Below are 58129 nucleotides of genomic sequence, written 5' to 3' on the forward strand. Positions count from 1 at the left end.
TATAAATCAATCAATAATTAAGCAAGCTGTTTTTAAATTCCCATGCGTCCTCTCGGGTTAGATGCTCTGAACAGTCCATCAAGCACCTGGCTCTCACTGCACCGATGCCCTGGCACTGTAGGAAGCAAGGAGAACAGTCCTAGACTTGCACACTTATTTTCAGTGATGATAAGAAGAGTAAATTTTGCTCTGTAACGGGTCAGTAAGCTGGTTGCCGTGCAGAGGCAGGATGTGGCGTGGTCACTGCGGGCTGATCCGCGGCGCGGCGGGGACCGTCACCGCGGCGCCCGGCCCGCAGCAGATCCCGGGCGCCAAAGGGACCGGGCGCTGCCGCTGCAGCCGGGAGCGGGCGCCGGGCCCAGGAGGACCGAGCTGCGACCTCTGTGTTACAAACCCGTCATTCCCAACTGCTGATTGCCGAGGGTGCGAGCATCCCGGCCAGAAAGGAGGGATTTTCCGTTCGGATGCGCCCGGTGACGGCTGCGTGAGGGGGGCTCTGCTCGCGGGGGGAGGCCGAATCCTCCCTGCCCTCTCCAGCACTGCAGGAGCGCGAAGCAGCGCGTCCCTCCCTTCTCCTCCACGTCCCCTTGCTGCCTCATCCTGCTGTCTGCTATAGGCTGAACAAGCAGAGAGATGCACAATAATCTAGTCATTCAAATTAGCCGCTTAAAAAAAAGAATATATATATATAAAACTGGGTATTATAGAATCATCTGGGTATACATGCATAGTCTATACAGGTGAAAAGCCTCCTTTTAAAAACAGCTTTACATATGTATTTCTGAAATGTGAAGGACTAGAAACCTTCATTATATTTAGCAGAAATTATGTAAAAAATCAAAGAATATGTTCACAGAGGTTTGATCATCCTGTGCATTAATATGTCACTCCTTATCACTCCAGTCACTCCTTATCTTTCAGATATTTTCTCAAAGTGAGTACATTAAAAGAGCTTGAAGGGTTCAAATATTGTGCTCAAACAGAATATAGAGCATCAAAGAGAGGGAAAGAAAAAGACAAAAATAAACAAAGAGAAATAGAAAGAACGACAGAAAGAAAAAAAGAACAAAAAAGGAAAAAATTGAATACAGCTAGCAAGAAATTAATTCCACCACTCACCAGTAGCAAATAATTAATTATAAAAATTGACCTCAGCTGGTCAGTAAAACTAAACAGCTAAATAGCTAAAGGGTTTCCTCCAATATAGTAAAATGCACAAATGAACCCTTCTCTTTCCCCTACATCAGAAAAATGCTCCTATTAAAAAAACTCTTCCGTATATTTTCACAGTTCACCTGTATGTTTAATTGTAAATGGCATGGGGATTTTCTTTCCAAAGCAAACAGCTCTTGAGTGGAGATTTCATGGTAATTTGCCAAAAATTCAGAAACTGGTTTTCCCTAAGCAAACCCAGATAAAAGCCTGCAGGCCACAGCGAGATGATAGGGTTCTTTAAAAAAACTCCTGTATTTCAGTTTAAACTATGGACACACAGTTTGGCAGTTTCTATTCTTCCTTTCTTCCTCATATGCAGCCTTATCCAACAAGGCTCTGCCGGTCCATATAATATCCTTCATTACAACAATCGCTTCCTGAATTATGGAACGGCCTTTGCAGCATCTCCCGAATCCATGCTAAGCTGCTCATCTTCTGTGAGTTAACCCATAACAGGAGAGCATGAACATGCACGACAGAAATTACCAATATAAACAAAACACAAACTGCTCACAACTAATCAAATGCGTGCACTTTTGCCTCTCATGAACAGAAAGCTGAATGAATAAAAAGAAAAATAATTTAATTATAAATATACTTGCAGTTGAACATAACAGTGCCATCAATTTTTCAGCAGACTCCACATTACAGTCCATGGGGGATCTGTTAAAATATTGATAGCAGGATATGGCCCATTACGAGGACACACAATGTGTTCTATTTTAAACAGAGAATTAATAAAGATTTGTTTGAAGAGGATGTAAGAAGAATAAAGCGTAAGCTCTATTTCAGTACCACTGGCACACATAAGAAAATCTGAACTACTGTCTCAGTCTTTTTTTCCTAGCAACATGTATGTTATTGCAGAAAAAAAGGAACAATGTTGAGCTGGAATATTTCTATTACATAATACATCTCTACTATCCCTCTCCTTTATACTAAAAATTAGATAACCATAAATGGATCACAGTAGTCAGGGAAGTGGTGTTTTTTTCTTAATCTTCTGCTTTCATTTTATTATTTCATTTTTTTTACCAGATGGGCAAAAAATGTTTCCATTGTTCCTGAAAGAAGGAAATAAAAGGCCTCCTTTTTGAATCCCAACTCCCTGAAGCTTTACAGGAGGCTTAACAGACACAGATACTAATACAGCATCTTATATCTTTTGCCCTTCTTTTCCCTCTCCCTTAGCAATGATGTGAGCTATCTTTCAAATGTTTTCTATCTAATACTTTCCAAATGCTCAAAAGGAGGGAACATAGCACTTGCAAGGCTGGATTTTAAATGTGACAGTTTTTCATGGTTACTTTTCTACATTCCTCCCTCTGATGTATTTCCTTCTCCAAGGCAAGGAGGGAGAGGGAGGTACAAAAGCGGGAGGGCAGCCAGGCCAGCACGTTCCTCAGCCTGGACTAACACTCTCAGTTCTGCTGGGGGTTCACGGGGTTCACCTGGCATTTTTGGGCAGCCTATTTTGGAAACAAGGGAGTCACAGGCATCCCATTTATAACCTTCCTTCTGGGCAGGGCTCTTGCCAAAGGAGGATCAAATCCTTTCCTTGTTCAGGTTGCACAGCTGAAGGAAAGCTGATGCAGCTCGGGTGCACAAGAGGAGCCGTGCGAGGGCATCGCGGTGCCAACGACGAGGATTTGGCCGCAGCAGCTTTTGGCTGTCCCTGCTGGCAGGGCTGGGGTATCTCTCAGGGGGTGAGGAGCTGCTCAGAGCTCCCGTCACCCCAGGAGGGACACAAATCTGGTGCATGTGTTGGAGCTGCCAAGCCTGATTTGATGCTGCTAACGGTCATAGGGAGCCCACCATGCAGGGCAATCAGAATTCACAGATCTTTTAGCACCTGTATTAATGCCAGATCAGCTCATTACGGTTGGTGGGATTATGCAAAATAAACATTGAACTATTCACTTTTGATGGAGCAATCAAGTAAAGGGGAAGTGTATATGCCGGAATCCATAAAAATTACAGTTATCTCAACTTCCTGTTTCCTTCTTTTTTAAAAAACAAACATTTATTTTCTGTGTTGTCTAAACCTCGCTGGCTCGCAGTGGTTCAACCTTGGTCTCATTAACACCAGCTCCAGCCGGGCTAGGTTAGGACCTTGAGCCTGCCCAACGGCGGCAAGTGAGGAAGCTCCTGCTGCCTGTAACCTTCTGTGTAACTGAAACCAGAAAGTGTCACCAAGCAGGTGCAAGCGGGTTGCCCCTTCTCCTTACAAAACAGATGAAGATACTGAGTTTTGCTCAGTGCCTGCACCACTGGATGAAATTTTCTACATCTACATTTGTGTGGAGTATTTATTTATTTACTAATGTATTTATTTATGAATGCGGGCCTTGATATAATTACTTTGCCCTTGTTTACATGGAAAATGTTACAATTAGCAACCTTTTGGAAATTCAAACACAGAATACCAAGCTTTTTATGAGGAAAATACCGCAGCCTGTCTGGTGTGGCCATGTAAGGAAGCGGTGAGGGAAATGACCCGTTTTCGCTGCTCGCGGGTTCACGGGCTAGACACACACCACGAGCCGCGTGGCACCGGGCAGCGTCTCCGCCGCGCGCGGTCAGGGCCGCAGGGCCAGCTCGGGACACGAGTCATGAACTGCTCGTGGTGTTGGGGACGGACTCGTGGCAGCAGTTTGGCCACGGTAACTCGCTCCCTGATAGCTGAGAAGCTGCTAGGCGTGGGGAAAGCCTTCTCCAGGCTCAGCAGGGGAGTGTCCACCCATGCGACGGCTGCCAATGCACTGTCAGCCAAGCAAGCCATCTCGCACTGCATCCCTTGTCGCTCCGCGTCAGGCAGCACGATGGGGACACCCCGCTGCCGCGAGGCCGTCTCGCCGTGGGACAGGCCCTCCACGCCAGCAGGCCCCGCAGGAAGCCGTGCCGGGACTCGCGAACAGGGGGACATAATGAAATTTCGATGGCACAAAGTCAACTGACTGCAAAAGTTTGCATAAGTGGCACATATCAAACATACAAATGATTCATTATCAAGAGCTATTGAATCAACGCGTATGAACGTTCTAAAAGAGAAGTGCTAAGGATTTGCTGTGCAATTAGACACTTGCTGGGCCTTTGAGAAAACGGCCGTGTACTCGAGCTTGCCACATAAGACAGGCAGCTACTTTCTTTTTTAGCAGGAGTCAAGAGCTTTCATTAGTATTGCCTAAACAATTGTGAAAACACCGCTCTGCTGCAATGAAATTAGTAACAAAATTGAAAAACCCAACTGCAAAAGGAAGGTAATGAACTACAGCATCAAGCTGTTTAAGAAATAATATTTTTAAGAAAAGTATATCATAAAAGAGCTGTGGTGATCATAATAGGGTATTTATAACCACAGATACAGGAAAAATCCAATCAAGCTTCTCTTTGTTCAGCCTTGCTGGTGTCAGTAGCTGTGCAGAGGAGTCTCATGCTGTTTGGGGCTGGCTGCTCGCCACACTTGTGTGCAGATTTCCGTGTTTGCCATGGCTGGCCTTGAACCGACTATCAGCTCTGTGACAAGAGGATTGCACTTCAGTTTCTTATGCCAGTCCCTTTTGGATACAGCGCTGATGGGGGATGAGCTGTGGAACCAGCTCATAAGCTATGGCTCTTCATATCAAACACATTTTTTTTTCCCAAAATAGTAAGAAGTGATACATTATATAAACTGCATTGAGTGTGCCTGCAAAGCTTGGAATGGCTGCTTGACAGAAGACAACATAAATGCATGGCATCAGACAGTCTCTGTAATTCCAAGTATGAAATGTAATTACCCAGATGCAAAGTTCATAAAATCCCAAAACTGCAGAAATAGACAAACTTTTGTTGCGCTGGATCTTTTTCACAAGAATTCACAAGAAAAATAATTATAAAAATGTTTAGTGAGGCCAAAGCAGCATATCATGGGCACTTTCTTCAGAGTATTTGCCTCTCGGAGTATGATGCAGTGACTACAGACGAGCTCCAAGAGATAATTACAGCAACGCAGTGTATGTTCACTCATGAATAGTGCCCAGATACCCTCCCTGTTATGAGAAGTGGTGGGAACGCAGCCCGAACAATTCTGAGTGGAGTTCTATGTTTTTTATGCCCTAAGATAGATAAAACAAGGTTAGTGCTGAGCTGTGACATGACTCAGCCTGTGCAGGAGCTGTAAATACCCCACCCACACATGAAGAATACCAAGGCACTTCATGTATATTAGCTGTATAATGAAGTATCAAGCAATATGAGCACAAGTACTCCAAATACAGTTCAAGTTATTACTACTGGATATCATAAATCCAAGGGTTTATCTCCATTATGGACAGCCGCTGTGCAATTTTTTCCTTCAAGAAAATAAATAAACTCATTGTTCTGGTATGGTTCAGGAACAGAAATGTTAAATAACTCTAGTCAGTGCTTGCAAACCCCATTCAATCATGTGCAATATTGATTTACATGGAAAAACACAGGTCATTCATGATGAATGTTAGCGTGTGCATTTTCATGCTCCTCTACAGAACAAACCCCCACGCTGCTCCTGTTCTGTGGCTGCCAGATGAGGACAGTGCCCCAGCTTTTCGGAGCGAAGGGCTATGGCAGTAATCGGCTCACTTGGACGCAGTGCCGCCGCGCAGCCCGTTCCTCTAAGGGAGGCAGTGCCAAGGGCCGTGCTCCTCCACCCACATAACTCGAAACGGCTTGGCGGGAGTCTTCACCATCTCCTACATAACCCCTTTACTCTTGGCAATCTTCAGCAAGGATTCCTCTCATCATCCCCAGCACAGTAAGCTCTGCTTTGCTCCGCATCCAAGCTAGACTTCCATTGAATGCAGCTTGCTCTTCCCAAAGGTGCCCCCACAGCCCCCGTGGGTAGATCACGAGGTCTGAACTCACAGACTATAGCTTGGGAGCCCTGGGGCTCGTGGCTGCTTTGCGGACACCAAGCTGACCCGGTGATGGGACCCGCTGCTCCGTTCTAGCCCGTGGCTCTATCACAAGTCACCTGGGAACGGCCAGTCCTTTTTCCTAAAGCCGATCTGCTGTGGAAAGCGGCGCCGCGGGCGCCTGCAGCAGCAGCGCACGGGGAGGAGGCGGTGGGCACGCTGGTCGGCGCGGCCTGCGCGGTGCGGCGCACGGGCTGCGTGTGCATGGCCACCCCGCGCGGCACGGCAGCAGCGCAGAGCCCCGGGGACGTCCCTGCGCCGCGGAGCACCCAGCAGCGCGCACGGATGGACGGGGCCGCGGGGCATTGGCGTCGGCCCACGCTGCGGCCTGCCAAGTGATGGAATTTGCCCCGGGTACGCAAATGGTTACATTTTCTACACGTTTATCACAATATTGAGCACATTTCCCTGCTCAGGTTTACAAAGCAGCTTGCCTACGTGCTCGTCCCTCCGCAGGCTGAGGCTGGAGTTTGTCCGTGAACCTGGAGCGCACCGATCCGAACAGCGCACGGAGCAGCGTTCCTCAAAAGCCGTTCGGGAGGTCTCTGCACATGACTGAGTGCCAGAAGCAGCAGAAAGGACAAACCCCCTCTGAATGTTGGGTCTTTTTTTAACTTAGCTTCGCTTCCTTCTTTCTGGGAAATTTTGCATGTGGTTATTCTGCTGGTGGTTTATAGAAAGGAGATCAAGCAGCAGAACCAAGAATATTTAGAATTATTTCATTTTCTTTCCCTTTCACACAGGCTGCTTTCTGTCTGTTCGGTTTAATATTTATTTCTGCAGTTTCTAGTAAATTTATGACCTTGTAAATTCAGCCAAAGGTCTGCCATTCATATGTGTTTTCTAGTTTATGGTTGATAATAAGGATTCTACAGGTCAAGAATTTCTGTTAATTACACAAATAGAAGCAGCAGCCCAAAGATTATGAGTCTTCATAAGATTCTGAGTCTTCAGTAACTTCTATGAAATGTATTTATCTTTTGTAGGCAACACTGATGAAGTTCCTGGCATTTCAGCAATCACCAGGTACACATGCCATGCCCTCTGATCAAAATTTACTGTTAAATTTCCACAGTGTTTTGGTATTTTTAGATTTTCTTTTAGCCTCAGATTCTAGAGTCAAAGGTTACACCAAAATCTCACTTTCCAACTGAAAAACAGAAGTCAGACAGAATAATGTAATAAATTTTTGAAAGCTATTTAAAATATTTTTCTTATTAAGCTAACATAATAAATATTTGCAATTTAAACCCTTCTTTGTAATGTATGGGACCAGCAATATTACCAGCAGACTTGATGATCACAACAATTAGCTCTGTTATTTCTCTAGGAGCTTCGGTGAAAGCCAAAATTTGGACTTATTATGCAAGAGCCATGTGTTGATCTTCTAAGTACCTCAAGGGAGGCAGTGAGGAGGATGGGGCGGCCTCTTTTCGCTGGTGGCCACCGACAGAACTAGAGGAAACGGCCGCAAACTGAAACACCAAAAGTTCCACAGGAACTTAAGGAAAAATTTCTGAACAGTGAGGGTGCCAGAGCCCTGGAACAGGTTGCCCAGAGAGGTTGTGGAGTCTCCTTCTCTGGAGATCTTCAAACCCGCTTGGACGCAGTCCTGTGCCACGTGCTCTAGGTGACCCTGCGTGTGCAGGGGTTGGACTAGGTGACCTCGAGAGGTCCCTGTCAACCTACAGCAGCTGCTTTCAGCCCACGTTTGTGCCCAGGCGCAGCAAGGTCAGCAGCTGGGTGTTGAAGGCCAGAAGTCACGAAAGTGCGTGATGCTCTGAAATATCATTAAAGAAGCGAAAGGGACAGACTCCAGAGGGTGGATGTGCTGTGTCCATGGCACTGCAGATGGTGGATGTGCCGTGTCCATGGCGCTCCAGAGGGTGGATGTGCCGTGTCCATGGAGCTCCAGAAGGTTGATGTGCCGTGTCCATGGCGCTCCAGAGGGTGGATGTGCCGTGTCCATGGAGCTCCAGAAGGTTGATGCGCCGTGTCCATGGCGCTCCAGAGGGTGGATGTGCCGTGTCCATGGCGCTCCAGAGGGTGGATGTGCCGTGTCCATGGCACTGCAGATGGTGGATGTGCCGTGTCCATGGCGCTCCAGAAGGTTGATGCGCCGTGTCCATGGCGCTCCAGAGGGTGGATGTGCCGTGTCCATGGAGCTCCAGAAGGTTGATGTGCTGTGTCCATGGCACTGCAGATGGTGGATGTGCCGTGTCCATGGCGCTCCAGAAGGCTGATGTGCCGTGTCCATGGCGCTCCAGAGGGTGGATGTGCCGTGTCCATGGCGCTCCAGAAGGTTGATGCGCCGTGTCCATGGCACTCCAGAAGGCTGATGTGCCATGTCCATGGCGCTCCAGAGGGTGGATGCGCCGTGTCCATGGCGCTCCAGAAGGTTGATGCGCCGTGTCCATGGCACTCCAGAAGGCTGATGTGCCATGTCCATGGCGCTCCAGAGGGTGGATGCGCCGTGTCCATGGCGCTCCAGAGGGTGGATGCGCCGTGTCCATGGCGCTCCAGAAGGTGGATATGCCGTGTCCATGGCGCTCCAGAGGGTGGATGTGCCGTGTCCATGGCGCTCCAGAAGGCTGATGTGCCGTGTCCATGGCGCTCCAGAAGGTTGATGTGCCGTGTCCATGGCGCTCCAGAGGGTTGATGTGCCGTGTCCATGGCGCTCCAGAAGGCTGATGCGCCGTGTCCATGGCGCTCCAGAGGGTGGATGTGCCGTGTCCATGGCGCTCCAGAAGGTTGATGCGCCGTGTCCATGGCGCTCCAGAGGGTGGATGTGCCGTGTCCATGGCGCTCCAGAAGGTTGATGTGCCGTGTCCATGGCGCTCCAGAGGGTGGATGTGCCGTGTCCATGGCGCTCCAGAAGGTTGATGCGCCGTGTCCATGGCAAGGCGTCTTGCTGACATCCATGAAGCAGCCTGTCTCGCTGTGCTAAGTGGGATATTTTGCACCACGCTCTCCGAAATACAGATGGGAATATGACAGGTACAAAAAAGTGCTGGCACCCAAGATGATAAAGAAAAAATATTTTTTCCTGATGACTAAAAGCCTTTATCTCTCTTTCAATAGAGTCCCTTTTGAAATTGCACAATAGGCTTTCAAATAGGACCCATCAGTGCTTCTGTTCAATTAGTATATTCAATTGTCTATCTCACAAAGCAATATATTTCCCATAGAAGAGCATAATTACTTTTTTAAATGTACTTTTCTACTGGGTTTATTTTCTTTTAACTAAGAAAAAAATAATCCATTCTCAACCATATAATCTATTACAATTGAACATAGAAAAATATATTCACTGAACCAAAACCAAAGTTAATAAACTAATTCATCATTCCAAGATTCAGGGGACAGTTTTGGGGGCAAGAGGCCCGGAAGCTGCACGAAACAGAGTGAGTCGGTGCACTTTGGGGCTGCTGACTTCATCTGCCTGAAATGTGTTTTTCTGTGGTTTCGCATTGGTGATTCCTAGCAAAAGATGCTACATCTTGAAAATCTGAAATTATTTTGCCCCTTCTTCTCTGAAAACTTGCTCAAAGAATATTATTTGTATAATTATATATGTCATTTTATATATTTAATTACATATTTTGATAGATTTGCATTTATTTTTGTCCTTCTTCCATCAGCTACAGCAAACTAGCTCAAATTCTATCTGCGCTTTTATCAAGACATTAAAATGTTTTTGCTGGGTTTGGTTCAGGGCATGAATAGAACTGCCTGATTGATTTAATATGCAAATATTACACACACACACACAAATAAAGCATAGATAGAAATATGACATTTAGTCTGAACACCAGTTTCTGACAGATCAGTTAGCAATCATCACAAAAAGGTGATGACAACCTTACTTAATATTTAAAATAGCACAGGATAACACTGAAAACTGCATCATATGGAGTCATTCTGCTTTGACAGGGATGATTTTTTTTAACTCTTTACTTGTGAGAACTTGTCATTTTGTTCATTTGTCATTTACTTAGTCTCCCCCAAATATGGGTTGATTATTTAAAAATATTTTGCAGCCCTCTTTTCCCTCCTCGTGTTCAGGGCCATGTTGACATTTTCCAAAATGAGACACAGGCAGAGCAGGGAATTTCTCTGTGGCTGGAGTTCTCGTTGGTTTTGTTGTTGAGCTTATAATTCTCATTTAGTCTTTCCTGAATTTAAAGGAACAAATAAGCAAATAGCAAGGAATTCCATAATATAAATTTAATTGTTATTCAGTGTCCTCCTTTTCTAGCTGATTCCATAAGCACAGCAGGAAGTAAAACAGCCCGTTCAAGAGTCTCTCGCATTTCGCTGTGCATCTGCACGCTGGTTAGGCAGCAGTTATGGAAGGCAGCCCTTCCACGCACACCTCCCACCCTCCGCAGCCACGGACAGCCCATTCTGAGCACGACCCCAGCGTTCACCTGGGAACGCCAGATCCGACCACTCAACGTGTGGACAAAATGCCCTGGATAATAAAGTAAAACTGGCACGTTAGAAAGGAACTGACTGACTAATGGAAATATATAGACAAAAAATAGATGGGAGATTGGCATCTTTTCCCTCATCAGCCTTTTGCAGAATGATGTTTAAAACAAACAGATCTTTCATGCTTTGATTAGAAGACAACTTACTGCCCCATCCTGTTCAGTTCATTATCAAGGGGTAATGACTATTTCTCTGCAGTGTCTCAAGTACTCACACAAGATCATAAATCATAAGATATTTAGGAACAGTCATTGGATTTTTCCCTCCTCCTATATTAACATCTAAAATTAGGAACATAGCTTTTAAATTGCATATATTCTTCTGTGATTTTTCAAGGCATCAAGCACCTTTTGCCTCTTTATCTCAAATTCACCCACCTGTGAATGTGCTGTTTTAAATATGCTCCTTTGTGAACAGTCCCTGCTATTACTGGATGCACGGATGGGTCCGTGTCATGCTTGGAGCCAAGGCAGGAAATTGGAATCTTTCAGATTCCTGCTGGAAAGTCACCTAGCGATATCAGCTGTTGCTTCACAGCTCCTCACTCTCGGAGAGGGGCACACAGCAAACCTCCACACTCTGCTCTCACCTGCAGATCTATTCCTGCAGTCTCACATTTATGGATTTCTGCAACATGACACCACGAACCGCAAACTAGCACTGTCAGAGAAAGACTTAGAAAAGGCTCTTTTGCAGCACCAATGACAAAATGCCCCGGGGGACAGCAGCAGGTTGGGCACTGAGGTGATGTATTATAACTGCAGTAGAATTAAAGCACATCGACGAAACCTCGCCCCTGCTCAGAGGAATTCCTCGTGCACATCAACTGTCTTGTCACGAGATCTTTGCATTACTACGAACTCGGTGCTAACACTAAGAATAAAAGAAACTAAGCTGGGCAATAGCATCTCAATTTTGATTGTGGCTACTAGGAAAAAAAGTGATTATGGTAAAGCCCTCCCAGGAAAAGAAAAAAGGAAAAGAGAAAAGTTCTATCTTTCAGCTAATTCCTGAAAAAGGCAAGATTATTTTTTCCACATGAACTTTTCTGAACAGTTACAAACAATCCATTCACTACAGACCTGATCATGAACTGGACCACAGGCCTGTGCAGGCGAGGGAGGATCCCAACCACCTCCTGTAGGCATTTAGCAGGTGCAGGGGCAGAGCAGGCGTTGCTGGGCTTTTTGCCTTGTGGGGAGGGAATATACTGATGTTTTAGGAGATTATCTGACTCTAGAAACGCTTCTGCCGTGCATCAGTAAGTGTTACCTGGTAGGCTGACTCGCAGGGTTACCTAGTTTTGAACCAGGAAAACTCACATTGCCCTGTGCTGCAAAAAAAAAATCTCTCATTCAACAATTACTTGCCTGAGGCTGAGGATGAATCAGGAGGAGTAACAAAAGGCAGATTCATAAAGCAACTGCCTCCCTGTTTGGAAACGTTAGCGTCCAGGTCATTGCATGCTGCCTATCCATTCCTCTTATTCCACAATTTTACCAGCTTCCTCTTATCAGTAGAATTATTTTTTTTTTAGAAAATGCAGAAATGGATACTTTTGGAAAATTGTATTCAGGGCATTTGCATTTATAGATATAAACAAAACTAAACTATTATGTTTCAATTATACCTGAAGTCTTATTTCACATCAAAAAATGAGAAATGAGAAAGGAAACGGCTGCCTGGGTTCATGCCTTGCACAGCAACATGAGGCTGCTGCTCTTCATGCAGCTGTTGGAGGAGGGAAGCGCCACCTCCACGACGCCAGGGTGATTTCTGCTTTCCAGAGCTTGCTAAATTAAACGCTTTTTAAAAAGGGAGGGCAGGTAAGCCTCTCTGTGTGAGCATTTTCTCCCTGGTTCTGAAACATGTTTCTGTATTTGCACATATATATACTGGGAAGGTTATTAATAAGTGTTTGGACCAAGGAATCACAGAGAATCACAGAGAATCCCAGAATGGCTGAGGTTGGAAGGGACCTCTAGAGATCATCTAGTCCAACCCCTGCTCAAGCAGGGACACCCAGAGCACAAACCTAAGCAGACCAGAAAAGACTTGGATCACAAAAATATCTATTTTTTTTGCTTCTGTTTGTTCTGTTTTCCTTTTCCTGAGATAATCCTGAGACAGTTATTCCCAAAGATAATTAAATAGGCTCTAGGGTTGGAAGGCATTTAGAAAGAGCAGCTGTCCCGTGCCGCCTCCAAGGGCACCAGCGGTGTCTGTGCATCTCCCTGCTAACAGAGGTCCCTGGATCCGGGCAGCTCCGGCCCTGGCGCCTGCCCGCGCGAGCGGAGCGGGGCCTCGTGGCCCGTCCCGGGGCTCCACCTGCCCTGCAGCCCCTCTCCTGCCCCGCGGCTGAAGGGTTTCCTTGGCTCCCTTGGGAGGACGCGTGGCCCAGCCACCCAAAACTGCTCTACAGTGGCGCTGTTCAGGACATCTCCATGCGAGCCAGTTATCGTAAAAATTAACAACATCAAAAACACTTTTGAGGCTACTTATTATAAAGATTAATAATATCAAAATAACACTGCTGAAGCTTTATGGAGTTATTTTGCTCAGCTATGTGTCTGCTTGACTTGATTAGAAACAGACCTCTGCCCATTCCATGCTTTCTAGTAAAAGAGATTCAACATTACCTAAGATTTAGAGATTGCAGTATAAAATTCAGATGGTAGAGCAACCTATCCAGGACTAAAAATATTACTTCTTAATACGGTAACGAGCTACCTGTTTTGTCCTCAGTTACCTTAATTTTCTTTATAATCTTAAGTTAAATCACGCCACTATTTCATTTTCTTCTCCTGGATCCTGCGGAGATGCTCTCGCTGTGTGAAGAGCGCTGTCCTTACAGATTATATCCCTCCAATCCACCATGGCCATATTTTTCCCAAAGAATGCCTTAAACTTGACTGTTACCAGTTAGGAATTCTGTTGTCCATGATCTAAATATTCCTGTTGTAAACTGTTGACTGTTCTAAAAAAGATCTTTCGCCTGAAGAAACTTCTATCTTGAATACATTCAGCTAAGATTTCTGTGCTCTCGAATGGCAAGACCATAGTCTATAAAATCTCTGCAGACTTTGAATAAACAGCACACTGACCTTTCTGTGCTTTAAGCCTTGTCAACTGCAGAGCGTATCTATCACTACGCTGCACTTTCCATCTCGATCCTGCACATTTTGGAGATAATCAAACTACAGAACGGTTTAGTCTCTGCAGATGATGGAATATTCTGCCATTAAAACCCAAGGTCAGACCAGGGAATCAGAAATAATGCCTGAGCATGATGGCAATGGGCCATGGAGACACATTGGCGCAGTGACACTGCTCAGCGCGGTCCCCGCTCTGCTCTCCCTGCCAGCCTCACCCACAGCGCGGGCAGCGCCGTGCGGCACGGGGCACTAAAACGCTCCCGGGATCATGGTCGGGCATCAGTAAAAGCCTTCCCGTCTTGCAGCCCGTGCTTCTATTTTCTCCTTTTGGAGTCTCTCCCGATACCCTGGTGAGCAGCAGTTTGAGGAGCACAAGCCCCGCAGCACAGGGATGTGTTCTGCCTCGTAGCAAAGGCAGCTGCTTTTGTTGTAACCTGGCAGTGGAGGGTTTCATACAAAGTTAATGTGTATGCAAGGTGAAATCCAGAAGCACAAGAAGGAAACCACTCAAGTGCCACTGCTCTCTTTTCGCTATTCACAGCCTTTGTTCACCTCTATTTTTATCTGTTATCAAGTACTACTTCTTGCTATTCACAGTCTTTGTTCACCTGTATTTTTATCTGTTATCAAGTACTACCTCTTCTGGCTTTTCAGAACTTGCCTCTCTTTTCTCCCTATTATTCTGGCTCTAGTTATTATATGAACTCAGTTTCAGATTTCCTTTTTTTTGTCTTCTTATTGCCATATTTAATTATTCAAAATTGAGGGTGTGTTGCTTTGTACGGATTCTATACTAAAAATCTATTTAGATTTATTCCAACAGGTGAACGAGGAGGTCTCCAGCACAAAAGGAGTGTCGAGCTCGTTACAGGACAATGTGCATTGCAAAGAGCTAATTCTTTCTGATGAATGCGGCTGTAAGGTAAAGGTTCATGCCTGATAAAAATTAAAAAAGACGATTTTTGCAGAAATATGGGACAAGATAAAAATGACTTTAGAAAGTCTTTGAGTGGGGTAAAATACATTTATATATGTGTGTGTGTCTATATGTACGAAAAAGCTTTTTATGTTACAGAAGGTCGAAGCTCAATGTGCTCAACGTGTATCAACCTGAGCAAACACACCGATGACGATGTCCCTTCACGCGCAGTTAGTGCCTGCCAGAGCCACGTCGTGGTACGTGCAGAGTGCTGCTCACTGGCGTGGTGCGCTGAGCTTCATCCACAGAGAGGACTGGGAATGTTTCCCTGTGATCATTCTGTCCGAAGCGTCCCGCTCCGGCACACGGAGGTTCCTTTGGCAGCTCTCCGTTAGCCACTCTGTTCCCATCACCTCCATGCAGTGAATACATTATACCTTACCACAAAATGAAAATGAGAATAAAGAAGCTATGACAAAAAAAGGCAAGTTGCCTGACAATAGCCTGCACTATTGCCAGGAAGCAAAATGGAAAAGACTGAATTTTGATTTTCTTTTTCTCCATATAAATTTTGAGCTAGGTCCCCATTATTGGTCTATGATTTCTCTGACTACATGTGCTGAGGTTACTGAGGTCACTCCAGCTCAGTATGTATTCACATTTACCAAAATTAAACTGCACAGTTTAACTCGGATCTTTGCAGGATTTTTTCTGATGAATGGGAAAGTGAAGATCAGTATGTTCTTTTTGGCACAAATATCAAGACTATTCAGACACTTCCAGCATTCAATGACCAAGGTTCTCCTGGTTATAATTTCCTTTCTACGTTGTCCATTCACTTTAATTTCATGTGAACCCGGACAAGAGAGATCCATCTTAAACGATCAGGAAATCCAAGAGCAAACTCTGACATAAGAAACCTTATCTTGTTTGCAATATAGTCAGTCATGGCTGGTAACCAGAGTAAGGAAGAACCTCTTATCTGTACAAACGAGTGTTTGCAGAACTGTGGTCAATCTAACTCTATCAAAACAAAGTTCTTGCTTTCTAAATGACAATGATTTAGTATTGCATTCCACTGCCTTTTGCCACAGGAGAGTTTGTGGAATAAAGTCCTCTTAACTACTCACACTAGCTTCCCACAAAATCAAGAGTGGACACAGATGTTTGCAAATCAGCACCTAAAAGAGAAGGTTCATGACACTGCTCAAGAATGTTTTTGTGAGTGATTGTATCTGCAGGAAATTGAGAGATTATGTATCTAGGAAGTTGGATCTTCTTGGCATACGTTTGTACTCTCATAGCATCCAAACAGAAGAAACGACTGGAACCCGCTGCACTTGACATAACACAAACACTCTCCTCAACAAGGAGTGAACGAGTAAATTCTGTAATGGCATAATTATGAGACTGTTTAATTTAGAAGATCAGAGACTGAAATATTGAGTCAGAACTCCTGTGGTGCCCCAGAATAATCCTTGATCTGATTGGCAATAATGCTAAGGCACCAGACAAAATGAGCACCTCAGATGGGAGTGCCAATCTGTACACATTTTGTTTTCATCTTGCAGCAATATACTTAAGATTTGGATTCTTTAGACATACTTGTGGACTGTAGGAAGGGTCACATTAAAGTAGTGGGTTATACATTATATATGTTTTCAATACTGATCACAAAGAAGTTTTTTTTTTCTGTATAATAACTTAATTACAATATCAGTGAAAGGCTAATGGATAAATCAGTCTGGAATAGCTGCATTGCCTTGGCATGTTTTTCACCAGTACCTAATGCTTGTATTTCCACTAGTGTTGTTCCTTGGCTATAAAAAATGCATTGAGTAGATGCATTGAATCAACTTTTATATATCAAGTTTCACCTAAATAGATACCAAAACTTTTTCTAGGCTTGAATAACTAACTGTACCTGCAGGGATCACGCTGTGAACCAGAAAACAAGACATGAAAAGGCCTCTAAGCATTGTAGTGTAAATGTCCTATGGGGTTGCTGCTGGCAGCCCTGGTTCCCCGCGGGAGCAGCGTGCAGCTCCCTGCCCGCGGAGGCTGCACGCGGATGGAACCAGGCGCAGGAGCAGAGCGCGTCCCCACGACGGCAGGGCCAGCAGGGCACGCACCGGGGAGCTGGAAACAGCCGCGTGTGGAGCGCACGGCGCGGACACAGCCAGTGTTTAGCACAGCGCATGACAGGCGTTTCATAACAACTACTCCGGACAGGAAGGATGCCATAACAATTTAAGCTAGAGGAGGATGCAGGGAGTTTGCAATTACCCAAGCTGGAACTCGTATTTTAAGCAGAGAGCTTCCTAAACATGACTCCAAAAGTGAATGAAACTTGTCCTCCGGCCAAATGTTGCGTGCTGCTTCCTGATTTAAAAAGCAGTATTAATAATTGATATGTAATAATAAGTATTACACCTATTTTGTGACTGAAAACAAGAATTCTGAGAAAGCAGCCCTGCCCGGCAGGGGCTGCCCAGGTATCTCCGGAGGCCCCTTCCAAGCCCGGCGCTCCCAGCCGCAGCCTGGGGACCTTCCCGCGCGGCCGCAGCGGAGGTGCCGAGTGTGAGCGCTGCCTCCGCGGTGCCCCTGCTCCGGAGAGCTGCAGCGGGACACGGAGCGGCTGCTGAACGGCACCTTGGCACTGCAGCTGTGCTCTGAGTGAGGACGTTCCTGTATTTGAACGGCACCTTGGCACTGCCAGCTGTGCTCTGAGTGAGGACGTTCTTGTATTTGAACGGCACCTTGGCACTGCAGCTGTGCTCTGAGTGAGGACGTTCCTGTATTTGAACGGCACCTTGGCATTGCCAGCTGTGCTCTGAGTGAGGACGTTCCTGTATTTGAACGGCACCTTGGCACTGCAGCTGTGCTCTGAGTGAGGACGTTCTTGTATTTGAACGGCACCTTGGCATTGCAGCTGTGCTCTGAGTGAGGACGTTCCTGTATTTGAACGGCACCTTGGCATTGCAGCTGTGCTCTGAGTGAGGACGTTCCTGTATTTGAACGGCACCTTGGCATTGCAGCTGTGCTCTGAGTGAGGACGTTCTTGTATTTGAACGGCACCTTGGCATTGCAGCTGTGCTCTGAGTGAGGACGTTCCTGTATTTGAACGGCACCTTGGCACTGCAGCTGTGCTCTGAGTGAGGACGTTCTTGTATTTGAACGGCACCTTGGCATTGCAGCTGTGCTCTGAGTGAGGACGTTCCTGTATTTGAACGGCACCTTGGCATTGCAGCTGTGCTCTGAGTGAGGACGTTCCTGTATTTGAACGGCACCTTGGCATTGCCAGCTGTGCTCTGAGTGAGGACGTTCCTGTATTTGAACGGCACCTTGGCATTGCCAGCTGTGCTCTGAGTGAGGACGTTCCTGTATTTGAACGGCACCTTGGCATTGCAGCTATGCTCTGAGTGAGGACGTTCTTGTATTTGAACGGCACCTTGGCATTGCCAGCTGTGCTCTGAGTGAGGATGTTCCTGTATTTGATGGCAAATACACTTAACATAATTGCACCTAGTCTGCACATGGTCAAAACGGTCAAAAAGAGACCTTTAATTTAAAGAGGAAACTGAAGAATATACAGCCATTTTAAAGTGTACCGTAACTGTTTCATGATGGAACCATGGTATTTTCCAGTATTTGCAAGATTCTACAAAAGAAATGTAACCTACCTAATTTTGTTTTGAGTGCTAACTTTTCAATGGCTACAGTGAAGTTAAATGAATACTGCCTTAGATTAAAATTTCCAGAGATATCATTTGAGTATTATTTTATTCTTTCAGATCCTTACTGCAAAGATGTTGTACGTAAGGCTTTTCTTAGTCTTTTATTTGGTACAAATCCACGTGCCAGCACTAGCACACACAATCATTGATGTGATAGTGTCATTTCACTAGCCTTTAGGCACTGGTGACCCAGCTACTCACCAAATGTGCCAATTCCCCTCTGCTGCAGCTGTCTGGCATTCGTTTGCTGGCCGGGGCACAGCGGGTTTACACTGCAGTTCTCACCATCTCCGGATTCGCACAGTGCGTGCTGGAATAGGCCTTCTCCCAGCAGCACCAGCTCTCACTCCTTCTCGGTTCCGTGGGTTGACTGGAATTTATTTATACCTATTTATAGCAGGTGCCTGGAGGAGTCCAGGTGGCAAAGACGATCCTGTAACTTCTGGAGAAGAGCTGGCTCCCTGCAGCCAGAAAATGGAAGCTGAACAGCAAGCACCAGGGTGGCTGGCGGACAGGGACAACGGACACGACTACACCTCGCCTTGAGACCAGTCTTCGTCTCTGGAAGCGACAGTCTGTGTCAGTAAGCCGTCCATCAATACAGCCATTACCCGAGGTACGCCATGCCCCGGACTATTAAACATTTAGCCAAGCTTCACATTGCCCCTCAAGAATTTTTCAGGTATGGCAACAACTGGGCTGTGGCAGATTGTTTTCATCATAGTAACCGCCTGGCAGTGGAAGGAATTCATAAGCTGCTTTTTCATAAGCAGTGCCAGCTGTCCCGGCCCGGCACAACAACCGTTTCTGACTCCTGGTCTCCAATAGTCTGATGCTACAGTACTTGTGGTGATTTAGATGCTACAGTACTTGTGGTGATCTAGACCTACTGGGCTTCTCCTCCCTTGATTTTGCTGCTGGCAAAAATTTGCTCTTGAACGAGTTAGGAGCCTTTTGTCCTGAGCATCTCTACGAAAACGGTTTTATGTGTCCTGAATCGATCTTAACGTGGTGTCTCCATGTCCAGAAGGCGCTGGAGGCGTTCTTGTTTTGGGGGCTCCCGCGGCGGGGCCGCGGCTACCCCGCCGCGGGGGCCCCCAAAACAAGGCGCCCGTTGCCCCCCGGTGCCGGTCCCGGTTCTGGTGCCGGTGCCGCCCTCGGCGCCTCCCGCCCCGGCGCTGATTGGGCCCGCGGGGAGGCGCCTCCCGCCGGGCGGCCCCGCTGCCCAAATACACCTTGGTTGGCGGGCGGCGCGGAGCCCCGCGCCATGGTGAGTGCGCGGAGCGGGGCGCGGAGCGGGGCGCGGACCCTGGACAGCGCTGGGCGGCGGCGCGCGGCGAGCCGAGCCGAGCCGAGCCGAGCCGAGCCGAGCCGAGCCGAGCCGGGCGGCTCTCGCCCCGCCGCGCTCCGCGGTTCGCTGCGACTCCTGCGTTGCTGCGCGCAGAGCGCGCGTTCGGGAAGCGCTGCTGGCGCAGGGATCCTCTCCGCTACGCACATCTGGACAGGCGAGCAGCTTTCCTCTCTGCCGTAAGGATGCACTTTCGCGTCGCTCCCGCGCTCTGCCCGGGGGCTCCGTTTCTGCGCCCAAAATGGCTGTGTGTTCCGAGGTGGTGCCTGTAGCGCGGTGGCTCTGTGAGCACAAAGGATGAACGCGCACAGGAGAGCCGAGATGCAGCGGGAGAGCAGGAGGGGGCAGCGCAGCGCGGGGCAGCGCGCGGAGCCGCTGCGGGGCCGCCCCGGGCCGCGGGGGATCCCCGGAGCTGCGGGGCCAGCAGGGACAAAAGGGAATTTCGTGTCCTCACGCTTCCCATTCGGAAGTGTCCGGACTTCGGAGCACTGGATGGGTGTCTTTCTTTTTTTTTTTTTTCCCTCTAAGAATGCTTAATTTGTAACAAAACAAGGCTGGGTGTTAATTATCTTGCCCATAGTAGAACTACGTGTTTTACTTATTTGGAAATGGCCTGACCTACAGTTTTTCCTAAGGCAAAACTCCCAGTGGAGCCACTCCCTTTTCTTGTAGTTAGGATAGAGCAAAATTTTGTTTCCAAATCATGGGATGCAGAAGCAGAGAGACATGCACTTTAAATTACATAAATGGGTCTTTTTTTAACTGCATTTCTAGGGCTGGGGGTAAAAGATGGATTCCAGTGACAGAATGGTTTTAATAATTAGCCATGAGAGAATTTAAGGCAATTAAGCAACCAGGGAGGATGTGCAAACAGGCAGTAACCGCAGTCCTGGGGAGCTCTGGGCGCCGCGAGGAAGTTTCCCCCTTGGAGAGTGCAGGAGGTTCTGCAGCGCGTGGCAAGGAGCGAGAACGAAGCTGAGCGATAGTGTAATGGCAATGCAGAGACTGCTGGGCTCCCCGGCGCACCAGGGAGAAGCAGCTCCTGAGATCTTGCTGAGCCGCCACAAGTAAGAAAGGAGAAATCACGTCTAGAGATCTCTTGTTTGTGTTTGTGTTTGTTTTGTAGCCTACAGCTACTGTGAGTCATGACAGTGCAGAATCATGAAGCAAACGTCACAGGAGAAAGTGAGGAAGTTTGCTCGAAAGCGCTTTGTACCCTGGCTGGCACAATCCAGAAAATGGCTCAGCGGCCCTTCTGCCGCTGGGCCAGCTGCTGCCTGCGCGCTCACTTCAATTATGCAATTAAGTTTTCAATCAAAAACACCTTTAGAAATGAGAACCCAAAGTCAATATTTGTATCGTGTCTGTAAAAAGCAAATACATAAGGGAAAAAAGCCTCGAATATTTGTCTAATTCTGATTAAAGTTTTTTAAATAATCTGTCTTTAAGCAGACAGTTTATGCCAGTCTGTTTCAAGACAGATCCCATAGTGAAATACCCAAAACATCAGCAACATAATCCAAACCTCACTATGTCATGTACTAATTGGTATATAGCCATAGCCATTATGAAGATATTTGCCATCTATCCAAAATACAAAATTAAGGCAAGGAAGCAGAACAAGCAGTCTCATCACAGGGTTGTCTACAGCAAACATGATTATTTCTCCTTTTACTAAGAGTGGGTGTTAAGATCAAAAGATTTTACAAATTATGCCTTAATTTAAAAGGAAACACATATTACAAAGTGTGTGGCACTATTTGCATCTACTGTGTAGATACACAGCAATTTGCATTTTGTATACAAATTTATTTATGCAAGAATATTTCAATAGGGGTAAAACTAATTCTTTTAAAATAGTTATTGGAAACTATAGGATATGAATTAGGGAATTTTACTGTAGTGATATCTAGTGGTACACTGCATATTTGATTTCAGTAGTAAACTGAGCTGTTCACAGCTGCCCTTAGAGTTTCTTTGCTGGAATTCCTTGAGCATTTTGTACTATCTTCTCTTTTAATGTCTTTACTGTCTACAGGTTTATTAAAATTTACTGCATTTATTCAAGAATGTTAGCATTGCATTTAAGATTCTTAGCACATAAATGTTAAAGTAAGCCAGATCTCGGATCCTGTGGCATTGCTTTGATGATTTCTTCCTGCATGTTTTGAATATCTGAGATGTAGCAGTAAGTCTTCAGTGACACAGATCAATCTGTGGTAGAGAATCAAATTTATCACTGAATAGGTAGGATACCTTTAAGTCTATGTTTGGAGGTTACGCCTTCATCCAAGGAAGCAACAATATTCGAGACACAATTTAATCTTAAAAATCCAACAGGTTTTAAGTGCATGTGTATGTACGTCTTGGGCTAGGGCTTAAGCCTGTAATTTTGTTGTAATAAAGACAGCAAATTTGCTAGACAGACAGCAGCTTCTTGATTAGGGTTTTGTCCACTGAGTCACTTGCAATGAAATAATTGAAAGACCATATTAACACCCCTAATGGAGCGTTCTGCTCGTCAAACAGGCATTGATTTCTGTTGATCCGGTATCTTGCTGTTCTTCCAGGCCCTCGGTCCCCCTGTTGCTCAGTGCTCTGTGCGAGCTGCTCCGCGCTCCCTTCGTGCTGTTTGCCAAGGAGTGCAGGTGCCACTGCTGTCAGCTGGTCCAGCTGGAACAAGGATGTTCTCTAGGAATTCGTTTTCCTTAAGCGCAGAGACCTCTCCAAGCGCTCCTCATTGCCTCAGACCTCCGTTTTAGAGCTTCTACTGGCCTTTAGCCTTTGGGAGAACCTTGCCCTATCAGGGCACTTTTTTTTGTGGGGTTCACTTGCACTTAGTTTTCATTCACATTTCTGATGACACCCTCGTTCTGTTAAGTGCAGTCAATGTCCCTGCTAAGAATATACTGCTTTCACATTTAACTGCAGAGTCTTTTGACTAATGTTGCGCTGCCCCCTTCTACAGCGCAGAGCCTCACCGCTACCCTCCTCCTTGAACCTGGCGTAATGTGCTAACCAGCATTCTTGATTTGTCTGCTCTTTCTCCTTATACTGGCTCTTTTGTCTTACTTAAAGCTATGCTGTGGATTATTTTTATCTGTGCATTCCCCTTAGAAGTAGCTCTTCCAAAATGAACGGTGTCCTGCTAGCAGAAGTATTCAAGCAAGGCAGCCCCTCACACGGGTCAGCACCGTTTCTTGCAGGCATCAAGCAGGCCTTGAGGACATCGATGTGAGAAGGCGGCTGTGACCCCAGCTCCCATTTGTGAGGGAGGACTTCTCTAGTGAGCCCTCGGACGTGCTTTCCACGCTCGTGTGCTCGCCCGGCTGTGCTGGGGAGGCGGTGCTGTTCCCCATGGGTGCTGTAGCCCCCTCTCCGTCCTAGAGGAAGAGGAGGATCCCCGGGAAATCCTGGGGAGCTGCATCCCAGCAAGGGGCTTTGGGGCTCGCAGCTGTCTGGGCTGTCTTGGGACTGCCCAGACCTTGAGCTTTATACGTAGCTATGCCCGGTGGTTGTTCCAGCTCAGTCCATGTAGAAAATAGGTCAGCCATGCAGTGCTTTAGTTGTGTGGGCTGTAGTCCAGAAGGCAGGGTGTGGGCATCGTCGTGGAGGGGACGGAGGCAGGCCCAAAGATGTTATCAAGCGCTGGGGAGTCCGGCCCTCGGACAGCTACTGCAGCGCGGAGGAAAGGGAATATGCCATGCGAGTCATCCAGCTGTTTCAGCGTGCGCAGAAAGTACTTGCTATAAGGCGTCATTCCAAAATCCTTCCGTTATTTTCCCCTCAGATGGAAACTGAAATCAATATACACTTATGATGGGAATCTCTTCATTAAGCACATTCTAAAGATATTCAGAACAAAAACATCTGACTCTTTTGGGGAAATACGCATTGTGGGGATCCTCCTGGTGGATCTAGTAATTCCAGTGCAATGCCATAATGTCACAGACTGCAGGGGTAGTAAAATTGGTGGTTTCTGGGATACCACACGCCATGGTAGCTGCTAAACTCCCCAGTTATGTTAGCACGATGGTTTTGGAGACCTCAGGTGCAGGTTTCTTTATGGGGCGTTAGGCAGCAGTGTGTTGTGTAGAGACAACTGCCTTTCTAATGCTGCCCAAGGTAACCGCGTGTTTGATTTCATCGGAATCTTGCGTTTCACTTGGCGCTTGACGCAGATGGAACCGACAGGAGCTGTTGGGGAGAGCCCATTTCCCTGGCGAGCCGCCGCACGCACGAGCCCTTCCCACGCCACGGAGCACGAGCGAACGGCTGCCCCGCCGCGCCTCCCAGCCGGCTGCCTGCAGGGAGAAACGAGGGGGGTCGATTGCCCCAATTCTGTTTATGATCTGAAAACACCAGAGCAGCCAGCTGCTGCCTTCCCGCTCCTCGGGAGGGGACTGCCTGCACTGCAGCTCTGTGGCTCCTGAGTCCTCACTGCAGGCACCCTGCAGTCCAAAACACTCCTTGCAGTTCCAGTGCTATTTAAAATAGCACTGCTAAAAATGGACAAATTTCCATGTCTTTGGAGAAAGCACATATCATTCTAACTTTTAATTTCCTTTTTTTTTTCCTTGCCTAAATTGTCTTCCTAGTTGTCTGTCTGCACTGGAAAGCTGAATCTACTTGCCCCAGGTTGAGGGAAAAAAATTGGTGGAATGAAACATTGTTCCAATTTTGGTGAAAATAGCCTAAGTCAACAGAAGTATATTTAGGAGTAGAATTTTAACATTTCCAAAGAATGATCTGAAGGGAAGGATAGTTTCGTGGTTTAAGAAATTTAGTAAAACTTTTGGTTAATGTGCAACCTATTTTCTCCTTGTGGTTTTCAGGAAAACACAACAGGAATAATTAAAATTAATCTTACATTAAATAAAATACTTTAATTGATGCCATTAAAGATAAGGCTTCCCAAACTGGTTATATGGTATTAATAAAACCAACTAAGAGGAAATGCTTTTCTCTTAAATGAAAATATAGGGCCTTGATGCAATGAAGAGAGAGTGAGAGAATGTAGTTAGCGCTGATGAAAGTTAGGCACAAAGCCACAGGCTGAGGATCCCTGCAAGAATGCAAAAATTATTTACTTTTCCCTTGTAGAGATGTACAAGTGATTTGTTCCAACACTTACATTTTTACTCTGGCTACAAAGATTAGTAAGATTTGACTTGGTTTTGTAAATCATTCAGATCTAATAAATTACTGGCCAAAGAACTTATGCAAGTTTATTCAAGGGATCCGGACTGCGTTCTCTCCTGCAGTCGTCCCTCAGTGATATCCAACACGCCAACATGCATTCTGTGCCTCACTTCCCCACTCTAGAAGAGTCCGAGTGGCATTTCCTCTCATATCCCATTTTTCTGTCTTAGCTATTCAGATGCTAAGTCCTTCAGGTCAAACACTGTACTTTAGTATATGTTTTTGTATGGCCCCTGATGATAGTTTTGGCCTTCGGAGAGGTTAAAACAAACAAATAATCCACCTAGCAATGGCAAGAGAGAAAAAACACCAGCTCCAGCAAAATTCATGAAAATCTTAGCACAGTTTCTCAGCTGAGCAACCTGTCCAAGAAGCATAAATTACACCAGACAGAAGCTTAAACAAGAATATTTCAGTTTAAGCAAAGACTCCAAAAGAATTTTTATATGTTGACCAAGTAGCAATCTCACTGATTGAATGGTGGCCTACGTGATTGCTAAGAGGTAATTCAGTAGTTCCTGTCCCAGCCAAAAGCACTCACTTGTGTGCAGGAAATGGAATAACATAGAGGAGATCAATCTTTCCGTCATGAGTTAGGCATGGCTTGCAAAATATTGTTTTAGTGAGGCTCATGGGGAGGAGCTCTCTCTGTAGTTAGACGCTGAAGAGCTCCAGCTGCCCTGGACGTGCGCATGGACGTAGCGGAGCCCGGCGCTTTGCAGGTCTCTCTGTGAGAGATGCGGTGCGGCGCTATCCGTAGGGTAACTAATTGACCCTCACCGTGGTCAATTTTAGAAACAAGGGACACATGGCTTAGTCAAAGTTGGAAATGCGCAAGTGTCTTGTGCTTGAGATAATGGTGGGCATTCTGACAGAGTAAATATTATTCTCTTAGAAGAGCAGACACTGGCACTAGAAAATATGTGCATGGTTTTTACTGTTGATTAATATAGTATATGAAATATGGTTTCATTATATCTTATCTCCAGACTCTCTCCGAAAATGATTTGCAGTTCTAAGCAATACAGAAATAGATTTAAACAATATAAGAGGGGAATTAAAGGTAAAAGAATCTTTTCAAGTAGGACTTGAATCAGTAAAGAGCAAGAAGAAGCAGAGGGAGAGATAAAGGGTTATTTTTTTCTATGTAGCAAAAGCTATAACAGAGCTGCCTGCTCCAGCTGGGCACAGATTTTGGTTAACAATAAATTGGAATAGGGGAAAAAGGAGATAAAATTTGAAAGCAGCAGTGTCAGAAAAGCTCCTTGTGGTGTTGATACCGTTTAATAAAAGATACAGCTGGAGTTTTATTGCAGTTGCTATGATGCATTATATAGAAAATGGTTGGCCAATCTAATGCTGGCTGAAATATGCAAGAAATAGCGTTCTTATACAGGCATTTATATAATAGTTCCTCACTTTTTTTTCCCCACAACTGTTATTCTACAACCATAGAAAACACATATAATTTTAAATCAAATATTAATATTTGCATTCGGATCTTTAATGCTAAGCTTTGCTTTGGTAATTTGGCTTCCAGCAAAGGAATTACTTTAGGAATGCAATCATATTGTTGGTTTGATATATTATGGGCAATGTGCAATTTAGTTTTCTGTTATAAACAGAGCTGAAAACTCAGAACAAAGGTTTACAATATGAACATCCTGTAAAGAAACTTCCAATACTGTGAGAAATTCATTTCTTTGTTGTCACAGGGTACTTGGAAAATGAGAGCTTTTGTCTCATCAGAAATTGCCATGTACAAACATTTGAAACAAACGCTTTGGATATGCAGCATCACGTGAGCTGCACGCACAACGCCAAGGGTTCCTGAGCCCCTGTTCAGGAAGACTCGACCCGCCGCAGCAAACTCCCCTTCCGCCCCACTGACCAGCCTGCTGGCTGCGGATCCTTCACTAGATCCGCGGGGCTTCCACATGCCCCGGAATACCAAAAAGCTTAAAAAAGGGTGTTGTCTTCATCTTGGTATCTGGACTTAGATAGGAAATTGTTCATGAAAGAGGTACTGCTTCTCATTATCCTGCAAGTTAGCTCTCTGTTTTATCCCCTAGTAAAACTCAAGCTTAGGCCATGCCTTCCCTCCACCCCAGTTACACACATCATCTGTCAGCCTTTTTGTTGTGACATTTCATATATGTCTTGAAGACACAATAAAATTAAATTTCCAATTTCAAATCAAGGAGCATTTCTTGTCCAGATAATACTCAGGTGATATTCAGAACTGATGTGTTCTTCTGAGTAGGTATGGACTTGCTAGTGCCAGGATTTGATTTTGGTTCATTTTTAGAGGTTTCTCCCACAGTTCATTCTCCCTGCCCTTTACCCTCAGAAACAACTGAGCTGTTTTTCCTGCTGGCTTGGAGCTACTACTATTCAGAGCACCAGTATGAGTCAATAAAGCAACACTGCAAGTCTGTGACATCCTGGCATGGGTTATTTAAAAAATGTTTCTGCCTTGGACTGGTGCTTACCAGTCATGACCCAGCATAAGTACCTAGGAAAAGTCAGTGACAGCTCCCCGAACGACTTTGATCTTTAATAACAAAGCTTCAAATGGACACGAGCTTCTTATTTCATTCTCTAGGGCGGTAAGATTATTAAAATTATCGTGGTTCCTCAGAATAATGGAAAAACAGGTGTTCAGCAGTGGTATGTCCAGATCTAGATCTCAAGCTTTGTTCCTTGCAGGTTTTGCTTAGGAACCAAAAGCCCAAACTTGCCAGCACTAAAGCCTACGAGCTAGTGCTCTTAAAGCCTCCTTCCTCCTGGGGCGCAGGGAGGTGACTGCTGATGGTGGAGCAGGCTCATGCTGCCTCCTTGAAGGAAAGCTTGTGCTAAATGGTATCCCAGCAAGCCTGATAGAGAGAGGAAAGAGGTTCCTTGTGGAAAAACTAAGTAACATCTCTAAAGAATCAAATGTAAATCTATGAAATCTTAAATCAGTAATAATGTAGACCTTGCCTTTAGCTTGCAAATAAATGTAGTTTAAAATAAAACACTAGAAAATAACACAGGAAATGTCCAGCTCCAGAGAAAGGATATGCTATCCTTTAGCATATCTCCTCCAGAGACAGCTATGCTGTCTGAGAGCTGGAGCAGAGTTTTGAACTTTTAGACTTCCTCAAATTTACAGTGGTATCAGCATCATTGTATGTGACATCAGGAACTATGGACAGTTCTAGGTACTTCTGTACTGAATGGCTCTAGGAATCTTACCCTGTGGTGTATGCTATATGTACAAAGTTCAGGTTCTGTATTGTAGGAACACGTTGGAAACTTGCCAAGAGCTAGTTACATGATTCCCGTCTCTTGGAAAATCCAAGGCCTTTAGTGAAACCACGTTTCTGAGTTACGGAAGAATTATCTCCATTTTACCGAAGGGAGAAAAACCTCAGAGCCTTGCCCAGAAAGTCACAAATGCTTGTGGGAAAAGTAGCAAGGGAAATGTTATGCTTAAATTACATTTCATTTATGTCCATAATTAAACCTGAATTTAGAAGCCTGACTGCTTGGTATGTCCTTCTCAGAGATTCTCTGCTCCATCTATCTCCAGCTTAGGGCAGCACACTTGCTCAGGACAGCAAGGCATTGCCTGCCACAAAGGCTCTCTGGAAAACTTCCCAAGCTACACTAAGCTGTTTCTTTGCCAGTCTGTACCTGACAGTCTGTCACTAACAGATTTTAAGCAAAAAATAAAGTTTTGAAAAGGCTGGGTGACATTACCATTCCAAATTATTCCTGCAGATTAAATAGTCAAATTTGGTATTGCTACAACAAGCTGCAGTTCAACAAATAACACGCTTGAACGGGTATGGCGTGTGTTTGGAACCTGCTAAATCTTTGTAAATGAGTCTGTCTGTGTAGCCAAACAGGCAGCATTGATTGGAGCTTCTAGCATTTGAGCATATTTTTCAGATTTAGAATTAGGGTGGGTCTTTTGTCTGTGGTTCAGGACATCTTTGAGAAAGGAGCGTGTATGTCATGATCTTCACGCACCTCAACTCGCTTGCTAGGCCTGAGCTCGGAAGGGTTCTGCTGTGGTCTCTCCCACGGCTCCTCTTGTGGTTAAACACAAGCGGCAGAGCTGAATGGCCATCTCTGTGCATTTCCAGCACGTTTGTTCCTCAGAAGCACGTCTTCCCCTCAGTGTCTATTCCAGTCTCCTCTGTGTGCAGAACACTTAGCCCTGCCTTGCTCTTGTGTGCCTTCTGCCTGCTGCTGTCCTTTGCAGGCACTTTTCCTGGGCAGAAGGCATCTGAGCAACACACTGTGACGCTGGATTTCTTTCATATGGCTAGGAGAAAAGCAGACTATATGGAATGGAAAGATCTGAAAGATAAGCAGCTGTGATCACTGCAGCAATTGCACTGGAGACAAAAACAAACCTCAGAGAAGTTCAGCTTTCCACAGGATGCCAAGATTTAACTCTCAAATTATTTAATTTTCAGCTCTTACAGAAGTGGTATACATTCACTGAAGGTTAATGTTAGTTGCTAAGTGCATATTTACTGTGACTAATTAACCATACTCTCTTAATACCAAATGTGTGAGACATTCAGCCTCCCCGTATTTCATGAAACATCTCAACTCTACTTTGCTTCATTATTAAAACAAATTTAAATACAATATAAATTAACACACTTATCCAGCTTTCTCTGATTCAATCATTCCCTCTGTTTTCCAGAAGAGTATTAAAAATCAACTAAATGAAATCAGTACTGGATTGTATTCTTAAGAGGATTCAGGCTCACAAGATTTGGTGATAGCCTTTAGATCGGTGCTTTACGAAGGAGATGGGACAGTCAAATCCTTTCTAAAATCAGCAGATTTTGAAAAATGTTGGGCTCTGCAGAACTATAGCTGCCATTGTGTGAAAAGTAGCCGGAAAATCAGTGAAATAAAAAATGAAGGCACCAGTCCACTGTTCAAATGACTGAAGCAGCAATTTAAATTATTTTAACCTTGCCATGTAGCAGAAACCATGTATAACCATTTAACCAAAGGCAGGATTGCTAACCTGGCACCTGCTGGTCCGACACGGAATATGCCATGGAAGAGAACACGTGTGTCCTTCGCAGTGGCTCTTTTCCCGGGCCCCACACCAAGCACTATGAGTAGCTGCCTGACGGCTGTGGAAACACATCTTCAACCATTTATATTGGCTGAATCCCCTCTTCAATCTGTTGTTGTTGGGTTTTCTTCCTTGTCAGAAAAATTACAAGGCCATGTCCTTGCTGACGCAAAATAAACCCTCTTCTCTAGCTAAAAAATCCTCCTATTAGTGTCCTGTGCAACGTAGCATATAACTTTTCTAGAATCTCAAATTCTAACTGAATTTAATTCTAATTCAATTCTTCATTTACCATCTCATCTACACACCTACATGCAAAAACCCAGAATGTAAGAAGTCAAGGTGCATTTTGCTTCAAAAATCAGTATTTCTATGACAACAGTAGCAGAACTAGTAGGGTCTAGTCCAAATTCTACTGTATCCGGAAAGCTGCTATTAATTTCAATGGGAATTGGCATGAGTGCTTAACTATGAACGGCCGTTGCCAGTGATTTCCAGGGTGAGAATTGTACTGGAGACACTATAAAAAGAAGTGGCAGGTGACAAATACCAAGTCAGGAAATTCTGCAGCTGAAATCTAATGAAACACTCTGCTTTCTATGAACAAAGTTTTCAAACAATTCCCAGAGGTTTTGCAGAGTTCAGGGAAACTTTTAGTCCTCCGTTATTTCCAAAACTTGCTGTTCATTGTAATTTAAAGCTATGAAAACAACACCAATGACAAAGGAAATATTTAACCATGTGCACTGTCATCAGACACTACAGTCAATGTTTTACATTGCTCTGCAACACTCTGGTATCTTTGGGAAAACTATATGTCCTATTTGTGTAAACCTGTGTGCCAATCGGGTAAACAATTATACACATTCAACTTCAATTAAATTCTTTCATTTATTAAAAAAGACTAGTTAAATGAAAAATGTGATGAGAAGTTAGTAGTTTTCAATTTTATTAGAGCAGAATAATTGCAGTAAATTTTTACTTTTCTTGTTCCTATAAAAACGTTTTCAATCTGTGAGATAATAAAATCTGTTTTGCAAACACTCAAAATTACAGGTCTGCTCCAATGAGTAAAGTTACTGGTGTTGGTCAGTCTGAGAGAATCAGCTGTAAGTAGGTGTTGTCAAAGGTGTTGTCAGTAAGTGAACGTGTTGACAACTGCTTCATATTTTAGAACCAGTGTTTCTCCTTCTGCGGCTTCTAGTGTCCCTTTCATTGACTAAGGCCAAACATGGGTCTTTGCAGTTACTTCCTGCTAGCTGCCATGAATGCTCTGCATCCTCAGGACAATTTTCAAATCTTAAAAAAGCCAGAAAGAGTTCTGAACACTTACACAGTTATGTTTTCCTTTCCCCTTACAATGATCATTAACATACTGTACTTTTGCAGACTGCAAATACAGGAAAAAGGAAATAGTGTATTTAAAATGTATGCCTTCGGAAGCATGAGAACATTTTCCAGATGTTTTGGGTTGCTTTTGCTTTTCTGCTTGTCTTTAATGCAGCAGCCCCGCACTCCGATTCCTTCCTCACCCATGTACCGGGTCAGCAGCCGTGTCAGTGGTTACGTCGCCTGGCTACCCGGAGCAGGAATTCTCAAAGCCAAAAGCAACGCAGGCCGTGTGTGTGCAGGGATGGCTGCAGTGCCCCGGGGTGTTTGAGCTCGCCCTTCGCAGGTTGTGTGTGTGCAGGGATGGCTGCAGTGCCCCGGGGTGTTTGAGCTCGCCCTTCGCAGGTTGTGTGTGCAGGGATGGCTGCAGTGCCCCGGGGTGTTTGAGCTCGCCCTTCGCAGGTTGTGTGCGCAGGGATGGCTGCAGTGCCCCGGGGTGTTTGAGCTCGCCCTTCGCAGGTTGTGTGTGTGCAGGGATGGCTGCAGTGCCCCGGGGTGTTTGAGCTCGCCCTTCGCAGGTTGTGTGTGTGCAGGGATGGCTGCAGTGCCCCGGGGTGTTTGAGCTCGCCCTTCGCAGGCCGTGTGTGTGCAGGGATGGCTGCAGTGCCCCGGGGTGTTTGAGCTCGCCCTTCGCAGGTTGTGTGTGCAGGGATGGCTGCAGTGCCCCGGGGTGTTTGAGCTCGCCCTTCGCAGGCCGTGTGTGTGCAGGGATGGCTGCAGTGCCCCGGGGTGTTTGAGCTCGCCCTTCGCAGGTTGTGTGTGCAGGGATGGCTGCAGTGCCCCGGGGTGTTTCAGCTCGCCCTTCGCAGGTTGTGTGTGCAGGGATGGCTGCAGTGCCCCGGGGTGTTTGAGCTCGCCCTTCGCAGGTTGTGTGTGTGCAGGGATGGCTGCAGTGCCCCGGGGTGTTTGAGCTCGCCCTTCGCAGGTTGTGTGTGCAGGGATGGCTGCAGTGCCCCGGGGTGTTTGAGCTCGCCCTTCGCAGGTTGTGTGTGCAGGGATGGCTGCAGTGCCCCGGGATGTTTGAGCTCGCCCTTCGCAGGTTGTGTGTGTGCAGGGATGGCTGCAGTGCCCCGGGGTGTTTGAGCTCGCCCTTCGCAGGTTGTGTGTGCACAGGGATGGCTGCAGTGCCCTGGGGTGTTTGAGCTCGCCCTTCGCAGGTTGTGTGTGCACAGGGATGGCTGCAGTGCCCTGGGGTGTTTCAGTTCGCCCTTCGCGGTGGCAGCCCGGCTTGCTGCCGCGGTGGGAGGCGTTTCCAGGCCGTTTCCAGCGGCGCTCGGCGGGCGAGGGGACAGGATGTGGCCGAGTCCCGCCGCGAGCCCCTGCTGCGCGCGCCACGGGCCCTTCGCGCGGCTCTGCTGCGGCCCGCGGGAAGAGGGCATTTTCCCACGCTCTCCTCTCGGCGTGCCGCCCCGTTACTGCATCCTAGCGCAGCAGGAAATATTTACCCGACGAAAGTACGTGCGAGGCACAGGATGACAAGTACATATCTTATAAGCAGGATTGGAGGCCCGGCCCTTCCCTTAGCCACACGGGTGCAGACCGGGAGTTCCCCTCTGTCGGAAGCCGGGGATGTGGCCGCAGAGCGGCTCGCGCTGCGCTGTGTCGGGAGCTTAGCCCGGCTCCGTGTGGACACAGGGCTTTACCCCGGCCCGCTGGAGGGGATGAGCCGCGAACGCGGGATCAGAGATCCCGTGACACTTCCACACGAGGGCTTCTGTCTGTCTCGAAGGAACCGTTTGGAATCAAGCTACGGAGCTTGGTGTTCTTACACAGATGTTAACACAATATACGCAAGCAGAAGAAAGGTATGTCATTTTAAGATGAGATCCATTACCAATTTCAATGTTTACTTAAATATTCCAGGAAATTTAACTTCCACTGACTGCAATAGGGACTAGGAGATAATTCTATAGGGGAAAGAGGAGATAACTTATTTTCTTCTCATTGAATGTTTGCACTGTAACACTAACAACTGATTACTATGAGCTGTATTAATGTATCATAGTTTGTGTTGCTACCTTTTACTTAGCTTTGCAATGACTACAATTCCACTAAGAAGCCGCTGTGCTCTCTTAGTGGTATTTCCTTCCTGACAAAAGTGTGCTGTGATTTATAGAAAAGTTTAGAGTATATTTCACTTAAAAATAACCCCAAAAGTGCTAAATTTGGTAGTAAGGTCACAGGAACCGGGCTTGCACACCATAGAATGGCAATTAGTGCTTTGGAATAAAAAATAGTAAGAGTGCTCTAAAAGGGTTTGGGATGGAGACAGAACAGGACTAGGGACAATTTCTCAGAAGGAAGGTTTTTATGTTTGGAGGAATAAGCAGAAGAGTTAATGCCTGACAAAATATATACATTTATGGAGCTGGAGTTGAACCTGAGAGTCTGAATCTATAGCCATTTGTGTCAGTAAACTGTGGGGAAGCCCACTGCCAAATAGCATGTTTCAGCTCACCTGATCGATGGAGAGTGTAGCAACTTGGTTATCAACCTTTGCTTTGCAGGTAGCAAGAGGCTGTACAGTAAGGGAGCCTATTGTCTTGCTGCAAAAACAAAGCCCTGTCTGTCATGAAAGTAAAGCCTGTGTGGTAATCCCTACACAAGAGCAGTAATAAACTAGTGAACTGTGAATGGATGGTCATCTAAGCCTAGAAATTACGAGAGCCCAAGTTCTTGATTTTCCTCTCACAGAATTGTATTCTGCAATTTGTTCTGATGGATACATTAATTACATCTGTGCTGTGCTGCAGAATTACAAACCCAGTTCCTATTGTGCCATTTACCTGATGCACACGGTACATTTCTTAGATTATTCTTGGATAATCACTGCATCGTTCAGAGGTGGTTTACTGAATACAGTTGCTCTGTTAAAGGCAGGACAAGATTACTGGCAAGGGGCAGATTTTGGTGGATGGGTTAATCTCCTGCCGGGGAGATGCAGGGAAACATCTCACTGCTGTGTACTCAGGGATGCATCTTCTCCCAAATGCCCTCGACGCAAGTCAACGATTGGCAGTTACTATTTGATGTGATGCACTAGCACTTCGAAATCTGCAAACAGACTCGACTACCTCCTCCAGTTACTTACATCTTGCACCGCCTAAAGCATCAACAGCCCAACAAATTGATGTTTTGAAAGAGCGGCACTCGGAATGCGTTCAAGTTAACAGTGAAGCAGCTAAAGAAAGTTAACTTCCTTACCTTCACAGCATTTACCAACACTAGCAAATGCTTACTCTGACTTCTTAGAGTAGGAACTTATGTTCTGTTGTGGATTTGAGCAATTTTTCTCTATTTCTATGCCTCCTTAAGTTCCTTGGGAATGGACAAAATGCTCCCACGTATTTTCAGATCACCGAGGCTTTGGTTCTGGTGCTGAACTTGAAGCAGCAGAAAGGCAAGCGCAGCCCCTGCAGTGCAGCTAACACCACGAAACGCCAGGATGCGGTTCCTGCGCTCGCCCAGGTGCCGCGGCCGCAGTGGAGCAGGCCGGCTCGCAGCCGGCTGCCCGGGGGCTGCCGTGGGTGTTGCTGCTCCTGCCCCGCTGGCCCCTGGCGAGGGGCCGTTCCGAGCTGCAGCTCAGCGCGGGGTGCAGCCCCGCTGTGCACAGAGCCAGGAGACGGGGCAGGCACGGCTCCTGCAGGCACCACGGGCTCTGCTGCTGCACAAGGGTAGAGTCAGACAGCAATATTGTACCACTGCTGCAAAACAAACTCAGAAAACTCCCTTTTCAATTGTTTCTCATCATGCAGCAGTTTACTTAATGAAGTGGTATTTGGGTACAGTTCAAAATAAAAAAGTAACTGTACAACATAGTATTGGATTCTGTCCCATTCTTAGCAATGGACTTATCTTGTAATAAAAAAAAAATACTATTTCCACTTTTTGTCCCATTTCTATGAGTTAAGGTTACAAAACAATTCTAGCTACTGTTAGCAAGCAGTATTGCTTATATCTTATAAATGGATGTTTTAATATCAGGCAGTTTTACTGTATGATTGATTCACTGTGTTATATTTCATGCTATTACCACGGAAATATTTTAGTAGAGGAAAATATTCAGAAGCAACTAATACAAATAAGCATACAGGAAGGCACTTTGGCTGGGGGACAAGTATAGATGTAAGTATACGGCCAAATGTTTGCACAAGGCATTTAGAGCACTGTTAAGTAATTTACTATAGTGCCATGACTATACTATGTAGGTCATCTATCTCCGTTTTTCAGTGTGGCGCAGTGCCATGCTGGATCCAGCCACACACTGTTTGCTTGTAGCTTGATCTTGGAGCAGATTATTTAATTTTAATTTTCAATTTGCTTCTAAATATAAATACGGCAGCAATTAATATGGCAGCCAGAGCTCACATCCACCTTGCTGCTGCTGTGAAATGAAGCCCAGAGCACAGGATGGGTGGGTTGGAAAGGACCTCTGCAAACCTGCCCCGGCCTGTGCTGCTGCCGGGGCTGCTGGTCCCAGGGCGAAGCTCCCGCTGCCCTGTGCTGAGCTCCAGCAGATCCACGCTGTCCCCGTCCTGCTGTCCCTCCGCACAGCCGCTCGTCCCAGGGCGAAGCTCCCGCTGCCCTGTGCTGAGCTCCAGCAGCTCCACGCTGTCCCCGTCCTGCTGTCCCTCCGCACAGCCGCTCGTCCCAGGGCGAAGCTCCCGCTGCCCTGTGCTGAGCTCCAGCAGCTCCACGCTGTCCCCGTCCTGCTGTCCCTCCGCACAGCCGCACAGCTGTCCCGGCACGGCTGCACAGAATGCACACTCAGAAGCATTTTGCGAGTTTCCTCATGCTGCTCTTTTTTGAACAGCCACCAGCAGAAGCTCCCGGTCCCCTTCAGAGGAAGGGCACAGATCCCAGTCCCCGCCAGACCCCTGTAGCCCTGCAGAGTGGCCGACTGCAGCGCGGCACCAAGCTGCAGCCGCAGCCGCTGCGCGTCTGGCAGCTCTGCTGCCTCGGGGACCTTCGCGCCACCGAACCCAAAGAAGTCCCGTCCCGTGGCCACCCTCTGCAATGTTTCCTTGCGGCCTGGCAGCTTCGGGAGGCTCCAGGATTCTCAGGTGTACAATGATGGCATTCAGTCTTCACTGAGATGATTTTACTTGCAAGACATTCTTCCTACCACACCAAATATAATTTAATTAAAATACAATATGTGAGTGTGGGAGTAAATCCCAAAGTAATTCAAGATTGCTGTCTTCTCAAAACAAAGCCATAGTCCCACTCACAGGATAAGAACCTAGTGGTTACTGCTGAACGTTAGTCACTACCTTTGTTCTTACGCAAAGGAACTAAATATTTGCTACTATCTAATTTAACCACTGTTAATTCAGCCTTTCATTTTTCACAGGCAAGTAACTTATTAATAGAAGTACATGGGAATGTATTTCATGCACTGGGAGATACTTCAAATATTATCTTACTATATTTATTGAGCAGAAAAAATATGGCATTACTGATAAGCATGCAATAGAAACATGTTAGTATTTTCTGTATAAAATGGCAATCAGGAATACAGAATATTCTTCAATATTCTTCACTCCCGTTGTCTTTAGCATTGTCCCGTTTCCCGTAGCTGTCCCTGGAAGCTGGCTGGGGACACCGGTGCTATGGCACACTGCACTAGGCCTTTTGTGCCCAACGTTTCTCGCAGCAGCTCCAGCGCGACGGCTCTGCAGCGCCCGGCTGCTGGGCCCTGCGGCTGCCGGAGCACCAGCACGGGCCACTCCGCGGGGGTTGTTTGGAGCCCTGCTCCAGGCCTGGGTGACCCTAGGGACCCGCTGGGCGTCCCGGGGCAGGAAGAGGGGCTGGGGTGGAAGCCACACAGTGCTCACAGAAATGCTGCATCTGCAGAGAGACGCCCGCCACACTGCAGCTGCAGGCTCACCAGGGGCTCTCCACATTATCTGCGTAGAGCATTAGCTAAGATAAGGAGCTCTGATTCAATGAGACAGTCAGTAGAAAAGACAATCTTCAAGCAAAGAGCCTTTTCAGATTAAGTCTTACTGCAATAAATGTAACAATCAGGAAGCAATTGCTAAAATGCAAGGTTCAACTGTGATTTCAGTGTGCTGTCTGAAAGCTCTCATCTGTAAATCACAAAATCCCGCGGTATTCCCGAACAACGGCGCGAGCTTTGTGGTCATATTCCCATGGTGTTAGCTCTCACTCCTGCTGTTCCAGAAGTGCACGTGGCGACTTCAACCAGACACTCCTCTATAAGACACTATAGCTGGGGCATCAAGTAGTTGGAGATCTAAGTGTCCAGAACAAACCGATTTCATTGCGCCATATCAAGTGGTTTTAATAGGTGCTTGTGAGGAATTGCAATGTTTTCTGGTAGAATTGCCTGCTCTGTACTCCTTCAGAAATCTCATCCATCAATGTGATCAAAGACATAAGCAGATAAAGTGACTCTTCTGCCTTAAATTGCTAGAGCCCCGGATGAGCCACCAAGCACTTAACCACGCACTCATCTTTAATTACTTGAATTGCTGAGGTCAACAGTGATTAAAACGCTTAGAATGCTACAAGAGTCTAAGTGCTCTCCAGAGTAGGGTCCTAGAAGAGCCGTTATTTTAATGCAGGCCTGCTAAAGCTGGCACATCACTGGAATTTAAGAGGGTAAGCACTTTTTCCCCATCATTATTGTTTTCTCTTTCCTCTTGTTTTGTAGGGGCATGCATTTGTTCCTGTGATTTATAACCGCCACCAATCTTGAACAGTGGTTGCCTTATCTTCTATTCTGGTTTCTTCTGCTCTTGTTAGTAAACAGAAGAGAAATACTTAACGCAGAGCCGAGCACTCTTAATCTCAAAAGACAGACTGTGTACAGTATGTTCTGTACAAAACTGAAGGACTTGAAGATCACAGGGGAATGTCCCTTCTCCTTACTGACTCAAAGCCACATTACGGATGAACATGAGCCGGACTGCACGGAAAACAGCTCCAAAGCAGCTCAGCCCATCTGCCAAGAAGTCCATGAACAGGATGCTCATGGAAACCTTCCACAAAGGAAAACGAGCAGAAGTAGAGTGTATCTGCACACATTAACGGAAAGCATCTGCAAGTTAATCTTTCCTGAGGTAAATAGATACTCAGAATGGTATTTTACTAGAATTTCCATATAAATATTTCAAATACATATATACAAGCCTTTAAATGTCAGTCTTTTCAAAGTTGTTTTGGCTTCAAAGTTTGCGTTCTTATGCAGCTCTCCATAGATTAAACCCTCATTTCATCCTTTCCCATCTTTTCTGGAAACAATTTTGCCACAATTTTGCTCACTCTGTACTATCTCAACCATTATGTTTCCCTATATTTTTATGCTGTATTTGCAATCTTCCTCTGATCACCTTAATTGATTCTTTAAAAATATGTATTTCAGTAGCAGTTTTTTTAATGTATACATACAGTGAAACACCACCTCGTTACCTAATTATTTAACTTATATTCACCTAACTGAATCCATGCTACTAAGAAAACTAGCCCTTATCAAAAATTAGCTGTTTTCATCTGCTGTGATACAGACTTCTGATATATTATTTTTAAAATCTTAATTATCTGTCAATGCAAGTAAATTACAAAACATTTATTCAGGCAAATAGTTCAGCTAAAATTAACAGAACTTCTGTCTCAGTGAGATTCAGTGAAGCTAACAGATGTAAATGAGTAAGGTTTACAGAACTGGGCCCCTGGGTTCCAGTTTCCCCACAGCAGGAGCCATTTCTTACTCCCCACCCTGCACAGACTGAACAGAAGAGCTGTGCAAATAGGAAATGCAACAGTAATACTGAAATACTGAAATAGTAAGTATCTTCTTAATAAAATGAAAAAGGCCCACAGCAGCTTCCCAAAGGGATTCTTGGGTCCCTGCTCCACTGCACTAAGAACAGGTGCAGTGCATGCACAGTGGCTTGCTCGAGTAGAGACGAACACTGCTTTTTGCCTCTATGAAAAGAACTTGGTGAGGAAGCATTGAAAATGCACCTGCAAAACATCCAATACCTGGGGCGTGTTTCAGGTCCCAGGGAAACGGTGAAGGAAGCCTTAGCACACACCGGGACAGCTCAGCGAATGGGCAGTGCTCTGTAACCACAGAGTGAGCTGTAATTCAGTTACTTGTACTAAGGACATTGAGCGTATCCTGCTAAAACGGGTGGAACATTACTCAAGCCATTTGCAGATATGTTTTTGTATTTCTTCCCCCTCTTGTACTTTTCCTGTAACTTTACATTGTGTTTCTGTTTGACTATATTTTACCTTTGCTGCATTTACATAAAAGATGTTTGTCCCTTAAAGCTGATCTTTAAACTTGTAAATGTAAAGGAAAAGACTTGACTGAGAAATGAACTGGTAAAGCACCTCTTTCTATGGTGTGATGATTCCCATTTTAAGTAAGTTCTTCTATTTCATCTAACTTTATTTCTAATATATGGTTTTTGGTGGGGCTTTTTTACTAAATAATTGATATCTCTTCTTTAAAGAGTAATAATGTATGCAACTGCTTATTATAGAAACCTGGTCCATCCAACATGAAAGATGGATAAAGTCCAAAATATTAGGGTGATATAACCCTGGAGCTGCTGTAGTTCAAGTTCAAGCTATCTGTGGTTATTAAGGTCACATCCTCTGCAGCTTTATCCAGGCACAGCAGCCTGTTCTCAGGCTGCCCTGGGATCAAGACCTAAGCACCCCGACTGATTCCTTCCTAGGAAGGTTTCATCCATTCCACAGCACGCTTCCCTTCGCCTGGACACTCTGTGGTGCTCTCCTTATCCAGAGAGACAAGCGGCACCGGCCCAGCTGGAAACTCCCAAACAGGGAACCACAGCGTGACCCCAGGTGATTCCTGAGCTCCTCATGACGGCAACGAGGTGTGCATGGAAGCGCAGGGCATAGTGCAACCCAGAATAACTTTTGGTCACATTTAAGATAAAATGTCATACATGCAATTGCTTCGTTTGCTTGTTCTGGGTTTTTCTGAAAATACAGAGAATACTGCTTGGAGATAGTCAATGATTTGGATGACACTTCCCTTACTGCACATGTTTGTACATAGATGTGGTTTACATTGTATTTACATCTGTGGAAGAACAGCTACTCATATTTACGTTTTATTTGGAAAAAGACTCCAGAACCTTTCTTTCATATGATATTTTCTTCTGGTGTAGACCTTTCATTTTAGATACGCAGCAAGCAAAAGAGGTAGTATAGAAGGGTGATTTCCTCTGGGAATGAGAGCCAGAGAAAAGCCAGACCAAAGAAGCCCTCTCAGAGAAATTCTAACACGGCAGTGTGTCCGCGTCTGGGTGGCAAGGTTGGCCTTGGGATGCTCTGGGAATACATAAGACAGCGTCAGTGCCCGCAAACTGTTCGAAATGTGCATGTTTGGAAAGCATAACATCTATATTAACTAGGAGCTGCAGAAAGGATAGGAAAGCATAGAGTTGAGGTGAATTGTACTGTATCTTCATGATACTCTAAAAGGTCTTCTATTACTGAATACTTTGCAGAGGTTACATTTCATCTGGAGATTTAGATTTTCATCTGGAGGCCATTTGAGTTTGCAGAGCGTGTAACCCAAACTCTTTTATTTAACACAAATATAAAATAAAAGGTTCAAAAATTGTCTTGAAATGTTTTAGTCTTTAAAACAGAAAAGGAGGTGATCTGAAGTACAGAACGCTCTCTTGATCCTTTGTAGCTACTTTGGAAACTCTTATTTGTTAACTCTTCCAGTTTCTCTCTTGACACTTTCTAAAATTGCCCTAAAAATATTTTTACCCTGAATATTCCAAGAAAAGTTAGTAGTTAGGAAAGCCACTTTTTATTATGTATTGCTGTGGGTATCATTCAGAATATAACTAGTTTTTTAGGTGAATATATTTTAAACTTCAAACATATTCTTTTTACCCTGGCCATTCACATTTCTAACGATAGTTATTTGCAAGTTTTGGGTTTTTTTTTTTTTTAGTGATGCTATAAAGTTGGGATGATTATACTCATGGTTTAGCAGCAGTATTTATTGTTGTTTGACAACTTGGAGGTAAAGCACATCACTATATTAAAAATGCATAACAGAATGGAAATCAGATATGAGGGGTTATTTGTAGTGGTACTGAAGCTCCACTAGAGTGGAGCTGAAGCCATCATCATAAACCAAACCACAAATACAGAAATGGTGCATCTTTTCAACACCTTTACCATCTTGAAAAAATGTTAGCCCTAAATAAAGCAAATTAAGTCATCTCTGCATAAAAAATGCTACTCTTGTGATTAGATTTTCAGCAATGACATTTTCATTAACATACCCCTCTTTTCTTCCCAGTTTGAAAGACTAAATATTGCACTTCAGAGAACATTAGCAAAACACAGAATAAAAGAAAGCAGGTAAGTATGTACAGTGGATTTGCAACTAAACCTCACAGCAAAAATGTTTTGCAAAGGGTTTGTTAAGGACTGGGGTACTGAGTGGGAAACAGGACTTCTCGAATCTGTTTTGAATTATCTTGTTAATCTGCTGTGTGACATTTTATGTCATGTAATTTAATTCTGATTTATTTTAAAATATTCACAAATATTTGAGTTATTGACAAGTTGATTTCATGGATAAATTTAGCCATATTGGGCGTGGAAAAATTACATTCCTTATCTGGAAGAGGAAATGTTTTGGAGGATCGCAGAGACTATTCATACATGGGAGGAAAAGGTTGATACAGTTGTTTTATTTCACAACAGTCTGGTGGCCCCCTAATAGTAGATAAAAGGACATTATGAATATACCCCCATTATTTTAAGATACTTGGAAAAGCCATTTAAATGCAGGTGATTTAATTCTGTATTGCTTCCTGGAGTATTAGCTTGAAAATCGGTATGCTATTCCAGATGAGGTGATGATGCAGACAACTATACGTGTATTGTTTTTGCATATATATGTATGGAGAGAAGGTATTTTGAGTGGAGCTATTCAGCAAACATGTATCAAAGGTTTATTGCTTATATGTAGGTTGATCTAAGGTACATCCCCTTGGCTCTGACACCCAGGTTGATGTTCACTGACCTCAGAGCATTCAGAGGGCTACAGTCTTGCATCACAGGAATCTGGATTATTCTCAGTGAATGGGTAATTTGGAAGTAGAGCTGTTATTGGTATTATTGGTGAAATTTATCACAAACGCACAGGGTAATCTAATATCTTAACATTATCTTATTTTGTATTAATAAAAAAATCCCAATTTTATCAGCAGAACGTGGTCTTGACACAGTAAGGAGAGGATAGGTAACTTCTCCTACGTACTAGTTTCAGTATAATGTTTGCCTTAATTTTCAGGAACTTTAAATTATATTTTTTCTGATCTTTACAGAAGCCCTGGAGACAGAGAAGATTTTGAAAAAATAATTAGTGATCATGCTAATGCAGCAGGTAATGTAAGCTTGCTTAATAGTAGAAAAATGCAAATGTGGTTTCTAACAAATAATTTCCTTCATGTGGTGGCGGCAGTGGCTGCTGGCATTATGGACGCCAGCCTGTGATCTCTGCAGTTCACAGGCCAGGATCAATATCTGAGTTAAACAGCCAAGTTTTTCAAGCCTGGGCTGTCACTGATTCATAAATATACCTTTAAGATCCAAAGTCTAGAGTAAGTTGTAATACACATTCAGTAATAAGTTACAGATTCATGCTGACAAAAAATTGTTCGATCCATTACATCTGCTGAAGAAACGCCAGCTTTAATCTGTGGGAAGAAAATTGCATTAATTTATGAGACGGACGCCCTTAACTTCGTCTGTACTTCTAAATTAACAGTTGCTGGAGCTGAAGCATGGCCTTCTGGACTCGTAAGCTGTGTTTCTGGCACACATCTGGCCCATGCCGGATAGCATTTTCCAAATGATTCCTGTGGGGTGTTGGGACATTCTCAATAGCCAGATTGCCTGCAGCTATCCCATTTAAAAGAGTTTACTAGCAAAGATGTGGGGTTTTTTGTGCCTATTGGCTAGGTGTCTTGCGAGTGTTCCTAGGGCTAGGTAATTCACTGCATGAAGCATAGTATATCTGCATGTGTGCAAAAACACTGAGTTGAAAAACTTAGAAGATAATAAAATAAGGATTACGTGTAAGAGTAAAATTAGTTTTTTATCCTTATTTTATTTCATAATATCAATCCTAGTGTCCTAGGTTAAATATTATGCCAAAATACACTTTCAATTTTAGTTGAGATCGGCTTAGTTTCCATCTTTCCAAACTTGGATCTTTCCAAACTACAATGTTGAGTCTCCCTGTTTCCCAGGCACCAGGTGATGCCTTTATTGGTCACAGCTGGCCTCCTAAACAAGCAATCTTCCAGGGAAGAATATTTCTAATTTGATTTGGTCTGGGATGGAAAGAGTGGGTAAAGTCTGAGTTCCAGCACTATCCGCACAGTTCTGACTGACTTCTGAAATGTGGTTCCGTGCAGGTGTACCCGTGGACAGTCTGAGGGAATCTCTTGGTGAAGAGCTATTCAAAATATGCTATGAAGAGGACGAACACATATTAGGGGTTATTGGAGGAACCCTTAAGGACTTCTTGAACAGTTTTACTACTCTGCTGAAGCAGAGTGGCCATAGCCAAGAAGCAGGAAAAAAGGACAGACTTGAAGAAGCCTCTATATTATGCCTGGAGAAAGACCAAGACTACCTAAATGTGTATTACTTCTTTCCTAAGAAAATCACAAGTCTTATCCTATCTGGCATTATTAAAGCAGCAGCTCGTATTTTGTATGAAACTGAAGTAGAGGTGATGCTCATGCCTCCTTGTTTCCATAATGACTGCACTGAGTTTGTTAATCAGCCTTATTTGCTGTACTCTATTCAGGTTAAAAATGCAAAACCTTCCTTATCTCCATGTAAACCAGAGTCCTCCCTTGTTATTCCTGCCTCTATGTTCTGTAAGACTTTCCCATTTCACTTTATGTTTGACAAGGATATGTGTGTTCTACAAATTGGAAACGGGATAAGAAGACTTTTGACTAGGAGAGAACTTCAAGCAAAGCCTAATTTTGAAGAGTATTTTGAAATTCTTGCCCCCAAAATAAGCTGCACTTTTAGTGGAATTATGACAATGCTAAATATGCAATTTACTGTACGAGTGAGAAGATGGGAAAATACTGAAATGAAATCATCTATGGTAAGCAGCTTTCCATAACCATGACTTCTCTGAGTAACTGGTTCTCCTGTTTTGGGACATGCAAGATACTGTTAAAATAAATAGCCACAAAATAATGTAATAGTGAATTTCATGTTGTCTACCTTTCAACAGATAATGCAATTAAAAGATAATGATTTGTTACAAATACATTCTAAGACTAGGGCTTACACTAATCAAAAGTTCTAAAATCTAACGAAATGTAATTCAGGTTCTGAAGGTAATATTCAGTCAAAACTATTCTTTGCTCCAGTAAAATGTGACTGTTAACTTGGTTTTATTAAAAAAGGATAACTTCAATATTGAGATGAAGTCAACAAACTGACATAAAACCAATGATGTGCCAGACACTTGATGATAAAAATGTCCCCAGTCCTAAGCTAGTAGTAAGAGAAGCTTTACCAAAGTGCCCCTCAGCACTTGAGGGAAGGGCACTGCTCCTTCATCCTGTGCTCACTCACTGCCTTGGCATCTTTGATATCTTGTTATCTTCACTCATGTTACCACCAAAAACCCCGCATAGTTTCAGCTGATGCGGTAGTTCATTACTTGTGCGGACTCTGAGTCTGCAGCAAATGACCTGAGACAATACAGAGCATTCAATGTTCAACAGCTGCTTTTATTCATCACTAACCCAAGCTGAATTCCAAATCAAATATACTTGAGGCACTCCAGGATGAACCACGAGTTCACACGTACCACTGCAAGAACTTCAATGAAGAAAAGTAATAAGGCTTACCCAAGGTTATTAATGAAATGGGAAAAATGTGGCACTGCTTAGCTACTTTCTCTAAGATCCACTTCTTTGTTAGGCAACAGTTCAATGACTGCAAAGATAGCACAGACTGCTTTTGCAGGTAGCAACAGAGACTGCCTTTAAAAAAATGGTCTTTTACAGCAAAGTTAAGCAGTGCTCTACAGCACCTTGCATATTACACATGACTGAATATAGAAACGAGCTAAAAGCAGCACCTCATACAAATATTTTTGCCTCTTTAGATAATCAAAATTGTATATTTATTTTGAGTATTTATGCCTTTTCTTCCTAAATTTAAACTGATACTTACTGATACCCAAACATAATGAGATGTTTAGCTTTGTAGCTTAACTTTTGCACCAGAAAGTTCAAGTAAAATCTAAACTGAAAAAAATTTAACTTATTTGATAGCCCTAACAGTGCTATGACTTAATGCCATGTATTTTCTTTTTAAGTCACTAAATGAAAATGTAATGACTACGGGTCAATCTGATTCTCCTATGCTTCGACACAACGTACTTCCTCTAAACCTTGTTTCTAAACCACTGCCAGCATTGTGAACACATGCATGAATTCTCGTTTCTTTAACTGTTTCAGGTTATGGATCTTAAAGGCCAAATGATCTATATTTTTGAATCCAGTGCCATCTTGTTCTTGGGATCTCCTTGTGTGGATAGGCTAGAAGATTTTACAGGGCGTGGACTGTACCTCTCCGATATTCCCATTCACAATGCCCTGAGAGATGTTGTTCTGATAGGAGAGCAAGCCAGAGCTCAGGATGGACTGAAGAAGAGGCTGGGAAAGTTAAAAGCAACCCTTGAGCAGGCCCATCAAGCCCTTGAAGAGGAAAAGAAGAAGACGGTGGATCTTCTGTTCTCTATTTTTCCTGGAGAGGTTGCTCAGCAGCTGTGGCAAGGACAAGTTGTGCAAGCCAAGAAATTTAATAATGTCACAATGCTTTTCTCTGACATTGTTGGATTCACTGCCATCTGCTCCCAGTGTTCACCTATGCAGGTTATCACCATGCTTAATGAGCTTTATACTCGCTTTGATTACCAGTGTGGAGAGCTAGATGTCTATAAGGTACCGAATCTATTGCATTTCTCTGGGGTTCTAGGGCTGGAAGAGAAATACAGAAATGCCACAGAAGATGGCAGAAACCTCAAATTTATTTTGCCATAACTGTTCATTATAATAAGACCAGTTAGAAAACAAAACAAAATAGCAACAGAAACAGCTAGGCATGCAGCCAAGAAAACTATGAAAAGTTCAAAAGTTAATCGGTCAAAACTTTTGTACAATTACAGCGATTCTGCAGTAAACGGGTGATTAAAGTAGCTACTGGCACCTGACAGCAGATGAGCAAGGATAAGAATTTTAGCGTTATATTCAGCACTGTGCATTTTTTCTTTTTGAATGATACTGCAGGATTTGCTTAGGACTTACATACTTGAGCATGATAACCCTGTAGCACTCAGTCTATATAAAGACTTAATTCCTGCTAAAGCCACAGACTATTCTGATGTATGTCAAACAATGTAACGCTGAGGAACAAATATGCCTGTTTAGGTGGAGACTATTGGAGATGCCTACTGTGTGGCGGGAGGTTTACACAAAGAAAGTGAAACGCACGCTGTTCAAATCGCGTTGATGGCCCTGAAGATGATGGAGCTGTCAGATGAGGTGATGTCTCCCCATGGAGAGCCTATCAAGGTCATATATTTTATTGTATTTTTATATGCTTTCATGATAACAGTGGATATTTTTGTTTGTTTGCCTACTTTAGGGGTTTTAAGAGGCTGACTTTGTTACTTCTATGAACAAGAGTTTTTTGAAGAGGAAAGGGAGAGATTTGAAAATCAACCCAAAAGACTTAAATGCAGTGAAATCAATAGCTGCACACTGAGGTGCTGCTGCTGCTGCTGTCTCAGGAGCAAAGTTGCCAGTGGCATGGAGCATGTTACGGTGTTCCGATTAGGAGACTAATCCTCTCTCAAAATTTGAACCAATGAGAACATCAAAGTGTTCACTTTGAAAACATACATCAGTATAAAAAGTCATGGTTTGATTGCAATAATGCATACATTGTGAAAGCATCCTACTGCTGTTCTGTTTTATTATCAGGTACTTAAACCATTGGCACAAAATGATAGCCTTAACACCAAGAAGGCTAGAGTTAGACTCAGTAGTGCTTGTATTATGACCTCCTTTCAATGAAGACAGAAGTACATGCTGAATTTTACACCTAGGTTTATTCTCATTAAAAAATAAAATAAAAATAAAGAGAGAGAGAGAGAAAGACCTTTGTGCATGTGGGGCTACTACTAAGTTCAAAGGTCTTCGAACAGGGTCCTAATTACATTTAGTATACAGGTGCCTCAGATCACTTTTATCATTTTCCTGTTCATTCCTTTAAAAAGCATCAGGCTTCTTTGATTTTAGATTAAATAATAATCATGTATCTCATATCAGTAGCCAAGAAAATGGTTATTTAGAGGATTTCATGCTCTACATCTATCACAGAGACAGCACTACTATATAATAAATAAATGACATTCTGCATTTCACAAAATCTGGAAACATCTTGACAATGTTATAACATGTTTAGAATTTCTGCACAAATTCTGTTTCTGTAATTTTGCATGAGGAATGCTACTGCATTTAAAAAGTAATTTAAAAATTATGGAAAATTATTTCTATTGTAAAAGCACCTAGGAGAAGCTTCTTAGGAGAACACTGAATCTTTCTCTATTTTTAATCTCTTCATGAAAGCACTGGTGGTTTTGCAAAATAACAGACCTGTCACACAGTCTACTGTCATTTTATATATGAATTTTCTAAGATGCCTGGCTGCAAACTGCTTGCTTTAAATCAGACTTCTATATCATTGTACATATTTTGGCCATCTGTTGTCTTTGCTTGTGGGCGGGTTTTGCTTTTGTTGCAAGCATTTCTGCCTTTCTTACTCAAAAATAGAAATTATAAATTCTTCAAAGAGATATTGAATTCTCTGGATTAGCACAGAGAGTAGCAAACTTAATGTCACTGTATTGTCAGAGTTCTGAAGAACTCTGTTCTGAAGAAACCATGTCTATGTATGTATATTGCACATAAGAAAAGAATATATTTTAAAAAGGAAAATAGAAAGCAGCACATGCTAGGCAAGAACTCACGTATCTGAGTACTGCTTGCAAAAACTGGTATCAGTATGTTTCACTTGATGCATAAATGTGATTAATTATCTAAATTCTGTACCCTGGGTTTGGAATCTGCTCTAGGCGGGCCACTGTCGATAGAGTTCAACTGGAGCTGCAGCATAGACATATTTGCTTTGCTGTTCCCTAAGACTTAATCTTCTGACCTTAAGAACAAAGCAAGTCTTACTCATTAACCCTGTCACCAGCCTAACATTGTACTGTGTAATTTCTTTCAGAAAAGCATCCAAGTGTTGTAATGACTCCTGCTCATGTTTCTAGATCAATTTAGTGCCACGGAGACCAACTTTATTGTTATTATGTCAGATAAAGGATGATTCCCTATGAGTACAAAGTAAGGCTAGAGCAGCAATGACCAGAAAACACAATTATTTTAAGGAGTTTACTAACAGAATTTTTGTTAGCACCTTGGATTTTTTTTAATAGAGGAAGAATCTATAAATCAACAGAGTTTAACAGTTTATTTATTTTACCTAATAATGTTGTCTTCTGTCTTTTATTTAAAGATGCGTATTGGCCTTCATTCTGGATCTGTCTTTGCTGGAGTTGTTGGGGTTAAAATGCCCCGTTATTGCCTCTTTGGAAACAATGTAACCCTTGCCAATAAGTTTGAATCTTGCAGTATACCCAGAAAAATAAATGTCAGCCCCACCACTTACAGGTACAGTGCTTTACAGTATACATATGTATACATACATATCCCCCGATCCAATATCCACAATATCTAATGTAATAGTTCTTTATTATCATCCTGTTCTTCCTCCCTCGCCTCTACAGTACTGTTTATTTTCCTTTTCTTCTTTTTATCTGACTGCTCATGATCACAACACGTTTATTTTAGTCAAAAGCCAGCTAGCAGCGGTAAGGAAAAGGCTGAAGCAGAAAAGCTGATACGTGTTTTTCAGATGTTACACTTAAAATAAACTGAAGATCTGGGACAATTTTGCTTCTTACCCTGAAGCTGCATATGTCTTGCTTTTTCTTCTTTCTTAAGTTTGCCTCCTCTTTCTACTATGTGGCTTTCTGTGTGAATTGGGTGTCAAAACTTATATGGGTGCCCTTGAAAAAAACAACTTTAATGAATGATTATTAATCTCTTTAGGCAACCTCGTTCTTCCTTGCTTAGGGAAGATGAACGAATAGGTTGCAAGGAAACAGCTGTGCTAGTGTTTAGTTTATACTGATCCCAATTCGGTTGAATCCTGAAACAGGGAACCTAGGCTGGACTGCTTATCCACGCGGGTCAGCCAAGCGAGGAGGCAGTCAGTGAGCAGGCTCTCCCACAAGGAATTCACCATACAGAACTCTTGGCGTTATCTCCTTAATTGTACTTACAAATTATCTTGTAATATGGTCATGGCTAAGGGCTAGGGTTTTATGACTGCTGGGGGAAAGAGTAAGAAACTGTTTGGAATCTGATGGTAACATCAGTCTATGTCTGAACTCCAGGTCTACATCTGCATTTTATGCCCCCGAGCTGGCGTAGAGGAGGGTTTCTTCCGAGCGGTCAAGGGTGTTTTCGGAAGGAATGGTAGAAAGAGCCTTCACTGGTAGGAGGTGATCGTGGTGGCTAGGTGCAGCAACAGGAGCTAAGGAGAGAGCGAGTTCCCTTGTGCGGGAGCTGCGCTCCCTCCCCCTGCACGGCCTGCGCAGGCAGCTCTCCCTGCTCCGCTCCGTCCTACGGCCACGTGGCTGCTGCTGCCCAGCGCCGCTGGCAGGCAGAGCGCTCGGCACGCTCAGAGTTAGCAAGAGCAGCCGAGCAGTTTAGTTAAGCAGCCCTGCAGTATTTCACTAGCCGATGCAGGAATTCTAGTGCCAAGTTCATGCAATAATCGGAGCTAGCTTTCAATACTAAATCATATTTGCAAATATTTGCAACAAACATAGCACCTACATTTTAAGCATTGAGAAAACAAAAAAGGCAATGTTCTTGCCTGAACTGGTACATGAATGTATGGGTTACCAAAGTTACAAAATAAATAGCTTTTTTTAAACCTTTTCAGTAAATAGAATATAAACATTACATTAGACTCTGCCCCATTTTATAAAGAATATCTAAAGAATTACTGAAAGTCTGCAGTTGTAGTAACAATTAGTGTTTGATTCATATTTCACCAAGATGATTCATTTTTCTTACAGGTTGCTAAAGGACGATCCAGGTTTTGCTTTCACACCTCGCTCAAGAGAAGAACTTCCACCAAATTTTCCCAGTGATATCCCTGGAATTTGTTATTTTCTGGATGCTTATATTCAAGGAACAAACTCACAGACTTGGTTTCAAAAGAGAGATTTTGGAGATGGCAATGCTAATTTCTTGGGCGAGGAAACAGGCATAGACTAAAGTGTACATTCACCAGTGTACATAGTAATTTTATAAGTACTCGAATTTTTTGTATAAATTGAAAATTTAAAAAAAATGTATGAAACATGAAAGCACTTTAGATTGCTAACACCTGAAAGCCAGTATTAAAATTTCAGGAAGTATGTCACTGACTACTTTTTCTTTTTCATAAAAAATCATAGTCACTGAAATAATATTGAAAATTCACTGTTTAAAATGCTACTTAAAAGTACATTATTTTCCCTGTGGTAATGTGTAAGTGTGTTTTATGTAACAGCTGTCAGTTCTCCCTGTGCTGAGAACTCTAGGTGTATTGTACATGAGATGTGTCAGGAAATGTAATGTGCAAGTGATGCAGTCACATGCAGTGTTGTGAGCTGGTGCTTACCAATGACTATTAAAAATATATTTTCTTAGTGACTCTGTAAGAAAAGAATCATAGAAATATTGTCATTGATATCACATACTCCTCCAGGTGCATCATTTGGGCCCCATCCTAGAAGCTGCCAACCATCTCCTAACAGTTACTGGAGTGAATTTGTTGAGTGTGCTCAGCATCTTCCAGAAAAGGCTTTTAATTGTAATTAACACACATATACATAACAGAGTTTGCTGCCTACTGTTTTCTGAACTTTATTTTCTTTGTGCATAAAATGAATATTTCTAGATTAAAACACTGTATAATCTAAATTCTCTGTAATCACCAAACAATATATCAGTTATTGGGGTTTTTAAACATACTTTACAAAAAGTAATAACCTGCCATTATGTATTATAGCAATAAATGTTTTCTTTTTGTTGACATTTAAAATGGAAATGTTTTAAAAGGAGGGTAATAAAACGTGTTTTGGAGTGTTTACCAAGAAAATTTCAGTGAGACTGCGTAATACAGAACAGAAACACACTGGTTTAAAGCTATCATCTTTGTTCAAGAAGAACAGCATGGCCATGATACGATGCACTCACTCTGACGTCATCAAGGGAACTGTTAGTGAGGGAAATGCTTTAAAACGTATGAACACATGTATGAATTAACATCACTACAGCGGAAGCCTTTCCATAGCTGATGGTCGAACACAAGTGGAAACCCCTGAAGCTGAATTTAGTACTGTGCCTCTGTAATCTGTATCAACAGATACCTGTATCTGTAACAAGCAGATTTGCTTTATATTTGCCTGTGTGCAAGTTGTGCCCCAACTGCAAGCTGGAGAAAGTAGTACACTGCTTACACATGTATAAGTATTTTCAGTAGTATCAACTACTATTAGTTATTACTCTAATCTATTACACTCTTACCTTTTCGCAAACCGAGCCATGTAAGCATGTAAGTCACATACCAATAAATGACATCTGCTCTGTGAATATGTATATATATATATGTAATCAGGGAGATTATAATTAGATTAAGCTTCCATCGTGTTAATTTTCTGACATAGACATTTCTGACATTTCTGAAGATATATAGTTTTTATCTTTTGCTTTTGCAATAGCAGCTTTTACAGAATATGTACCATCAGAGCCTGAGAAAGGTCTGTATAGGGACCTAACATTAAGAACATTTTAAAAGCATATTTTCATCCATATTTTCCTATAAGGATCTTTCCTGTAAAAGACTTGACACACTGTTGCCTGTTATTGCCTGAGATGTCCTATATCCATCCAAGATGCTTACAACTGTGTGGCACAAAAAGAGAGCTGGAAAAAATATATATATATATATACATACATATATATACATATGCATACATACACACACACACACATATATATAGTGCTTTAAAAGCAGTGTTTCAAGAAAGCAAGAACTTTGCAAATCTTGGTGAGTGATCTTTGCAACATTATTTTGGTGGGAAATTTTGGTGTTCCTGGTTTAAAGTAATATCCACAGATTAGATCAGTAGTGGTTCCGTGTGGGTACTCCTAGACTTAATAATGTGAGGAAACCATATTACTGACTGCTTAGTAGGCTCGTGATATTAAGACATGATTAGTAACTACCGAAGTCAGTAGGAATCTATCCCTCCCTACGTCATATATGGAACATTGGAAAATAATAGGCTTTTAAATAACAAGGATTAGTTTCCCTATATCTACAGAATAGGAAGGACTCTTGGGAAAAAATCCATTTTATCCCTGGGTGAGACCTATTTCTGGACTGGAGGATGGCAATGGAGGTTCCTGACCCTTTCCTAAGTGTATTTCTGTAAAATATAATGTGTTCGGGGACAAAGTTCTTACTGCAGATCAAATTCGTCTTACTATGTTTCCTTTTATAGCTCTAATATACCCTAAGCTACATTATCAGCTAGGATAAATTGCTTGAGAATTCCTTTTTATTTAAGTGACCTTTTTTTTTTTTCTGAAAATGTCAAAACATTCCCACGCCGCCTTCTGCTTTAGTTCAGAGAAGAACCCTGATGAGGCACTTGAGCTTACACACACATTTACGCACTATGCCTGATTCTTGGTGAGGTAAATAGCACTTAGGTGCATATATAAGCCACTGATTCAAGAAATGGAACAAAGCATTGTGTCCAGATCTCTTCAGCAAAACAAAACTGGGCTAGCTTTAAGTACAACTTTTAAAAATTTAAGTCTCACTGAAACTGCTCTTCTGTGTAAGTTCTTTGCTTAATGAATATGTATTTAATAAGTGACAATTATTTTTAACTAATCTTTACACTTTGATCTTAATTAAATTTTTCACTGCTTAAGTAATTTTTTCACTTAAATTAAAGCCAATGGAAGAAAAAAAATCAGAAAGCCAATAAGCAAAGTTTTGGAGATTAACAAAAGACAATTCAGCTGACATAACATTAGAAGATTTTGCAAGCAAATAAAAGAGTTGTTTTAAGCTGATGGCTTGTATGCTATTGTGTTGGCTCATCTAATGAAAGTCTTTGGTAATTATGCAATGTCATTGTCATAAATATAAAAATAGCTCAATATTATGCCCAGAAACATTTTTACTATTATGGGAATTTTAATTTTTTTTATCTCATGACGATTCTGTGGGGCTGATTTTTGTTCACATTTACACTCTGTGATGGAAGACACACTCGTAGCACAACGTAAGTTCTCTGCTAAAGAGGTGTAAATGGCCCTTCCTTTGAATAATAATAGTAAAAACAAACAAACAAAAGAACAACTCAGGCCCACTGAATCTAACAGTGATATAGCTAAAGTAAGAGATACAACAAAATAATTCCTTTAGCTGTACTTTATTCCAGCAAGACCTGATGGCATCTCAGGGAGATGTTGCAAGAATTTTTCTCATTGCTGTTGTCAGAGGAAGCGCAATTTGCAATTAGTCTGGTGTTGGTGTTTTCTTTTCCTCTAAACCACTGTGCAAAAAAAAAAGAAAAAAAAAAGGAAAGAAAAAAGCAAAGAACTCAGAAAAACTGACAAAATAGCAAAGTGCGCAGATAGTCTTGGGCCAGATCTACTTGAAACCTCACAGAGGAGGAATCTAGACCTTCCTAAACCCAGTTTATCTCTCCCATCACTTTTATGTTCTCTGCAGGAGCAGCAGCAAGAGTAGAGCAGGCAAAATCAGTGTTTCCAGATGAAAGCAGAGAGCCATCTCAATGAAGGGGAATTGCTCTTAAATCTCAGCAAGGGGCCCTTTTCACACCCCACCCATCCTATAATGGATAGGACTATGCAAGTCCCCACCATTTTTAATGCCTGCTCATTGTTCTGTAAAAGCAGTGGAAGTAGAGTATTTGTTTCCTGGAATAGCAGTAAACCTTGTGGCTATTTGCCATGTAGCATACAAGGTACTAAGCTAATTTCAAAGCCCTGCTCCAGTTATCAGGAGTCAGCTTGCCAGAAACCAAATGAGCTCTGAGGCTCTCTCTGAAATGAAAACTCATACCCTGTTTTCTGCCTCTGAAACCTGCACCACGAGCGCGACCAACAGGCTTTAGACCACTCTAAAACCATCTCTGATGGTGTGGCTGCTCACTGCTGCACTGGGAGAAGAAAAATCAGATAAAGGCCTTTTTTCTGTTGTTCAGTTCCATAGTCCTAGTTGTATGAATTCACTAGTATGAATTTGCAGAGCACAGGGAGAGAGCAAAATTCACTGTTGTATGTTACTTAGCTACGCTCTGGTACTGACGCACAAATTAAAACATGGAAGACAGTCAGTTCTTCTGCAACCTCTGCTCCATACAGACACAACAGTTTAAAATATGTACTCTCCTGAGCACAAAGAGTAGGATCTGAATGTTAACTACGCAGTTAGGCTGGAACGTGAAGCTGGAGTTCCAGTCAAAGAAATAATAAACTGCAAAAGAATCTAAAACAAAGTGAACAACTTCATAGAAGTTGTGAGTCTCGTGTGCTTCAGCAGATTTTTGATGATGACAGCAGTCCAGTGGAGCCAGCAGTTTCCTAATGTAAATGAAAATAAGCACATTGCTTTGCAATCCCAGTACAGGGCATCCTTTGAAGATTTATGCTGAAATTGTTTCTTGTCTTCTGAATAGTACAAGGATATAGAATTCTCAAACTGAGATAATGCTGCTGCTACACAAACAAATGCCATGTTTACAAGTGTGTCCTGTACCCACAAGCATTTGATGGAAATAACCTACTAGAACACATGCAGTAACATCCCAGCAATGTGAAAAGACTAAATCATTCATACAGTTTCATTCTACTGGATCTGTTCATCCCCAAAAATAGGGACGAAATACCAAGAGGTGTCCCAGGAACAGTGGACTCCAAGTCTACAAAATTCAACAGGTCTTCATGCTTACTGTGTGTCATGGAAGATTTGGTGATAAGATTCAGGCTGCTAACTTTAATGTTGCCAACAAATATCCTTACAGGAGGGTTTAAGTGAGCCCATAGAGTTTCCCTAACTTACATGTGTTACTGCATCACAGAACAGCATGGCATCATGACAGCTATTTCAGTTATAACTTGTTAATACCAGTATTATAAACGGAACTTAATAGCATGTTGTTTCAGTAGAAATGATTACGGAAGTGATTTTAAAAAAATAAATACATATTTGTGCATCTTAGAAACACATGACAACCCCAGATATCAAGTCTCAGACTATTATGATTTGAAATAGATGAACAAAAAACACCCATAATTCAGGGTTGGTAAAATAACTCAATCTTCAATAAGTGAAATGCAACAATACCATATAAGGCCGCATTTCTATTCAGGCTTTTAGCAGCAATATAAACTGTAAGAAGAAAGTCCAAAGTAAAAAAAATAAATGAAAGTTATTAAAATACTTACTTTGTTTTACAATGCTTGCGTATTAATATAAGCCACATTGAGCTGAATGTAGAAGTTACTGACCAGCTAGTGGCTTTCTTAGAATTACGGTCTCATAACTGTCCTTTCTGACAGCAGAAAAGGATCCTATGCTGCTTTTTGTATTCATGGAGCTCAACAGCAATTCCCAAAGTCAGTTAGCTTCTTGCGTGAGGAAAAACATGCACACCACCACCCAGAAAGTACAGCAGTTGTTTTCCTCCCATAACCACAGAGAGCAGCCCTTTTGGCTTTTTGCTTGACCAAGGCAGGAAGCTCCTGCTCACAAACAAGCACAGGTCCAGGGCACACAATACAGAGAGGCTGCCTTGTGAGATTTCAGTTATGGAAAATACTCCCAAGCTTCTTTCACCCCACCATCCCATTCCATGCATATCCCTGTTGTTGCTCGGCACCATGACCACTTTCCTACTCCTGAATACCAAAGAGCTGCTGGGCAGGAGGTCAAGAGCTGTATCAAGTGCATGAGGTGCCCCAAAGTGGGAATAAGACTGTATGTTATCATGAATGTGCTACAAACTCTATAGGTGTATCAGGTACAGCCCAACAGTTGAGTGATCTGCACAACGCACATTACTTGACAATCCTGATACTGGTAGGGTTGGGCCCAGAAAACACAGCCCAATATTAACAGCTTCAAGTCTCACATGTACTTTTTTTTTGTCGATTTAGAATCTGCCCCTTAGCTGAAAACAAATCATAACAAAGACCTACCAGACAATCTTCAGGCTGGTCCCTCTCAGCAAACCGGCTCGTTGAATTTGTTAATTCAGTATTTTCCATTTTCCAAAAGAGGAAACCTGTTTTAGAAAAGCAAATCAATCATTGTCTGCTTCAATTCTGCCTATGCAGTTAACAACGTAACAATTTTCATATTAGATTTTCAAAACCTCATCTCAGATGCTAGAACTTCCCCTTGCATTATAATATCCTACCAGCAAGAAGAAGCTGCAAATACAAACTAGCAAGCCTAAACGAACACAGAGAAGAAAGGTGTTTTCATAATTGTATGAAGAAACTTCAATCTTTGCAGATATTAGCACTTTGAAAAAAAAAAAAGTGCAATTTAGGCATATCAAACCATCTGGATAACCTACTTCCTGAAAAGAATATCTGAAAATACACAATACCCACAAAACAAATTTTATAGGTATGTGAAGAGGAAGACTATATAATTTCAGAGGGGTGAACCCCTAGGCGTTGTCTTAGATTCTTCCTGTAGTGTAGACTCACTCCCACCAGTAAGCACAGGAAGATCATGAAGGTCTTTAACATTAGTAATTGCAGTACCTAGTTAACTGGTGATCTTTCCTAATCTTCCTAGCTGATCTTTCCTAAGCTACAGGCATTTCTCTGATTACAACATCATGATTTATTACTTGACCTCTACTGAAGAAATTTGTGGAGAGTTGAGAGATTCCAGGACAACAGTATCTCTTTCTTTTCCTTCTACAAAGGTCTCATCATTTTTTTCTTAAAAAACATGTTCCTTACCTTCCAAATTAAAATATTAATTTTATGGTTTTAATTTTCTCAACTGAAACTTGTGTCCTTGGTCACTCTTCAAAACAGGTCTAAGAGTATCTTTCCCCGTAAGTTTAGAATTTGTTAAACTAAGCAGAATTATTATGCCTACTTGGCATAAAATAGGGTTTATTTCTGCTGTCCTTTGAATGCCCACTGAGATCAAGTTTGCCAACTTTCTGGTGCTTTTGCACCCATAATTTCTCTTGAAAATTGTGGAAGTGGTAATACGAGTATGCGAAGGCCTATAAATAGGAGAAACAACTATTTCATTAATATTCCATATTTTTGTTCATAACGTAAATTCAAACATG

At 43.3% G+C, this 58129-nt stretch overlaps 1 protein-coding gene across 1 annotated transcript; it reads left to right on the forward strand.

Annotated features, from left to right (window-relative positions):
• Positions 1 to 19700: 19700 nt before the first annotated feature.
• Positions 19701 to 51656, forward strand: GUCY1A1 (guanylate cyclase 1 soluble subunit alpha 1). Its single transcript, XM_088528077.1, has 9 exons — positions 19701 to 19724; positions 38165 to 38573; positions 41819 to 41880; positions 42855 to 42913; positions 43950 to 44659; positions 46032 to 46517; positions 47004 to 47147; positions 49156 to 49310; positions 50789 to 51656. Exons 2-9 carry the CDS (start codon positions 38325 to 38327, stop codon positions 50988 to 50990), a joined length of 2067 nt encoding a protein of 688 aa, XP_088384203.1. The 5' UTR covers positions 19701 to 19724; positions 38165 to 38324; the 3' UTR covers positions 50991 to 51656.
• The last annotated feature ends 6473 nt before the right edge of the window (positions 51657 to 58129 follow it).

The sequence above is a fragment of the Tinamus guttatus genome, unplaced genomic scaffold (assembly GCF_059628265.1).
Source record: "Tinamus guttatus ecotype Peru unplaced genomic scaffold, ASM5962826v1 Tinamus_guttatus_pri_ptg000301l, whole genome shotgun sequence".
NCBI lineage: Eukaryota > Metazoa > Chordata > Aves > Tinamiformes > Tinamidae > Tinamus > Tinamus guttatus.

Coding starts and splice junctions, on each gene's coding strand:
- GUCY1A1 (XM_088528077.1), top strand. CDS start 38,325: ATGTTCTGTACAAAACTGAAGGACTTGAAGATCACAGGGGAATGTCCC. Junction 44,660..46,031: donor CTGAAATGAAATCATCTATG/GTAAGCAGCTTT, acceptor TAACTGTTTCAG/GTTATGGATCTTAAAGGCCA. Junction 49,311..50,788: donor GTCAGCCCCACCACTTACAG/GTACAGTGCTTT, acceptor TTTTTCTTACAG/GTTGCTAAAGGACGATCCAG.